The sequence below is a fragment of the Amaranthus tricolor genome, chromosome 2 (genome assembly GCF_026212465.1).
Source record: "Amaranthus tricolor cultivar Red isolate AtriRed21 chromosome 2, ASM2621246v1, whole genome shotgun sequence".
Classification (NCBI taxonomy): Eukaryota; Viridiplantae; Streptophyta; class Magnoliopsida; order Caryophyllales; family Amaranthaceae; genus Amaranthus; species Amaranthus tricolor.
Genome location: NC_080048.1, coordinates 33,905,977 through 33,966,924, shown reverse-complemented (window position 1 = coordinate 33,966,924; position 60,948 = coordinate 33,905,977). Strand labels below are relative to the sequence as shown.

The 60,948-nt window shown below is 33.8% G+C and overlaps 7 protein-coding genes and 1 pseudogene across 8 annotated transcripts in view; 5 read left to right on the top strand and 3 right to left on the bottom strand.

Moving 5' to 3' along the window:
* The first annotated feature begins 204 nt into the window (after positions 1–204).
* LOC130806396 (protein RAE1-like) lies at positions 205–9,639 on the top strand. Its single transcript, XM_057671456.1, has 11 exons — positions 205–386; positions 1,296–1,382; positions 1,777–1,854; positions 1,949–2,142; positions 4,442–4,583; positions 4,789–4,869; positions 5,538–5,666; positions 6,590–6,667; positions 7,466–7,537; positions 9,148–9,228; positions 9,329–9,639. The coding sequence occupies exons 1-11, from the start codon at positions 324–326 to the stop codon at positions 9,374–9,376; spliced, it is 1,053 nt and encodes a 350-aa protein (XP_057527439.1). The 5' UTR covers positions 205–323; the 3' UTR covers positions 9,377–9,639.
* Positions 9,640–14,287: 4,648 nt separating this feature from the next.
* LOC130806429 (plasma membrane ATPase 4) lies at positions 14,288–18,137 on the top strand. The gene is made up of 10 exons (XM_057671502.1): positions 14,288–14,425; positions 14,697–15,011; positions 15,104–15,430; positions 15,522–15,764; positions 16,043–16,147; positions 16,227–16,536; positions 16,625–17,139; positions 17,222–17,395; positions 17,476–17,658; positions 17,749–18,137. The coding sequence occupies exons 1-10, from the start codon at positions 14,399–14,401 to the stop codon at positions 18,025–18,027; spliced, it is 2,478 nt and encodes an 825-aa protein (XP_057527485.1). The 5' UTR covers positions 14,288–14,398; the 3' UTR covers positions 18,028–18,137.
* Positions 18,138–18,470: 333 nt separating this feature from the next.
* On the bottom strand, positions 18,471–24,498 carry LOC130805748 (probable receptor-like protein kinase At1g80640; annotated as a pseudogene).
* Positions 24,499–26,711: 2,213 nt separating this feature from the next.
* LOC130806415 (Golgi SNAP receptor complex member 1-1) lies at positions 26,712–36,748 on the bottom strand. Its single transcript, XM_057671482.1, has 5 exons — positions 36,509–36,748; positions 32,679–32,906; positions 31,232–31,399; positions 27,577–27,690; positions 26,712–27,287 (listed from the first exon to the last, which is right to left on the bottom strand). Exons 1-5 carry the CDS (start codon positions 36,545–36,547, stop codon positions 27,174–27,176), a joined length of 663 nt encoding a protein of 220 aa, XP_057527465.1. The 5' UTR covers positions 36,548–36,748; the 3' UTR covers positions 26,712–27,173.
* A 3,195-nt stretch (positions 36,749–39,943) lies between these two features.
* On the top strand, positions 39,944–45,379 carry LOC130806413 (60S ribosomal protein L7-2-like). Its single transcript, XM_057671479.1, has 6 exons — positions 39,944–40,242; positions 40,447–40,638; positions 42,008–42,102; positions 42,628–42,765; positions 44,645–44,747; positions 44,856–45,379. Exons 2-6 carry the CDS (start codon positions 40,453–40,455, stop codon positions 45,069–45,071), a joined length of 738 nt encoding a protein of 245 aa, XP_057527462.1. The 5' UTR covers positions 39,944–40,242; positions 40,447–40,452; the 3' UTR covers positions 45,072–45,379.
* A 2,548-nt stretch (positions 45,380–47,927) lies between these two features.
* Positions 47,928–48,342, top strand: LOC130806424 (uncharacterized). The gene has a single exon (XM_057671496.1). It carries the CDS (start codon positions 47,976–47,978, stop codon positions 48,333–48,335), a length of 360 nt encoding a protein of 119 aa, XP_057527479.1. The 5' UTR covers positions 47,928–47,975; the 3' UTR covers positions 48,336–48,342.
* A 2,370-nt stretch (positions 48,343–50,712) lies between these two features.
* LOC130806403 (aquaporin NIP6-1) lies at positions 50,713–54,496 on the bottom strand. Its single transcript, XM_057671465.1, has 5 exons — positions 54,263–54,496; positions 53,797–54,021; positions 53,493–53,687; positions 52,597–52,658; positions 50,713–51,061 (listed from the first exon to the last, which is right to left on the bottom strand). Exons 1-5 carry the CDS (start codon positions 54,494–54,496, stop codon positions 50,857–50,859), a joined length of 921 nt encoding a protein of 306 aa, XP_057527448.1. The 3' UTR covers positions 50,713–50,856.
* Positions 53,946–60,948, top strand: part of LOC130806388 (probable protein phosphatase 2C 39) — a 16,800-nt gene continuing 9,797 nt past the window's right edge. For both annotated transcript variants that reach the window (XM_057671441.1, XM_057671439.1), the window contains exons 1-2: positions 53,946–54,087; positions 55,099–55,180. In XM_057671441.1, coding sequence (XP_057527424.1) covers positions 54,005–54,087; positions 55,099–55,180 — 165 coding nt within the window. In that variant the 5' untranslated portion in view covers positions 53,946–54,004. The remainder of the gene's footprint in view (positions 54,088–55,098; positions 55,181–60,948) is intronic.

Sequence of the window (60,948 nt, the reverse complement as noted above, 5' to 3'; positions counted from 1 at the left end):
TAACAATATTTTAATTTTTTGGATATTTATCAATTTTGATCATAACTGTATCAATTTTGAAAATTAATACTTTTAAAGTCAAAATTAATACCTTGAAATCAAATTAAAAAATGCCCAGAAAATAAAAAATGTCCCAATACACGCACGAAATTGAGCCGAATCAAATTGACGTCGTCAGCCGTCTCGTGTGCGACCAGCTCTTGTATGCATTGTTCAATCCTCTCTATTTTGCGCCTGGAACATCCATTTAAACTCCCTGGTTTCTCCTAGACTAAAAGTCTCTTGCAAATAAACCCCCTTCCCTTAAGATTGTCGACCTTATAATGTCTGCATTTGGATCCGGAACTGCTTCTACAACCAGTCACAACCCTAACAAATCAGTCGAGGTATTTCTTTTTCTTTTTTCTATTATATAAGCGAATATTTTGTACGCCGCATTTGTTTATTGTCTTCCTGTTTTGAATTTTCAAGTTTATTTTTTGAGCTTATTTTGCAATTTGTGGATGATATATTTGTGTTTATAATGAATTACTGATTCTTGCTTGTATAGTGTTTTTGGCTGCAGTCTTGTTCTTTTTTTTTTTGACTCTTCTAGGGTTTCTATTGTCGTTACCAGAATTGACGTGCTTTCGTTCATCTGTGAAAGCCAACCTTTTTTTATAATTTGTGTAGACATTTGGAAATTTTACTTTTGAAGTGCAATTTTTCGAAAATGAATATTGTTGAATTGGCTTGAGAGGCATATTGGTGCCAATTAGTAGTTTGACGGACCATCACAATGCACAATATGTATTTGCTAATTTACCAATAATACCGAACAGGTAGCCTGTCTGGTAAGTTTATATAAATAACACAAGACAAAAAGGACGTCTGCCTTCCACTCGTCCATAAAAGAACAAAAGTTCTATATTTGAACCTCTGTTCTAAGAGGATTGGAATTGCATCATGGATGAGACTACAATACAACGTGAATATTTGCCAATGAAAATTAAGTGACGATGAACATGAAACTGATATCATTTGCTCTTGTCAATGTGAATGGTGATGATGTTTGCAATGAAGGGTCAATCAAAACATCCTCTTTGTTATTACAAGAGTAAGATTGGGTACATCCATTACCCAAACCCTCACTTTGCGAGAGCTACGCAACATTGGAGTAATGACATGCTGTAATGGCATGCTATACTCTTATTCCTTTCCTCAATTGAAAATTGAACATTTTACGTTGTATATTCTGTTATCAAATATTGTACCATAACCTCTTGTTGGTAACATCAAAAATTTATTTTATGTAGGTGGTTAGTCCTCCGGGAGATTCCGTTTCAAGTCTTTGTTTTAGCCCTAAAGCCAATTTCCTTGTTGCTACATCTTGGGATAACCAGGTTTGTTTATTAGAATCTACTTTGAAATTTGAATGCTGATTGTTTTTCCTTGTTCATGTCTCCACATGTACATCCATGTATTGGGCATATTTCAATTAATTTATCTTTCTTATAAGAGAAACATCCCTATATGAAATATATGATCCATGTTATATGATTTGATTTGTTTTCTTTCTCCTTAGTCCTCCCCAGCAATCTTTTAATTTGTATTATTCTTCTGAGTTATTTATAGTTACATTCTTTCGTGCTTGCTCTTAGTAACATGTGTATTCAACTACTGTATGCAATAGATTAAGTAGTGAGGCCTTTTGTGTATGCAACCTTTTATTTATTTTACTTCTTTATATTATTATTTTCTTGCATTTGATGTGTATATTATTGGACCTTGTGGCAGGTAAGATGTTGGGAAATAACAAAGAATGGTATGACTACCAGCAGTGTTCCCAAAGCGTCAATTTCACATGATCAGCCGGTATGTACATTCTTACTCTTCAATGAGCTAGATTTATTTTTTTATTCTCTAACTGATAGCTATATCTTTCTTTACCATTCATCTTTTGTTGAAGGCCTTATGTTCAACTTGGAAAGATGATGGAACCACAGTCTTTTCTGGAGGATGTGATAAACAAGTCAAAATGTGGCCGTTGTTGTCTGGTGGCCAACCAGTGACTGTAGCTATGCATGACGCACCTATAAAGGAAGTTGCGTGGATTCCTGAGATGAATCTTTTGGTTACAGGAAGCTGGGACAAGACTTTGAAGTAAATCTCTTATCTATTACTACACTTATTTCTTTTATAGAATTTATTTTGGTGTTGTGTAAAATGGTGTGTTTTGTAACACTATGGAAAAAATGAGATTCGATGCGGACATATCCTTTGGATAAAATCCAATTGTTGCAATTTGAGTTTTGATTCTTTTAGAAACTATGAATTATATGATTTGCATTCAAAATTTGCTTTTGGCTTGGTAATATGCTATCAAGGTGGCCACCCTCTTAACTTGTTGGCAATAGGTGCAAACTCAAAAGTGCAAATATTCATACTAACATAGACTAATGTTTTTGTAAGTCCTTGTTCCACGATACATATGCTTTAACAAAATTTTTAGTTCCAATTTCTTTGCTAACTATTGTAGTTTCAAATAACTCACTAAATTATGTGCACTTATTTACTTGAAGTTGCACATGATGTTTGCTACCAAAGGTCAATAGAAAATAATCTCTTTGTTAGTGTTGTCCCTAAAACCCTAACAAGGGTGAAATTGCGTACATCCAAATCCGACTGCTCTAAATCCTACCTTAGGTGAGAACCACTTAATGCCATTGGGTTAATGGAATGTTGTTGTAACTAGATTAATAGAAAGTCTCAGGCATATGACTTTTGCTTTTTCACCCAAATGTATAGATCATAAATATGTTTACAATTTACAAGGTATAATATGGGGCTTAAATCATACTCTAGAAAAAATTAATGTTCTATGCGCTTGTATTCTACTTCTTATGAGATGTTAGGATGCCGCATGGACCGTACTACTTTAGTTTGGGATGCTAGTTTTGAGGGATGATGGTCAATGGGGACAACTGCTTCTTTTAGGTTTTACATGCTTGACTTTGCCTTGAGATTTTTAATCGTCCCATCTCTAGTTGAGGAGTAGGAATGTTTTGCTTTTTAGAACGTTCCTGCCTTAATGTGGCGTTTCTCTATTGGCTTAGAGTGACTGACCTTTTAATGGCAGACAATACATACAAGGGGAGTCATTTCTGGAATGAAATTTGGAGATTGGCTACCTTCCCGAAGTGGAAAAGCTTTCTTTAGAAGATTATGTATGAGAAGTTCTTTAAAAGGGAAAACAAGGGATTGATGTATGATGCTACCTGATCATTGTGTGATTCTTGTGAAGAGCTGTGTATGTATTATTAGTTGATGAAGAGTGGGTGGATGTTAGTGAACAATTTATATCCATGCTAAAGCAATTGTGAAATCATCGAAATGAAGGTTTTTGCCATTGGCAAATTAAATGTATAAAAATATAAATTTGGACAGCCACTAAGTAAATGTGGGTCATCTTATTAGTGATAGCTCTCTGAGCATGACTTAGATGTGGTTGGGAGAAGGAACATAAATGATAGAATGGGGATGTTGTAGAAGGAGCCAACCTAATGAGACTACCTTTGGTCACTCAAGTGGTAACGCCAATCATCTTATTTTTGGTGGATGTAACATGGAAGAAATTCAGCCATCAAACTTCATTTGTTGAATTCATTTGGATCTATTTGTGCCTAAAGTCCTAGGCAAGTCCCATGTCTCTTCAAGCCATGCAAATCATGGATATGATTGCAATTGCGGTAATGATCATGATCTCAATGAAGCAATATATCACGGGCTTGGGCCATCATAGTGTGATTTAGCAAATTGAAAATGATCCATTTTTACGTATCCTATGTTTTTTGATTTTTTTAAAGATTGATGCTTACAAAATTCTAATTGGAATGTTCTTCTAATGACATATTTAATGGACAATGTGTTCAAATAACTGCTGTAGTGGATGTCATGTCACAACATGATTTCATATTACATGTAACATCCAGGATTTTTCATAATCTGGTACAAAGTGGTCATTAAGCTTCTGCCCTCATGGAAGCAGTTGAGTTTGCAGCATTGCAGAGATGGGGTATGACTCTAATCTCTTTGGATTCGTTGGAGCTTGTGAATGAACTGAAATACTGAGAGAAAATTTGAATGGAAGTGTAGCCAATCATTAGACATATAATCAACGTTGCCCGAGTTTTAATAAGGTTTATTACCAAAATGTTTATGGCTTCTTATCTCACTAGCCATGCTCTAGCCAATAGCCTAGAAGATTGAGCTGATTTAGCTAATTGTATTTCTTTTCCTGCTTTGTCTGGTGCCTGAAAAAAAAGAATGAAAAATATTGAGTGCTTGTGTCAATTATTCACTTTGATATATTTTCAAAACTTGATTTCAATGTCTACAGATTGCTGTTTTATGCTACTGCTTATAAATTACAGCATTGTTTCCTATTTGGATGTATTGGCAGGTATTGGGATACTAGACAGTCAAACCCAGTACACACGCAACAACTCCCAGATCGTTGCTATGCTCTTGCTGTGTTGCATCCACTACTGGTTGTGGGAACGGCAGACAGAAACCTAGTTGTCTTCAATTTGCAGAATCCACAGGTTTTTTTCTTCATTTCTTGTGCATCTCACTTTAATGGCGTATTTTCTAATAATTCTAGAGTTGTTCTTTGAGAAATTTTACTGCTCTTCTGCATATGATTGTTTTTATAATGCAAATATTATTTTAATGATATATAGGGATAATGCCTTCATTACATTCACTTTAATGTTTTACATTTCATGCCTAATCATATCCTATCTGCAGATAGAGTTCAAGAGGATCACTTCACCCCTAAAATATCAGACAAGATGTGTTGCTACCTTTCCTGATAAACAAGGCTTCTTGGTACGTATTCTGTTTGTTAATTTTAAGTGATGATAAATTATTTTTTTTGTTCAAGTCTCAAGGCGAGGAAACATAAATTGTTTCATCTGTGAAGTTGCAATTTGAAGTTCTTGCATTGATTAGAGGTGGTTTTTATTTTTTTTTTTGTCAATTCAATATCAAGTTCTCTGGTGTACTCACTCTCATCGTCTTTCATCCTTTTGCGTTTACATTGAGTGCCATCGCTTTTCCTTTTTCTATGCTTATTCTATCGTAGCTAGAAGTTTAAGAGCTGCTCTTTTAGATGTGCTTTCGTTGAGTACATGTCATTTAGTATTTTCAATAAGTGCAGTTTATCTTTGCTTTGTACTCTGAGAACTTTCTTTTTGGTTTTACTTGCATTGACTACCTGCCATTTAAGACTGGCCATTGCTAAATACTGATTCTGTTCTCCAAGTTGCTAATGTACTTTTCATGGTTCTTATAGTGAACACTCACTGATGTGATGCTTACCATGAGGCTGATCTTTTACTGTTGCAATTTTGTAATTTATATTTCATTTAGAGTCCTTGTGACTTTTACCAAGAAATAATTCGCCTGCAGTTCTAAGATCTAATATTGAATGTTAAACTGTTTTTGTTAAATTGAGATATTGGTTTTTCTGTTGTCCCAACTTTATGTATTCTCAGGTTGGCTCAATTGAAGGAAGGGTTGGTGTACACCATCTTGATGATTCCCAACAGAGCAAGAACTTTACTTTCAAATGCCACAGGGATGGAAATGACATATACTCTGTCAATTCTTTAAACTTCCACCCTGTAAGTGTTCACTTGATATTATTTGTTTGCTAATCTGCTTTCAGTACAATTGTTGCACTCTATCATCACGAGTGATGACTAGTATAATTAAGGCAAGTTAGTACTCTTTGTACTTGAGGGAAATTCTTCATTATTTTTTATGTGTTAGCTGTTCTGGATTTTTCTGCTGTATTCCAAGTTCTTGTTTGCAACTTTATGTGATGTGGGCTCAAATCAGTAGATACGGGACATTTTAGTCATTGACGGCTGGAGCTCAACATTGCACCAATCTCATTTTGTGTTGATTTGATTCATTTTGCCATTTTTATCCATTTGCACAATAGTTTTTTTAGTAGTTGAGGACTGGTGGAATCTCTTGTGTGTATGTTTTGTGTGATACCATCCATCAGATACATTTGGGGAATCTTGTGAGCCTTAAACAAATATGAACCACAAATTGTTCTCTAAATAGGGAAATGGTACACTTGTTTTGAGATTGCCCAAAATAGAATTGTGACACACTGATACTTGCTCTGAAACAGAGGGATTATGATCTACAACTATTTGTTTCTTGGCTTATTTTTCTTTTGTTCGTTAAGGATTTTGTTTTTGTATCCGCTTGTGTGACAATTGTCAACCATAACACTGTGCTTCCAGGATCTTTTTACAAGTGCCTTCTTAGTTCTTGCTATACGTCGTACTACTCTTTTTGGGTAGGCTAAAGTGCACCCCTACAATTGATGTTTCTAATATCTTCTTCCAACTATTATCTTGGAAGATGACATATTTTAAAAATGAGCAAAAATACCTTAGGTGCATGGTGCAAGTTGCTATTTGCAATTTTCTCCTCTATGTGTGATTCCACTTTCATCTTTATTTCTGTGAATGTCCTCTTTTTTTGTTCTGCTGACCTTGAACCATTGCATGGCTTTGTTGTGTTGCAGGTGCATCATACATTTGCGACAGCTGGATCTGATGGCGCTTTTAACTTTTGGGATAAGGATAGTAAACAACGACTCAAGGTGTGTCTTGTGAACAGTAGCTTATATTTAGCTGTCACCTTTGTTGGCTACTTTAGTGTGTGCTACTCAAGATCAAGCTTTTGGTTTTGTACAAATACATCATTTTGTTGTGTTACCTTGCATTGTTTGTCTTTCCATAATTGAATAAAGTAAATATTATCTCCTCTCTCCTCTTCTTCATCTTCATTATGTTCTCTTTTCTCCTCCTTTTCTTCTTTTCTTTTCTCTTCTCTTTGTCATAATTTGATGGACTCATGAGCTTTTTTGATTAGTAGTTGAAGCAATATTGGATGTCTTTGTTATTTTTAATGGATACCGGAGTACTTTGGTCATTGGACATCTTGTTTGTTCTCCAAATCTTGTTGAATAAATCAGTTAGCCAAGCTACTTCAATTGGCTTTAGGCATCTCTATAGCTTAATAAGTATATACATCTTTTTGGATATTAAGGAACCTGTTAGCTCTTCTATGTTGAACTTCATGAATTCCCTTTTGAAGGGTTGTCACCTTAGCTCTCTCCAGCTTTATCTTATGGGAAGCTTCTTAGCACATTCTTGAAATATTTCTTTCAAGAGAAAATAGCTCATTTGCAATGTTGGCGAAACATGTAAACATCTCTTAGATTGATTTTTTTAGGACATCTAAAATAGAAAGTGTCCTCAAAATTTTGAAGACAGAGGGGTATGTTCTTGCTCGGTTTGAGTGTTGTTAACATGCCTTACACAAAAGAACAGAGAGATTATGCACATACGTTGCCATGATTGGTTCTGATATTCATTGCTTATCTTTTTCTTGTCAGGCTATGTCAAGGTGCAATCAGCCGATACCTTGCAGTGCTTTCAATAATGATGGCTCAATCTACGCTTATTCGGTTTGTTTCTGTCTTGTTTTCTATGTGAAAGTGCATTTTTACTTTTGGTGCCCATTTCCATCATACTCAATGCAGTTGAATTCCACTTGTCTATTCTTGTATATCAAAATTATGATATGTAACTTTTACCGTTACACTTTCACTATTATTGCTATTTAAACATTTTTTAGTACTACCCTTTGTCCCTCTCATATTGTGCCTGTTGCAATATAAGTGAAATTTAGTAGAAAGGGTAATTGAATTGGAGAATAAAACAAAAAGTGAATGAGATAAAGAGAGAATAAGTTTGTGGATAAGATTAAAAAAATGATAACATTGGAAAAAAAAGGAAAGGGTGCAAAATTAATAGGACGAATTAAAATGAGAAGTGATTGTAAATTGAAAGGGACAGAGAGAGTATAGAACAAGGCCCAAGTGTATATGGTACAATTATACAAGACTGTCCTTTCCCATGAATAAATTAATTAGTTCTTTATGTCCAACAAAAAAATAAACTTTTGTTTCTTGCTCGACTTAAGGTGCTTTATGCGCAATGTGCTAATGTTTTCTCCAACGGAATTTTCTAAGTGCTATTTATATGTGCTTTAGCAGTGTTACCCTACCCAAGTTTTTACTCGCTGTGTCCCATTGTGATTGTAACATTTCATTTCAAAAGCTCTCATATAAAAGATGCGTAATGTGGTTGTCTTAAAGGAGCATATGGGTATGTTAGAACTTAGAAATCATAGATGTGATTGTTTTGGCTAATTTTCAAGATTTTCCTCCATTTTTGAGAATGGTCATCGTTAGTTTGTCTTTACTCTTTAGTGCCTTTCATTTGTCATTAAATGTAGAGATATGAAACTATGTTGTGTATTCATATATTGGTTTCTGATAATTATCGTGGGAGAGCTGTTCATTATTGTTCAATTATCTGGTTTATTCATAACATCAACTCAAATAGCAAATTTTTCGAGGGATTTTTTTTGCGTAATTGGGCTTATTACCATGTTCTCGTACTTTAGTGGTTGCCATAACTGACTAGATGTTGGTTAAGGAGGACCTTGTACAGTGTAGGAGACATAGAAATTTTTCTTTATCACAATACGAACACATGTATACTCCGTCTGTCTCCTTGATTTTGCTCCATATACTATTTTGTTCCGTTCAATACTAACCCCATTTGTTTATGATCCCATCTGTAATTCGATACTAAAACTTACAATTTATTTCGCTCTCCTATATCAAATTCTATAATTACTCTACCTACAATACCCCTCTAAATACTCACTTTCGTTCTTCTGGGTTGTTGACTTGTACTAACCTTTTGAACAATTGATAGTTTTGCAAGCAGAGGTGAACTTTTTTTACTGCTGAAGTTACCAAAGTTCCCCAGAGCCAAGAGTAAACCAAAAATTTTATTGATTTTTAAGTGCATTAAACTTGAGGAGTGCTTAGATTTTATTTTTTCTGTAAACCTTGTCCCCCAAAATCCCCACTTCATCCCGAGCCATTGAGTAATAGAATATTGTTATATTTGTTGCTTATTGAACATTTCTTACATCTTGGGAACCTTATGTGATGGATCTTGCAAGCTACTGCACCTGAAGCCTCATTTCTTCTGATTACAGGTGAGTTACGACTGGAGTAAAGGTGCTGAGAACCATAATCCATCAACTGCCAAACCTTCTATTCTACTGCACTTAACCCAGGTAAATTTATTTGAAAATGTGATGTATAACTTCCTAAAAACTTGAGTGTTTTTGCTGCAATTTGAACATCTATGTCTAAAATCATGTTTGTTTTGTTAAGGATTCCGAGGTTAAAGCTAAGCCGCGAACGAACAGTGGTAGGCGATGAAGAATAGATAAACACTCGTTCTTTATGACATTGATTGTGTATTAGACATTCATGTTTCTATGGAAGCTGATTTTGGTTATTTCCATTCCTCTTTATCGCTTTACACATTATTTTGAAATTTCAATAGAAAAATCTGTTGATGGAGGCTTTTGTCTACATTCCTTTTATGTTTTTTTCTGCATTTTGGTTTCGATGCTAACATGCTTTGATTTAGTTGACAATTACTTTCATTTTCGGTAATAAGAGATTTTTCCAAATGTCTAAGAAATAACATTTGTCATTTTTTATTATCTTTAATATGGTATGATATACAAGTGATCGTAATAAATTCAGATGAGATTCAATCATATCAGATGAAAAAACATGCCCTTATTAAAAATCGTACACAATGCACTATTATCTGTTTTATCCTATTTGAAGTTGGTATTATAATTTATTAAAGTTAATATTTTAACCTATTTGAGTTGGTATTTTAACCTACTCTCGTCATTTCTTTTTAAACGTCCAATTTGCTTTTTACACGTTTGCTAATGCACTAACTTAATTTTTAATATCTCTAATTGTATATAAAGCAAGTGGGACGTTTGAAAAGAGATGGAGGGAGTATTAAAGTTGATATTTAGAGTTGTATCTTAACTTGTTAAGTTATTGTTTTAACCTATTAAGTTGTTCATCTATTAAAGTTGATATTTTGACCTATTCAAGTTATTGTTTTATCTATTGTAGTTTAAATTAACTAAAATACCAACTTTAACTGGTTAACACTTCAACTTCAATAGGTTAAAAAATCAACTTTAACATGTTAAAATATCAATTTTAATAGGTTAAAAAATCAACTTTAACATGTTAAAATATCAACTTTAATACGTTAAAATACCGATTTAAATAAGTCAAAATAACAACTTAGAGCATAAAACACCAACTTAAACAGGTTAAAATACCAACTTTAATAGTTCAAATACAATTTCAATGTGTTAACAACGTAACAGGTTAAAATGCCATTTCAAATAGGTTAAAATATCAACTTCAATATGTTAAAATATCACTTTAATAGATTTATAATTTAATAGATTAAAACACCAACTTTAAATAGATTAACATGATAACTTTAATAGTTTAAAATACCAACTAAATAGGTTAAAATATCAATTTCAATATGTAATATGCATGTTGAAGAAGATATGAGAAATGCTGAAGTATTTTCTTATATCTCCTAATTATAGTGACACGCACGTATTCTCATTATTTTGAATATAGAAATATTTGTTTGCACCTTAGAAGTATTAACTATTAATGCATAGCATTAAGCCAGTAATCGATAACAAAAGAATACATATATTCTTACATTTGTGAAATAAAAATTTTCGAACACTGATTTTTTTTTTTTTTTTTTTGTTTCAGAAATAATCTTGTTATAAAAAGAGAAGGTTATTATACGGGCCGGACCGGGCCGGGCTCTATGTTTCCAATACCCGCATTCCTTTTAACAAGGTCAGACTCGACCGGACCCATTTTTATTAACGCCCGAACCAACCCTTATTTGGCCCATTGCATAGACCTAGTAATAATCGTGCATTTGTTAATTTTTTTCTAATAATAAATTGGGCCGATTCAAATAGATGCGTATCTCAAAAAAATATGTTTTTAGATACATATACACCTCATCAACAATGGAGTCTCAAATTGACAAGTGTAACCAAAATATAAGTAACTTGCTTGTTTTAGTACTCTATTAAACTAACTTTTTGGGTAAATTTATTTTTTCTTATCTTAGATACAGTTTGTAGCTTATTTGATTTTATAATATTAAGATAAATTTGTTTTATTACTATGTAAGCCTTGTTCAATTAACTTTAATAAATAATATCATTTCATTTAATTTTAATTAGTAAATATTATAAGTTTTTATTAATGAAACAATCAATAAAAATTATTTAAGTAAGAATCAATTTCAATCACTAAAAAATAACTTTGTTAGTAAAAAAACGCACAAGTCTAATATGAATTGTCATATGAAAATCCAAGCACCCAAAATCAGAGAAGGTTAAATTCAACGATGAATAATTAATATTAAGAATTTGCCATTAATATTAATAATTAATACTCAGTTTGCATCTGAATTTTTGCCTATAAACTAAAGTAAAAATATCACATATAAAAGCATAATTCAATGTAATTACACAAATTGTTGTAAAAGACGATCTTTCCGAAAGACGCATTATATATAGGCTAAATAGCCCAATTAACATAACTTAAAGAGGAAATAAAAATATAGGCTTCATATTTTAAAGTCATCTCTTCAAAAGACGATCTCTTACAAGAATAGCTGATATCGTTATACTTATAGTTTTTAATTTTATCTAGTACAAATATTAATGTTGAATAAACAATAAGAAATAGGGAGATATATAATCTAAGATTGTGAAAATAATAATATTCAATAATACAAATACTTGTATTTATTTGTCAAATAAAATAAACTTTTGTCCCTAGTTATGATTATTTGTTGGCACATGTAATAATATATTTTAACAATAATTATATATGGTTATAATGATTATTAAAAAGTGAAGGAAACATAAACTAATACTCCTAATTATTTTAACGTCTTCCATAAAATTAGTTAATAAAATGAGTAAATCCCAAATTAGTAGCGAAGTGAAATAAAGAAGTAGAGACTATGTCTATAACAATACATAATTAAGATCCTAACATTACTCACACACTTACACTCATAATTTGTTATTAATACCAGATTATTACTCCTAACCTCATATTATTAATCAAAAATAGAATTTTTATTCTTATATTAAACCACTATGATTAAATCTTAAAGCAAATCACTTTTACAATTTTACTCCAAAAAAAAAGTCTCTAAAATAAAAATTATAATGGAGAACTCGGAATTGCTTGAAGGTCTCCTAAATGAGAAAGTCGATCTTGTAAGATCAATCAAATCCTATCTTACTACTTTTTATTTTGTTTTTTTTTTTCATGTTTCATTTGTTATGCTTTCTCCCTTATGTTATATATCGCGGCTAATATGTAAAAAAATATATTGTTAAGTGAAATCTTGTTTAAATCGTATAAATGCATATTTTCATAATATTGACTTTTTATAATTTTTATATATGCATATTTCAATATATAAATGATAAAAAAAAATTCATTAGATTGCGTAAAAAAATCAAATGTAACAAGTATAATGAGGAGAGGAAACTTGAGTTTTGAGACTACTATTAATTACTACATTTAGATCAATCGAGTATTTAAGAGACAAAATATAATTAGTTTACCAATATTTTTGTTTTTCATGTTTCATTTGTTATGAGTTTTAAAACTATACTTAATTTAGAACAATCGAGTAACTAATGTGTTATCTAATATTTGCTATATTTCTTTTTAAATGTAATTTAGTGTATATATTAAGATTAAATATTATAATTTGACTAAATGAAAAATTATAAAAATTACATATTAAAAAACTATATTTTAAGAAGAATAAAACAAGATCTCATATGACTATATTATTTCTTATGCATGAGTTAAAATTATCAAATAAGATTGAAGATAAATAATATTTCTATTAAAATGTAGCTAGTGTTGTGAAACAAACGAAGTACATAAGAGACAAATAAAATTTGAATATCCGCTAGTTGATTATGAAGAATTATGAATATAATGGGATTTTTTTGAGTATTTTATTTTTTTAAAGAGAATCATTAAATCTGGACTAAATGTATGTTGTTTACAAAATGTGTATTAAAGTTATGTAGCCTTTTTTAGATGATTACCGAGTAGGCTAAATGAGGGGAGGATTAGGTGAGAATCGAAATTATGAGCAATCTTAAAAATTAGTACTTGGTCATCAAATGAGACAAGATCCGAATTTTTTCAAAATAATTTAGTCTTTTTAAGATGATTACCGAGTAGGTTTAAGGAAAGGGAGGACTAACAGACTAGTTGAGAATCGAACCCTTGACTAGAGGTGTTCATTTGGGTCATCGGATTGAATTGATTTGATGTTAATTATTTCGGGTCGGTTTGAAATTGGGTTTTATGTTCATATTGTTTTTTAAGCTGGTTGAGAATCGAACCCTTGACTAGTCAACGGGTTGGGTTGATCTGATGTTAATTGTTTCGAGTCGGTTTGAAATCAGATTTTGCGTTCCTATTGTTTTTTACATAATTGTAAATTATTTTTGAGACGTAAACATGACATCAATATCTTCATGATGCATACAATAGGAGAGCATTCCCATGGATGAAGTGTTCAACCAGCTTAATTGTTCAAGAGAAGGACTATCATCAGAAGAGGGAGCTCAAAGGCTCAAAATGTTTGGCCCTAACAAGCTAGAGGAGAAGAAGGTCTAGCCTCAAATAAAAAGAATTTCTTTCTATTTTTTTTGAATTTGCTACATAACGTCTAAAAAGCTCTCAATTCGAGTATCTTGACAACATCTAAAAAGCTTTCAGTACGATTTGCGTTATGTAGCAAATTCAAAATGACGCAGAAGTAATGTACAAAATTTTATCTTAATTTATTTGGTAATAAATTTCTTATGCATGAAAATGAAACATTTTAACAGGAAAGTAAGCTCCTCAAGTTCTTAGGGTTCATGTGGAATCCTCTATCATGGGTCATGGAGATCGCTGCCATCATGGCTATTGCTTTGGCTAATGGGGGAGTAAGGACTAAGGACTTATACTTCATTTAAGCATACGGGGCGTTTGGTATGGAGACTAAAAAGAAATGGAACGGAAAGGGTTAAGTAAAATAATAATGAATGTGATACCTTAACTCATTCCATCACCCAAGTCCAAAAAATCTATACCAAACAGACCTTTAATAGTGTGCGTAAACTAAAATATACACGTATTTGTGTATTGTGTATCATGTATGAAATGCAGGGAAGACCCCCAGACTGGCAAGATTTTGTAGGTATCATTACTTTGCTTGTCATCAACTCTACCATTAGTTATATTGAAGAAAACAATGCCGGAAATGCTGCTGCTGCGCTTATGGCCGGTTTGGCTCCTAAGACCAAGGTAATTAAAGATAGACCCAAAGCATTTTCGGACGTATTAATGGGCCTGAGACCGAGAGTGCCTAGAAACACTATAAAATATATATATAAGCTTGAGTCTGCCTAGGCCATGACTTGAGTTGTTTGTTTTTTGATTTATATTGAATTTTGCAACATAATATAGTGGATTGTACGCGAGTTGGCACAAACGAGCAATGCAGATGTGAGTGTTCGACTTATCATAGTCTGGTATCCTTGATTTGGTACTAACTATCATGATCACGATTAACTAGGTGCTTAGAGATGGACGATGGAGCGAACAAGAGGCTGAAATTCTGGTACCGGGAGATATCATAAGCATCAAGCTAGGAGATATAGTTCCTGCTGATGCTCGTCTATTAGAAGGCGACCCTTTAAAGATCGATCAGTCTGCTCTTACGGGTGAATCTTTACCTGTAAATAAGAGCCCAGGCGATGAAGTTTTCTCAGGATCTACTTGTAAGCAAGGTGAGATCGAGGCTGTTGTTATTGCCACTGGTGTTCACACGTTCTTTGGAAAAGCTGCTCACCTTGTCGACAGCACCAACCAAGTCGGGCACTTTCAGAAGGTATACTTACTATCCCATCCGAACTATATAACTAGTCCGAATTCTAAATGATTTTATTTATGGATATTGTTTTAATTCGAGAATATATTCAGGTGTTGACAGCGATTGGAAATTTCTGCATAATATCGATTGCAGTAGGAATGTTAATTGAGCTTATAGTGATGTACCCGATTCAGCAAAGGAGGTATAGAGATGGAATTGACAATCTGTTAGTGTTGTTGATTGGTGGGATTCCGATTGCTATGCCAACAGTTTTGTCGGTGACTATGGCAATTGGGTCTCATCGTTTGTCGCAGCAGGGTGCCATCACTAAGAGAATGACCGCCATTGAGGAAATGGCGGGCATGGATGTTCTTTGTAGTGATAAGACAGGAACGCTTACGCTCAACAAACTCACAGTCGACAAGAGCATGGTTGAGGTTCGTAACATTTGGTCTGAAGTATCGGAACAATTCAAGAGTTTTTTGTGTTTGAAAGTCGGTTTTACGCACATCGACTTGGTTTATGCAGATTTTTACGACTGATGTAGATAAGGATACTGCAATCCTATTGGCAGCAAGGGCTTCCCGGGTTGAAAACCAGGATGCTATAGATACTTGTATTGTAGGGATGTTGGCTGATCCTAAGGAAGCAAGAGCGGGGATCAAAGAAGTGCACTTTCTTCCATTTAATCCGGTTGAAAAGCGTACAGCTATAACTTACATAGATTCCGAGGAGAACTGGCATAGGGTTAGCAAGGGTGCTCCCGAGCAGGTAGGTGTTTCAATTAGTTGATATCCGTGTTACTTGGACTCGGGTATTAATGTCGGATACTGGTACGTGTCCAAGTGTCAAATTTGTCTAAATATTCAATTTTACGCAATTTTACGCCTAAAACGAAGTGTCTAAGTGCCATACCAAAATCCAAGCATTAAGGATCGGACACGGGTACATGAAGCAAAATGAAGAGTTCGAGTAGCATAGGTTGATATTCTCAAAAGAATTCTCCGATTCTACGAATTTTTTTTGCATAATGAAATGAATGATTGCAGATAATTGAGCTCTGCAATCTTAGTCCTGATGTACGGAACAAAGCGCATGCGATCATTGATAAGTTTGCTGATAGAGGTCTTCGGTCCCTTGGCGTTGCTAGACAGGTATGTACACTATACAACAATGTTTTATGTGATTCAATAAGATGTGAGGTAACTCTAATACTCCCTTTTTTCGTTTTAGGAAATCCCCGAGAAGAGTAAGGATAGCCCGGGGGGACCATGGGTGTTCGTTGCTTTATTGCCTTTATTTGATCCTCCAAGACACGATAGTGCTGAAACTATAAGGCGTGCACTAAGTCTTGGTGTTAATGTTAAGATGATCACCGGTGACCAACTGGCCATTGGTAAGGAAACGGGTCGTAGGCTTGGTATGGGTACAAATATGTACCCTTCATCTTCCTTATTAGGCCAAAATAAGGACGAGAGCATTGCTTCCGTTCCTGTTGAGGAGCTCATTGAGAAGGCGGATGGTTTTGCTGGGGTCTTCCCTGGTATCTAGACTTAACTCTTCTTACCCATTGTCCTCGTCCTTAAATATTTTATTTTGCTAGTGCTAATATCGGTGATGGATACACGCAGAACACAAGTACGAGATTGTAAAGAAACTACAAGACAGGAAGCATATTTGTGGCATGACAGGAGACGGAGTGAATGATGCTCCGGCCTTAAAGAGGGCAGACATTGGTGTAGCAGTTGATGATGCAACTGATGCAGCTAGAAGTGCTTCCGACATTGTGCTGACTGAGCCAGGGCTAAGTGTGATCATCAGTGCGGTCTTGACTAGCCGAGCCATTTTCCAAAGAATGAAGAATTATACTATATACGCAGTTTCCATTACCATTCGTATTGTGATGGGATTCATGCTCATCGCTCTCATTTGGAAATTCGACTTCGCTCCCTTCATGGTTCTTATCATTGCCATACTTAATGATGGAACCATAATGACCATCTCCAAGGATCGAGTCAAGCCTTCTCCTACCCCCGACTCTTGGAAGCTCAAGGAGATCTTTGCCACTGGAGTTGTTCTTGGCACCTACCTCGCTCTCATGACCGTCCTTTTCTTCTGGGCTGCTCATGACACCGATTTCTTTTCCGTAATACATTCTTTCCATTCCTGACAAATTTTTTTACTATTTGTAATTCATCGTCCTTACCGTGTATGCTCAACGATTACAGGATCACTTTAACGTAAGATCGATCAGATTGAGTGACAAGGAGCTAATGGCTGCCTTGTACCTTCAAGTGAGTATAATAAGTCAAGCACTGATTTTCGTTACTCGCTCAAGAGGCTTCTCGTTCCTAGAACGTCCTGGACTCATGCTTGTCGGTGCCTTCTTCATGGCACAACTGGTAAGTCAATCAAAATATCATGATTTGCTAGAGTTTAACTACTGTCAAAACATCACCTAACATGGGTAACTTATGCTCAGATTGCCACACTAATTGCTGTCTACGCGAACTGGGGATTTGCGCGTATTAAGGGTATCGGATGGGGATGGGCTGCAGTGATCTGGCTCTATAGTATTGTCACATACATCCCCTTAGATATCTTGAAGTTCATAATCAGGTATTCCTTGACGGGTAAAGCTTGGAATAATCTGCTCGAAAGGAAGGTACTATTTTGATTCATCCCTTTTGCGTTTCGTTGCACATATCTTTCGTTTGTGTCGTCTGACATTGTTTGAAAAACTTGATATTTATAGACCGCGTTCACAAGCAAGAAGGACTATGGAAAAGGCGAGAGAGAAGCACAATGGGCAGCTGCACAACGTACTCTTCATGGCCTGCAGCCGCCAGAAAGTTCAGACTTGCTCGCTGACAAGGGCAGCTACCGAGAGTTGTCTGAAATCGCTGAGCAGGCTAAGAGACGGGCTGAAATTGCCCGATTGAGGGAACTTCATACACTAAAAGGGCATGTAGAACAAGTTGTGAAGCTTAAGGGGATTGACCTAGAGTTGTATAACCAACATTACACTGTCTAAATCAGTAGAAAATTGTTAAACACAAGTCCTACTCCAATATTTGGCATCAGGAAATGGTAAAAAACAACAGTAAGAAAGAATCAAGTGTAAGATTTTGGTGCAAACTTAATGGCAATAAACCCGGCCACAAGAGCTTTCGCGTTCGTTTGCGCTTTCGCTGTCGCTCGGAGAACATTTATGCTCAGGAAAATAAGCTTTTAGTGAAAAAAAGACTAGTACAATAATCCCATCAAGAAAAATACAAAAAATGTTTTGATTAGTACTATTGTGAGTCTTATGTATGAATATTATCCCATTCTTAATGAAAGATGCCTCAAATATTGTCTTGCTTTTATATTTCATTTCCAACTTTGCTTATTTAATAGTTATCAGCTACAATTCTAACTCGACATTCATCTCTATGAGCTCAAAATGTTAGTTTACACTTTAGAGCTTTAGAAACAAAGAGTTATATGATGGGTTATTTTTCTAACGGCTCAATCCTTGTCCAGCTTGTTTTGTATTTTGCAGGTTACTTCTCTCATGTTATCTTGGTGCTATCCATCTCTTTTTGCAGGGCTCTCTTTACCTAAGAGTTTAAATTGATTGCGCACATTTCTCTTGCCCTTTCCCTCGAGGGTTACGGGTATGACTGATCTATCCCTCGAACCTTGACTTTGTGCGGGACACTGGGCTGATGGCCTTGACCATTTTAATTAGTTTTAGATTGAGGTATATTTTCATTCATGACCGATTCTTAGGGCATCCGAGTTAGCCGACAGCCTAGGGCCTTAGAAATAAAGGGCCTCAAATACTAAATGGTATAATTCAGGCCCAATTCCGAGCATCACTTTTTAAGTGATTTGTTTGTAAACGTTTTTATATTTGAAGTAATAAAATATTACAATACAATTTGTAAAAAATTATTTTTCTTAAAGTGGAAAAAACTTTATCTTTCAATATAATTGAGAGCCCCATTTTGAAAGACATTGTAAAAATAAATAGGGTTTCTATAATTTTTACTCTGCAGTTTAAGACGAAGTTTCTGAAACGGAATTCGATGATAAGTTTCCGGTTTCTAGTAACTAGGGCTAGGAGAAACAAAAAGTACAATTTCGTGTAGATGAAAATTTGATCAAGAATCTCGTGAATTCATCAACTTAAAGCTCTAAAGTTCAATCAGATAAAATCTTGTGAGCATCATTAATACTACATTAATTTCTTAGCTAATCTATACCTTCTTTTCTTTCTAATGGAAAATGCGTGATCTTCTTAAAATTTTTTACATCTTTGCAAAGAAGTGCTATGATGAATGATAAGAAGAATAAACAACTATCAATTTAACAACGAAAATAAATTTTGAAGAATTAATGCAAAAATAAGGCTACATCACCGTATCACGACTATATCTCGTAAAAGTTTCCGAGTTATCGCGATCGAAAATATAGGCCGCATTGACCACAAAATTATACGTATTGGCCGCAGTATCCATTTCGCGACTGTTACCACAACCGTGATTAAAACCGTATTTTTGCACTATGTTATGAACCGAAGACATTTTCACTTTTTCGAGTACCTCTAACTTGGAGGGATCCCCCTAGCTCAACAGGGACAAGTGGGATAATAGAATGTAGGACGTCTATTATCAAGGGTCTATAACTTGGTTCTGGTTGAACACACAAAACAACCACTGCTGCAACCTGTGGAAAATGCTAGTTAATAAGCAAGGGAGGTTTTGACTTATTCAACATGGTCGACTTTATAGGGCCCCGAAAAATTAAGAGCCTTAATATTAAATTACGTGATATGTGTTAAGTGTTAAAAGATACAAAATTGTGAGAAAAATATCATAATCTTTGAAATTGTCAATTTTTGCTCCGCCCATGTCATAATAAGCAGTTATATACCCCTCTGTCATCCCTTTGAGATTGCGGCTTATAGTGACATAGGGAAAATATAGCTATCAATAACATTATCAAAGGAATGAGTTGAAAAAATAGAAATAACCTGATATAAGTGCTTTAGATCCATTTTATCTCTTATCACAGGATCCAAAATATTTTTGAGCTTTGATCTGTCGGAGAGGTGGTGCTTAGCCTGCAGCTCAATCAATTTGAGTTATACCATCACTTAAGGCTGTAGTATAGGACTGGACTACATATTAGATGTATTCAACATAATAATTTAAGTAGTTATTAGGGTTTTGATGACATTTGAACACTATATCACTGTTTGGTTTAGTGGTCCGGTTAGCGGTCAGATTGTTACAATTTGTAGCTTCCAAAATTAAATGTCTCGTTTTAAGCTCTATGTACATTTCTCAGGAAAAAGTACCCCTACTGCTACCTTGCACCGAATAGGCCCAACATATCTGGAACTTTCGATGTTAACCTACTATAATTTCATACATGATCGTTCTTGATTCTAGACAAGGTAGATGTTTGTCTAGGTCTTCAGAGCTAGAAAGGGGGACAATACCTCAACTGAGCAATGTTGTCACATAGATCGTAAGATGTAGAATACCATTTGTACAATTTTAGTCTTCAGAGCTAGAAAGGGGGACAATACCTCAACTGAGCAATGTTGTCACATAGATCGTAAGATGTAGAATACCATTTGTACAATTTTAACTTTACTTTAGTCCAGTACCACAACTCAGCATGAATTTATATTACGTTAGTTAGTATATAACACATCTATATTTATAATTATAATTAGAATATATAGGGTCCGTTTCTGTTATTTTGCCGAGCTTCCATTAAAAATCAAAATCAACCCTCTATAAAGAGGGTTTTTTCTTTAAGTTTGCTGAGCGCCATAATATATCAGGAACGACACTTTGAGAATTATTGGAGGATTACCCAAGTCACTAGGGATTGATGCTGATGTGTAGACGAATTGTGTTCCACAGGCTTCCTTCCAGTCAATAGCTCTAGCAGGATGACTCCAAAGGCGTAAACATCACTCTTCTCTGTCAGGTTACCTGAAAATCAACCATCTTATTTGACTACTAATCTTGTTCATAACACAAAATTGAACATTCAAATGCAACTCCATTGTTAGAAATTTGTTGATAGCCATAGCCATACAACATTACTCTAGCTCACAAGAAAGATTTGTTGGAATCTCATCGGTTTTTGGGGTAACATATATATTTGATGAGCTACTCCTCCAGTCCTCCTAATATCAATTGATTTTAGGTTGAAATCTCATCAGGTTTGTATGCAGTCAACTCTACTTTTGTGTAAGTCTTGTGTACAAACCTAAATCTATCAAGATTTAACATACCATCTAGTGAGTACTCTGGAGCCAAGTAGCCCAAAGTTTCGTATCTCTTCAACTCGTCCTTGCATTGTGATCCTAAAATACCAGCAACACCAAAACCTGAAAGCTGAAAAGGTATAGGGGAGGTTAAATGGATAAAATGAAACAAACTAAAATAAAAATCAGTGATGCCTCATGTGTCATGCCTAAGGGGTGTTCAATGGGCCGGACTGGGCCTCTAAGCCTGACCCATTTCAGTCCATGCCATATTTTAAGGCGCTTACCCAGCCCGACCTATATTTGTTTTATTCTGGCCCGGCCCATATCCGCCCATTGAACACACCTATGCCTACATTCAACACCCATCAAGATATGTACCTTAGCATTGAAGCTTAAGTCTAGAAGTATGTTGGATGACCTTAGATTCCTATGGATGATAGCAGGATCGCATCGCTCATGCAGATACTCTAGTCCTCTTGTTCATGTATTCAATCATCACAACGCGATCAATAGAGCAATCTTAGTATAAATTGGGTAAATATCTCATTTTGATAGGCAAACAGGAACAGGAATTGAATAGTTTTAGTCTATGATGCTTATACCTAGCAACATCAAGGGCAATTTTCATTCTTAAGGACCAATCCAAAGCTGAACCACAAGAAGGGCCTAAACAAAGATAAGTTGTGAGATAAATATACTTCACATGTTGTATGAGACAGTCTTACGACTAACCAAATGTGTGCCTTATACATGGATTAAATAGCCCATCTCATATATCTTAAGAGAATATAGGCTATTTGTTTCAGGTCGTCTCACCGAGAAACGGCCTCTTACAAGAGTGGCTCAATATATTTTGGTTGTGCTCGGCGTAGCAGTTTCAAGTAATTAGTAGTTTAACAAGGTTAAAAGACTATCTAAGAAAAAATATCATTGTTCAATAAAGTAATGGTTTAGGTAGTGTTGAGTGGTGCTGGTAGTTGTTTTCATAAATGTTAACATCGTTTCAAATTCAAAAGTAATATTTTAAGATTTTCTTTCAAAATTTTTCATATTCCAATAGTTACCATAACCTCTACTTTTACTGAATAATAATAATTTAAACAATTAATTAGACCGTTAAAAATCAAACTGCTACAACTACTCTTACAGATACTGTTAGAGTATATAACATATCATGAGGCCTCCACCATCAGCTTAAGCTTCTAGTTGAGTTGATTCCTTGACATGGAATCCAAAGAACCAACTCAAAGCTGATGATTAAGGCTCCAAGATATGTTATATACACTAACAGATACGTTGAGCCGAACATGCCAAAGATGTGTTACCATGCAATTGACTCTCCAATGAGCCATTTTCCATCATTTCATAGACCAAAAAATTGGTGATCTCATGTGTACAAATGCCAAACAAATTGATAGTGTTCTGATGCTGAATTTTGGTCAACCAATGAACCTCATTCTGCATTTTCATTTAAATAAAAAAATGAGAAACCCAACTAATTTTTTGCATTTTGCCCAGAAAAAGATGCATGATTACCTGAAATCTTGTATGATTATCTTCACCATCAAATTTCTTAAGTGCAGTTAGAAAATTCTCACCCAAAAAGGCTTTGTAAACACAACCAGAACTTCCTTGTGCTATCTTTCTTGCTTCATCAAAATGATTTGTGGCTGTTTCTAGGAAACGGTATTCCAAAACTGCAACTTTACCCTTTTTACCTCCTGTCCTTAAGGAATTCAGTTTATTTATGATTGGCCCCACTGGCTGCCCTTTTGCAACAGCTTCATCACCAAAAAAAAGAAAAAAAAAATCATCGTCATTATCATACCCGGTATATCCCACTTCTGCTCATAGAAGCTATGATTAGGGTCTGGGGAGGATTAGAAGACGGGAAACGATGCCTATATCAAATAAAATAAGGAGGTTGCGGTCATTGAGATCCGAATTGATCTTGTATGAACTTAGTGCACACTAAAATAGAGTGCACCAACCTCAAATTTAAGGAGTGTGAGTTAGATTGTGTGATCAAGTATAGAGTGGAGAGTGAAAAGTGTGTAAATAGAATATAACGAAAGGGTTCACAATAAAAACGCAAATTTTTGTATGAGACAGTCTCATCGTGAGACATGTCTTATATTTGGGTTAAATAGCTCAATAATACAATTAGTAGCATATAAACTTCTTTTGAGAACGTCTCACTTGAAGACGATCTCTCGCAAGTTCATTTTAGACTTGCACTTGAGACCCTAAATTCTAGAAAGACATGCAATTGAAAACAAAAGACCCAGAACATTCCATAGGCAAAACAAACTGAGTTGTTGTACCTGTGTTTTTTTCAGTAGAATTCTTCAATCTGTTGAGTCTGTAAAACCATAAACCGCAGAGAAAAAGCAATGATCCGATAAGAATAGCAGAAGCAACAATAAGTGAGATGATGATAATATTATTTGAAGCTTTGTGATGCTCTACAGTAGCCTCAGCCATTCCTGTTTGTAAAAGAGATCAGAAATATTAAGGATTTCAATAACAAAACAACCAAGGAAGTCTAGTGTTAGAGTAGAAAACATATCTTGGGGCCTCAAGCCCTCAACCATGAGCTTAAGCTTTTTATTGTGTTGGTTTTTTGACATTGTATTAGAAGTCAACGTAATAAGAGATTACGGGTTCAAATCTCCACCACTCTTTATTTAAAGTGGAATATTTTGCGCCATTTATAAGGTATGTGTTGCAACCACACTTCTAGTCCAAAGGCTCTCACAGGCATGTTAGAATATATAACAATTCTGGAGCCTCAACCATTAGCTTAAGCTTTTGGTTGAGTTGGTTACTTAAAATCTAGACTCGAGCATGCATCTCGGATCATTTGTGTAAAAATCTATTAAATCGTGTAACATATTCTAAAAACTTAAAAATAGCATTTTAGTTGGTTCACTCTACGTGCAAAGATGAATATTCGACCCTCTAATCTCTATATATTAAACAACAGATTAGAAAGAAAATACCCGTTGGGGTTTGAATGTTTTGATAAACTTGGGAAATAAGAAATGGGAACTGCTTCTTCAGCTATTACAACAGATACTCCAAACAGCTCACTGTTGAGGGGAAAGGTAAAAGCGGTTATAAGTTGTGGGAGTTTGTTGGTTGTTGGTGCCTGCTAAATACTCTAAAGCAAACGAATATAAGGAATACTATTATCATCTACTCTTGTGGGTAGATCTCAATTGTCATAACTGTATTAATTGGGCTATTTAACCTATATATGAGGCACATTTCACCAAAACCGTACCATATAACAATTTGAGTATTATTATTTATCTAACTAGATTAATAAAATCCCATACGAACAAATGGATTATTTACCTATCTAATTGTTTGTACATAAAATATGAGTGCATATTTTATATGGGTTAATGTTAGAATATACTGTATATTTTGGGGCTCAATCATAACCTTCAGCTTTTAATTGAGTTGGTTTTTTGACATGGTATCAGAGTCAACGTGACAAGAGGTCGCGGTCTCATGAGTTCGAATCTCAACCACCCTTCTCATTTAAAATGGAATGTTTAGCGCTAGGTATGAGGAGGGTCAGTGTTGCATCCACACTTCTAGCTAGGGGTGTTCAAAAATATACATATCCGAAAACCCGCTTTCCGATTTTTAAAAGCGGATAAATTACCCGGTTTCCAAAATTCGGATAAACCGGGTCGGGTACCCGGTTTTAAAACCTGGTATTCGGGTCGGATACGGATCATGAATTTTGGAAAACCGGGTACCCGATATCCGGTTTTTTTTTTTTAAATATAAATTTTAATAGTTTATGGAATTGTGGTTGTATTTTAATTAACTAATGCTTGTATTTTAATAGTTTATGACTAAGTTAGTTAAGTATTTTAATATTATTTGAATTATATGTTTAAAAAATTGTTAAAAGAATTAAGAAAAAATAAAAAAATAAAAAAAAAGCAAAACCGGGTACCCGGTTTTCGACCCGGTTTAAACCGGGTCGGATCCGGAATACAATTTTAACTATCCGAAAAACCGGGTACCTGGTTTTTCGGAACCGGGTCGACCCGGTATCCGGTTTTGAACACCCCTACTTCTAGCCCAAAGACTCTTGTGTGAGGGGGCGTGTCAAAATATGTGATATAACATATTTTGGAGTCTCAACCATAAGCTTAAGCTTTTAGTTGAGTTGGTTTCTTGACAGTTAAGTTCAATAAAAAGGTCCACTACATTAAAACTAGCTTGGGGTGTAAAGGATTCCGAGTTTTGTCTCGCTAAGGTAAGATTAGACTTTTTCTCTCTAAATATATTTTTAATATATGGACACTAACTTGGGTATAGGAGACACCGCCCCCGAACTACCCTGGTTCTTGGTGTTAATTTGCAGGTATTTCATAATTTTCGGTCAACCACCATACTATCATCACAACCATCCTAAAGGTACGCTTTTCTTTAATTCAATTCTATTTTTAACAGGAATAGTGATAAAATTATCCAAAACATTTATATATCCAAAATTATCCTTATGATAAATAATTTATATATTTAAAAATTCTATGTGTTTTGTATTGATTTTACTTTCTCATTCTTTTCCTCTCTTTTTTTTAGTTTTTTATTGTTTGCTCAAAAAGACCTCATTATGACTTGTTCTTGTTGGTGCTGATTATTTTTGCTTTTGATTGTTGCCATATTGTTAATGTTGTTAGGATTTAAGGTGTGTTATTGTTGTTATTATTGAGTTTAGTTAGGATAATTTAGTGAGGTTGATATTGGTGTTGATGTTGGTGTATTGTTGTTTAGTGAGGTGTTGCAATTGGTTTTGATATTGGTGTATTGTATTGTCCGTGTTGAGTTGTTCAAAAATCCACCTGTGAGGATGTTTAACAAAATAGTTTATTTCACAATTTGAACTTATTTTGATACATTTAGAGGGTTGACTTGTCAAACCAGCTAATGTTAATGTTTAGTAGCTGATTGAAACAGCTTATTGTTATGAATAAGTTGTTTTTGAACAAGCTGCTCATCGCAGCGGGTTCAAAATTAGTTGGTGAAACCAGCTAATAAAATTAGCTGGTCGAATCAGCTACTATAATCAGCCATCAGCTACCAACTATCAGCCGTTTGCCAAACACCTTCTATTTCTGTTTGAATATTATCAAGTATACATTCATTTTTGTTGCTGTGTGCACTTTGCAGATTGCTTTGATTGAACTGAAAACATATCGTCCAGTCCAGGCCCATTCTAACAAAACACTCCAATACTGAAGTACAAGATTTCTTCGATGAGCAAACTACACTAAGTATGATGATGACGACAACTAGAATAGGATTTCAACCTTGCTCATCTAATGACAACTCAATCATATGAAATACTTTGCCATCAATGTCAAAGTTCTACTTGCATTACATAAGTGCTCCGACATGGGGCAACGCCAAGGTAAACAACACCAGATTTCATATCGTTGAAAAATTGCCAATCAAATTTTGTCATAAAAAATTACAAGTACATAATAATGTTTCCTTTCATTGTACGAAAAATGGAACTTTTCTAATACTTGTAAGATAGGATTCAACTTACGCAGCAATGGGAAGATTCACACATAATGAGAAGCACAACCTATACCAAAAGATTCACACAGAACTTATATACTGAGTACCGAATCTACAGAGAAACATTACGAACAAAAAATGCTGTAGTCAATCGTGTTTACTTTTCATTCCTTTCTTTTCTTCCTTGGCATGGATTTTAGACCCCTTCCGATGAAGGCAATGTGTACAGTAAAGAACACAGCATGTGAAATTAAATGATAAGAGTGAGGATATGACCAGTATCCGATAGCCTCTAATGATAAAGCAGAAGAGATCCCTAAAGTCGCAACAAAATACCCAATCAAGTTGCTCTACTTGGTCGCCCAGTATAAGAAAATGAGGAATGTGCATACAGATGCAACAAGCGAAAGTATGATAGTGTCCATTGATTTTTTCCTCTTTATGGAAGCAAGAATTTGATTCACCTGCAGCATTGTCACATATACATCACAGGATGTGAGAATGGATTATCAGTAGTGCGATAAAGAGGCCTTCAATGGACCCAAAACAGTTGAACCGCTTTACTGTGTTTTATATTGCTTCTAGTACATTTTGAGTGGTTAACGCACAGCCAAGTTCCTCAACATTAACATTCTAATATTGTGTAGCTTTACACAACATATTAACCCCGCCACTAGCCTTTTTTAGCTTTTCATGCAAATAAAACCAATAGCATGGTTAATTTAACTTCTAAGCTACATTTTTGTTACATACCGTTGGAAGACGACTGCTAACATTACTGATCTTTGAATTGATACCCCCAAAAGTTGAACGCTGAAGTACAAGTGCACCAAGGGTAGATTGTGCTTGAGAAATTACAGAATCCATCTGCGAAACAACAAAATGATCAACAAAAGTTCCAAATCTAAGTAGCACAAGGAAGAATTGAATACGCGCAAGTTTTACCACAATATTACCAAAAATAAACTGAAGAAAAAAGCCCTAAAATAGGCCCAAACCCAATCCACAACAGTGAGCTCAACCGATTTACCCACTTGCATTTCAGAAAACAACATTTACTCAAGGTTCTTGTTATGTTGAATTGAACAAGAATCTAATTTGGACCTTCCTTTCTTTGACAAATAAAGTTGTGCATTTATTTAGTTGGTCTTTTTTGCTACCAATAGTTTCAACTTTCAAGGGATAAAACACAAGTTGATTTACTTGATTAAGAAACTGGTTTTCACTAAGCATTTTGATCAATCACAATACCCAGAATACCTGAGTTTCGTCATAGAAGTTGCATGCAGTACGTAGTGAAAACGCAAGTTCGTCTTAATAAGCTGAAGTAAACGTTTGGACAATGTAAGAGGTTTTGCCTTATTTTCCGTACCTCGAAGAATGACAACATTTTCCAATGAATAAAAAAGATTCATTCAACCAGACAGAAAAAAATATCACCACAAATCTCGACTAGCAATTTCTGAAGCAAGATTTCATCTACTTTCTAGAACAATGGTACCTAAGGTTGCTCATAGCTCGTTGTTTTCATTGTCATAGTGAAAATGAGGCCCATCCTTTGATTTCGCCATATCATTAGTAATACAAATGAAATCATGATTTGGATTAAGGTCTTATGATATCTTAAGTCATGATTCGTATCAATTTGGGCCAACATTAAGCATGAAAGTGTTTTGGATGGCACAGGACCCACTATTAGACGTGTATACTACAGAAGGTAGAAGGGGGCAGCATATCTTTTCGTTACGCAAAGAGGAGAAGGTTCTGTTGTACATGAACTTAGTAGAGAATCTTTGTTATATTTAATGAGCTGTATTGAGAGGTTGTTAATAATGGGGGAGGGAGGTTTACATTTGATTGTTGTATAGAGTATACACTTTTGGGAGTTACTGAGCCCCTAGAATAGCTCAGGGGAAATTCACTGCTCTCCTACTATCATGATACATACAAGCATTCCACCTCTCTAATCATGTTTCTCTTCTATTCTTCTCTGCAATGTCATTCTAATCTCTGTCTGGATTCTACCGCATCCTCCTTCTCTCTTCCTTTGACATTCTTTCTATATTCATCTGATATATCAAACAGCTCACTGAAACAAATACTGAAAACCAATATATTCCTAGCAAAGACTTCACCATTAAAGGCTATACTTGCCTCATCAAAATTCATATAGTGATGTTTTCCCATTTAGAATACACAGTAAAGGCTTCCAAATTTATTATGACCACAACATAGACTAAGACGATCGCAACATCGTCCACGTTGACAAGAATATTGGAAACAGATGATATTTGTCAAGGTTATTTACAAGTTCACCTGTCTGCAAGTAAAACGGATCAATCAGAGATCTCCAGAAAGACAAGAGTTGTAAGAGGATATAGATCAGGCTTGTGATTGCCAATTCCAAGTGCAGTAATTCCAAGATAGAATTTTGGATAATAGGCAAGGAAGAGATATTATTATACAGAGAAAGCAGCTTCACACCTCACTAAGCTGTGGACAGAAACCTGAAGCACACTGTTTTGTGGTCCTTGGTAAGCATGGACCATGGAGTTTAGGCATCCAAGTTTGGCAAGCAAGAAGCAAACAACAATTGCAGCTATTAAAAAAAAACAAAATTTCAAATACAAAGAAGGATGAGCACCTCAGGTCCTCACCTATCCAACCACCAGTCCAGCCTCAAATGAAGATCACTGATCAGATGCCCTTCCTATGAGCTAAGCTAGCAAACCCAACACATAAATGTTCGATTCTGAGAAGTCTCATTCTCACAAGCAAAAGATGCCCAGACTAGGTCAAGACTCAAAAACAAGCTATAATCTAACTGAGAATTTCTTTCAATTCTCTAGAAGTTGTATATACACTTTCAGCTTTATTGTTGTCTTTAATCCCTGTATCACCCGAGTCTGAATAACCCAAATAATGTAGAGCATGCACAGTGAATCATTGATGCATACAATTATTTGTATCCCACTCATGGTAAAGTAAAAAAACACTTTTCACATTTGTCTCCTAACTTTTTACTATTCTCACCTCAATTTTCTTTCTCTTGCCTCTCTTCTGATAGAAGGTATTAAGCACAAATTTTATTGAATATATTTTTTTTATTTAAGATTTGTACTTTTACAGATGTATCAATTTTGAGAGAGGAAGGAGGAAGGAACGCTTGTCGTGAGAAAACACCACAATATGGGTATCAAATATAGATGAGAAAAAATATAAATTTTAATATTTTATTTATTTTCAAGGTTGCAAATAATCAAGAAACTTCTTAACAAATTCAGGTAACTTTGATGATTGAGAAAATATGGAGACAAGGCTACGCGTGGATTGAAGATAAGTTAAACCATGCCATGACTTTTTGTCAGATAAACATCCAATGGTTTAATAGATCACCATTGGTACATGGTTTTTTTAGCCAAAGCATGGTTTTTTTTATTCCACGGTTCAAATTAAATTATCCATAATGAGGAAAGCTCTTAAGAACCACAGCTATAATCAGGTAATTCTAGCAACCTAGGAAACCAAAAGCAAGAGTGTTATACTTGTAACACCTTAAAGAAAATAAACAGCTTCAAATCGGTCAGTCAACAGGCGACAGTACGTTAAGCCAAAACATTATGCGAACCATCACTTTCTCTAAGATGTGTTCAACCTTAATAATTTTTTTTCTCTATTTGTCCTAATCCAAACCCTAGACTCGCCTTTATGCCATGAGCCATTCTCTTCTCTAGTTTTATTCATGCCATTTCTCATAAATCAAAAATGGCTTTCATTGAACTTTTCAATTTATTCTTCCAATTCACCTTATTCTATAACATCTCACACCCCCTCTTGCGACTCCCCCTATTCACACCACCCTCACAATGTTTTTCCTCTTTGAATTTCTTGGGCATTTTATTTTGAATGAAGTGCAACCAAAAGGCTTTCAATCACAACAAAAACAATGTCAAATCCTTAATTCCACATCACTGAAAAGTTAATGAAATCCTATGCAAAAATGTGTTTTTTCTATAGCATTAGCCAATTCCTAAAAGGGATTACGTGAATAAATCGGTAAATTAAATGTCGAAGGTCCCATGTTCAACAATAGGTCTACTATCATATATCAACATTATATAGTGCAACTGTGCAAGTAGTCAAATTAGTGTGATGATTAAATATGTTTACTATATGATAGGTTCCTAAAATTGCAGTAAAAGATCCCTTTATTACAGCAATACATATCTAGAGATAATGAAGCGTGTAATAAATATGCTTTAATAATTATGAAAGCCGCTTTCTGTTGTAGTGAGAAGAACCAAAAAATTAAGCCACATCCACTCTTGCTTAGGACTGAAGGTGATAATATGAAATCCTAGATATGAGAACATGATGTGGTTAAAGAACAAGAATATTTGTCAAATACCTGTCTTGTATTTCTGCCGATTGATGCATGCTCCTTTAACAAAGCTCGCTCATCCGAATCACCTCCTTCTTCTAGGTCTAACCTGCTCCGATCAAATTCCCTGAAATCTTGAAGCAATGACGCATGTTCTTGTTTAGCTCTAAAGCTAGACCGAAGCCGATAAAATTCCTGCACTTGACCATTTCAAACATCAACTTGAATCTTAAGAAAAATAGCGACAAGCAACTAAAAACACAACAAAGAGAACCTAAAAAAGGACATGAATGAATAATACATGTCGCTCGAATTCCAAAACTCAAAAGAGAGAAAAGAAATAGCTTAAAATTATAGACAATATACATTAGGAGAACTTAGTTTAATGATATACACCACAAAAAATCAGCAATACTCATTAGAGCCCTAATCATCCATTAATGTGAAACATCAATTTCCATGGAATAATATTCTTCCACCAATTGGCATCATTACAAACTGAAGTACATAAACCTTAGCTGAATGTACCCCTAAACTCACCAAAGAAAATACCTCAGTCCCCCTTTTTTTTTAACAATTACTATATTCCCTGATTGCCTCACTTCCTTCCAAATACAAGAGGTATAAACTCATGAGTCTAATCACGTATAAGTCACCCTACATCCTTTTACAAAATAACAATTATTAACTACGTGTAAATCCAGTTGTTTCTGTTAAGGAAGCAATAAGGGTCTTAAGCGATTATAAAGCAAGAAACGTGACACCAGGATACAATATGAATTACTAACATTGTAATCAAAATGTGTATCATCTATAAAGACACAAATCATTAGAACTAGCAAATAAAAAACTACAATTATTTTTAGATGGCACGAGGAGCAGCAAGGCACTAAGGGTATCCTAGAGGCTTCTACGAAGGAGCTAGTGTGACAGAAAATAAATTGTTTAAAAACCAAAAAAACATAAAGACCTAGAAGAAGAAGAAAAAAAGAGAGAAATAATGAATGGAAGAGAAAACATATGGGTGACCGCACCAAATAGGATTCTTTTGAGGCTAAGGCCAAAAGGCGCTCTATGGCACTCTAATGTCGCCTTGTGGCATTAAGACGCTTGCATTGAGGAATCGCTTGACCTAGCCCCATCAAATCACCCATCCCATCGCCCGCTCACACCTCACATCTTAGGCACGCATTAAAAACTAAGTTAATCCTTATCTTCTATTTGTTTACTTCTCAAAGCCCCTACAAAGGTTTGGGAAGGGGTATTAACATATAACGTATAACATAAAAGGGAATAACTAAAAAGGATTATTTGCACTCTCCATTCCATTGAGTTCTCCCCTATTTTCACAAAAGCTCTCTCAAGAGGAATCAAAATGTGGAAAACTCAACGGAACCAAGGGAGTACAAAGATGCAACGCACTAATGAGCTATGTAGCTGGCAACTTACAAGTTCACGTGAGGATCCAGCATACCTGAGTCAAATCTTGAAGAATCTCTTGGTGCCTGGTTAAGGTGTGAGAAACCATCTCAGAGCCTCCAGATGACACCCACGCTCGCATCTGGTTGTTTACTAGATCAAGATGCTTTAATAATTGTTCAATTCCAGACTCAAGATTATTATCTGCAGTTTCAACTTTAGTAGCAACCAGTTTGCGGTATGAATTCATCTGCTCATCAAGTTGTGCTTCAAGTTTCCTAGCCTAAATTTTTGAAAAGTTGCACAGGTTAAGAAACATTTGGCATTTCAAGTCTATAACTAAAAAACATTGACCATCAACACCCCCCCCTCCTATACTTGTGCCTTTAGGAAACACGCAAACACCATATAGAAAAAATAACAAAACAAACATCAAGCGTGTTATTTTACACTGCAAATTGAAGAATAAAGAACTTTTCTCCCTCGTGACATCACAAAATATCACGACAAACTTGAACTAGCATCACATGAATAATAAAAGTAAGGAACAGTTTAAACACAATTCCCAATGACAACTCTTGGTCTTTGGAAGAAAGAAAGGTAATCATCTGCTAATGCCCACCCATAAAGGAGATGCTCATTCATTGACAAAGCTAAACCAATACATGTGAGCAAGATGAATTTCAAAGGATAGATACAAAGCTAAAATAAAGCAAAGAAACAATTACCATAATAAACATAGCCAACATGCATTAATTAGGACTTTTATAGAGTATTTAGAAATTTGGATTACAATGTAATATCTGAAAAGTGAATTTTTACTCAGGTCAAAGGTCAATGGAAGCAACTTCATTTATATCCTCGATCTGCATAACCTTCTTGTTAGTATTGCACATGTTGGAAAAGGAATCTTGATGAGCATAAACAAAAGGAGTTAATCACACACATGCGCAAAGAATTATGGGTAACACTATCACCCATCCTCAATCAACAAAGTTTTGTATTAGTGTAAATTTTGCAATAACCATTCACATAAATTACAAACACTCTCTAGCTCTCAAAGCAGTCTTAGTATTTTCTTTCTGGCACTCAACTAGCTCTCAAACTCTCATAAGATACCCTTGATCTCCAGTCGACAAAGGTAGCTCTCCTTTTTATCTCTATTGGAGGCTAGCTCACATATTTTGAGGTGAAATTTTATTTATCTACAAGCGCGCCCACAGTGAACGTGTAACAAATACGACAATCTCAACGAAGCATACATCAATTACGACTTTACCAAAAACTACTTATTACACAAGGGAACAAAAAACAAGGAAACGTCAATATTATATCAACTAGAGCATTAGAAATCCTCACTATTGCACATGAGTTCATAATAAACTTAGTATTGAGAGAATACAGATGAAACAAGGATTAGAGAAGGTTTTCTCCATCCCAACTCTGGCATTTTGATCGGTTAACAAAAATTTATTAAGGTAAAATTGGTCATACTCTCAACTCTCGTATTTCTGCATAAGACTAATAAGAATTCAACTTACTATATCAAGGCTAAATTAACCCTATTTTCAACTCTCATATTTTGAATAAATTTTTAACAAAGAGATAAGTTGGTCGGTTCTTTTAAATTAAATTTGAACAATTAACCTACAATAATATCAATAATTAGTAATTAATTCAATCATGCACAATAGGATCCAATCCCTTTGTATTATATCATGATGAAAGAAATTAAAACAATAATCAAAGCCCTAAACATGATAATATCACAAGAATTTAATCGGGGAACTAATAATTGAAATTTTAAAAGGGAATAACAATAAAGAAGCAATAAATAGAGAAATAAAACTAAGAGCAAGAAATAAAGAACTAATAATGATGGAATTAACAAAAATAAAACACATGAGATTTAATCAAGGAAATAAATCATGAGCCTTGAAGTTAAGACAAAACATAAGCAAACTAAACACAAGCTAAATTGCTTGATTAGAATCATAAACTATGAGTGTTTCTAAGATAGACATGGGAAATACTGAAAAGATAGTATAAAACAAAATCAAAAAATGAAATGATGCTGATAAAGTTCCCACACGAAGGCTTGGCATTTCTCAAACTGTTTGCGCCTTCTCTGCCTCAAACTTCAATTCCTCACATTTGGGCGAGGAGTCTTCGTGCTATGTAGAGCTCTAGGTGACGACTCGCCATTCACCATCTTGACTCATCAACTTTAGACAATAGGAGGGATTTTGGGTTCTTTTTACTTGCCTTTACTCCTTTACCGCTCCAACATAACAACGAATCCAAATTCTAACACATTCTCGAATTCCAATTCCAACAAATAACACATTAACATAAAAACCACTATAATAATCCAACAATTAAAATAATTAAAGCAAAATTACACGTGATAATTCTTAATGCGAATATAACTAAGTAGATACCAAAAGGAGTCAAAAGCAAGTGCAAAAAATTGCACTTATCATATTTCCTATCGATAGCTTATATATGCCCTAAAACAAACTAGATTTAACCACAACGTGCACTTTATTTTTTCCCAAAGCTATAGTCCTCATACGTGAGCACGTCCCATCCTTCCAAAATCCTCACTAACCTTGGCCTAAACATATGGTGTTCACCTAAGCATACAACTTAGGTGAGATACTATTGGGTTGACAATTAAAATAGGGGGAATAAGTACATGTACATGTGCTTATTACCATGTAAAACATAGGGATAGAGGAGATACATAGAATTCAAAAACATAGTGCATAAAGTCATCAAGCACATTAAGGAAACATATCATGGTGTAGCATAAATAAGCATAAAATGGACGTGAATAGCATGCCTAGAATGAAGAAATTGAATCCAATATTTAATTATAATACATACTATATGATAGAGTATATAATATGATAGATTAGATATTATATACTACATCCGTTTAAAGGAATTAAACACCAAAAATTAACCTTAACTGAAACTTAAAAAGATATTAATTTAAAAAATTGAAAGCAGAGACGATCCAAGGCACCTCAACAACCCTAATGAAAATTTTTTCATGCCTTATGCTTTATAATACTCAAAAGGATGATGGTACATGTGGAGTACGTTCAAAGATCAAATCCAAACAATAATCAAGCTAGCTCAAGCTTAAGAGTTAAGACATATCATGGTAGTGAACTTCAATATCATGATACTAAATTTGTAAATTAAAGTTGAATGGCAAATGTTGTAAGAACTAGGATCTTCCTTAGGATTCACAAGAGAGATAGGATCAATCGAATAATATTGTACAATATGATAAAGGATCGTAGAGCCTTCCTAAATTTGCTACAGTATGGTATTAAATTTGCTACATACTAGTAATTTCTAGATCTTACAATTAAGATTGGGATTTAAAGAAAAGAAAGAGTAGTTCAGGTTAAACAAATAATCTAAGTGGCAAAGCTATCAATAATCATTAGTCAAATAACAAGATGTCTCAACTGACAATTCTTGCCGGCATCAAAGATCTAACTACGTCTAAACTGAACAAACTGGAATCCAAAAGGACATGTTACAAAAGATAGGTCACCCAAGATAAATGGAGTAAGTATCCTCACCAATCTTCCTATCCATACAAAATGAAATTTCATTGAGAATATAACATGACCAATTAGACCAATATCTTTTTTTCAAGACTCTTAAAACATTGAATTAAAACAATAACAACCATCATTTCCCTGTAATTGGTCTTCAGTTCAATAAGTAATTGTATAACCCTAAAATTCAAACATAAGACTTTTGATCACACAAATTAGAATTTTAACCGCTAAAATCAGTTCAATTGGTTTTAAAATTAAAATTTCCGGAAAAATTCTACTGAATTAACAATGAGAAGCAAACCTGTTTTCGCAGGGCGTCCCAGGAGCTAGGAACATCCATGGCGGCAGAAGAATCGAGATTATTGAAATGGGATGATTTATGCCGCCTCGTGTATGGTAGATTAGGGGATAGAAATGGATCGTCTCGTCGGTGATGACTGAGAAGGCCTAATTTTTGGTTGGTTTGTACAAATTTTGACTGATTTTAATTTTGCGCACTTGTTTACGCTAAGTGCGTATTACGCAACCGCAACTTGTAGTCCTTCCTTGGATTACCTTCTATTCATTTTAGTTGTGTCGTTTACTTTTTCATACTTTTCAAAATAATATTTTAACTCTTAATATCTCTAATTATGTTTAATTAAAAATTAAAAAAAGTTAATATTAATAATTATTACATTAAGACAAATAAAAAAAGACTCTACTTGACTATATTTTAAATTATAGATTAATAATTAAAAATAAATTAAAAAAAGTAATAAACAGTGACAAAAAGTAAATAAAACGAGTAAAATAAATAGAAGAGTGTACTAAATTGTTACCCTAATAAATGGGGAGTAAAAAAGAAGTAAGAACAAATAGTAGCTTTATTTTTTCAAAAAATGTGTTATATGAGTTCGCACCTTTTAAATATATGTTAATCGTCGTAATTTTTCATCACAAATTCTTTATGAGATGACTTTACTTTAAGACGCTTTTTATATATGGGTTAAATAGTCTAACTAATACGAATTATTGGCATATGGACTCCTTATATACATATGTAAATCAGTGAAATTCTATTAATATCGGCCAATGGAAATAAGACAAATGGCATGCTCAAAGTCACACTTACTTTTTGCTATTATACAGTAAAATTAATAGAATGTATGAAACAAAAAAATAGGGAAACCTCAATATTATATCAACTAGAGCATGTGAAATCCTCACTATTGCACATGAGTTCATAATAAACTTAGTATTGAGAGAATACAGATGAAACAAGGATTAGAGAAGGTTTTCTCCATCCCAACTCTGGCATTTTGATCGGTTAACAAAAATTTATTAAGGTAAAATTGGTCATACTCTCAACTCTCGTATTTCTGCATAAGACTAATAAGAATTCAACTTACTATATCAAGGCTAAATTAACCCTATTTTCAACTCTCATATTTTGAATAAATTTTTAACAAAGAGATAAGTTGGTCGGTTCTTTTAAATTAAATTTGAACAATTAACCTACAATAATATCAATAATTAGTAATTAATTCAATCATGCACAATAGGATCCAATCCCTTTGTATTATATCATGATGAAAGAAATTAAAACAATAATCAAAGCCCTAAACATGATAATATCACAAGAATTTAATCGGGGAACTAATAATTGAAATTTTAAAAGGGAATAACAATAAAGAAGCAATAAATAGAGAAATAAAACTAAGAGCAAGAAATAAAGAACTAATAATGATGTTGAGATTTCATCAAGGAAATAAATCACTAGTCTTGAAGTTAAGACAAAACATAAGCAAACTAAACACAAGCTACATAGCTTGATTAGAATCATAAACTATAAGTATTTCTAAGATAGGCACGGGAAATTCCCAAAAAAAAAAAGTATAAAACAAAATCAATAAATGAAAATGATGCATCACAAATTCTTGAATGAAACGACTTCACTTTGAAACACTTTTTATATATGGGCTGAATAATCCTACTAATACGATTATTAGTAAATGGAATCCTTATATACATATGTAAATCAATGAAATACTATTAATACCGGCCAATGGAAAAAAAGACAAATGCATGCTCACAGTCAAATTTCATTTTGCTATTATACAGTAAAATTAATAAATGTATAATTACTTTTCAATTTAATTTTTATTTTAGATATAGTTAGTTATTTTGTTTGGAAATTACAATCTCTTTTAGGTCAAGCTCTTATCTATTATATTTATAATTTATTTTTAATTATTTATATAATTACTTTAAATGTAATGTAACATAAATATTGTACAAAAGTTAAATTATATATTTTATGTTTAAAATCTTTATATTTTGATATTAGATGTTTAATAAAAATGTTTAATATATATAAATAATGAGTAATTACCGTTATATTTTTTAAAAATAATTTTTTTTATCTAGTATATTTTTATGTTTATATCACCTAATTAATATCAAACAGTGAAATAATGAAATTTGGCAAAACTCCTGACCCATGGACAAACGTCAATTGAAATTTTCTTATTTTTTGTTCCTCTTAATTCATCCCATTCTTTATTTTGGGACATTAATTTGCATTATTCCTATTTTGTGACATAATCGTGGACTTTAACGCAAATTTGCTCTCTATACTCCATTATATATTCAATTGGTCTTGGACGAGACAGTTTTAATATGAGACAAATAACCTTATCTGTCCAATTATAATTTTTCTCAATATGCACTCAGTACCTGATCTATTTAAGGTCATAATTGATATATTTAAGGTTAAAGTTGAATTTTTTTTATAAGTAATAACTGATCATAATTAATCACTTTAATGTCCGAATTGATCATTCTTAGATCAAAATTTAATTTTTTTATAATTCTTGGTCATTTCCAAGAGCATTGATTAAATCAATTGGCAAATATAATTCGAAATTGACACTTTCTCCACCTTCACATCCAGGGTAAGCAAACATTACACTTACAACTTTATTTACAAGTCCATTATGAACAGAAAATAGTTAAGAGAAGAGCAATACCACTATTATTGATTGATAAATAAATAGTATAAGTACTCTTATGTTCCATTTATTTCATTAGAACCATTATGTTGCATCCAATAAAAGTACTTATAATAGACAATGTTTTAACACTATTATTGATAGTGTTATACCATTTATTTATTGATTGAAATTCAACCACAAAATAACACCATTATATTACCCCCATTCTGAAATTATGAAAAAGAATTATATTTAGGTAGAAATTAATTCGTCAAACGTCAAAATTGATCAATTTCAGATCAAAATTGAAATGTTTTAGTTTTAATTGGTCTATTTAAGGTTTACTTTAAGTTGAAATTGATATCTTTGAGGTCAAAATTGATACATTTAAGTTTAAAATTGAATTTTTATATTTTAATTTCTGAAGAGCGACCGTTTTCATTTTCAAGTTTTGACTTATGTGCCGGCCCATATTGACGGTTTCATAATTGGACCTTCTCGTCCAAGTTTTTGTGTTATATATTTTTACATGATTCACGATTTTAGACTATCCTACTAGGGAAGATCACGAGTTTATAAGCACTATCACGCCCCACGCCCACCATATTTTTAGAGTCCGAGTCTTATTTTTTTAGACCAAAGTGATTCAGGTACATGAATGTTTTTGACATTTGATAATTAAATGAGATCGCCTCGTCTAAATTTTTGTGTTATATATTTTTTACATATCCAGGATTTTAAACTATCCTACTAGAAAAGATCACGAGTTTATAAGCACTATCACGCCCACACCCACAACCACCTCAGACCAAAGTGATTCAGGTCTCTCACAAGACACGGGTGTTTTTGACATCTGAGAATTGAGTCTCTCATAAACCCTATTCATTAATCCCTAGGGTTTTTTCTTAATTTCACTCAGTTTCCCTCAAGCCACAAACTCATCCTGCTGCCTTCTTCTTCACTTCTCATACCGCAAGCCGCCGGCCACTACAGTCCACAACCGCCGTATACCACAATCTAACTCATCATCATCTTCGGGTTTTCTCTCTTTCTTCAAATTGTAAGCAACAAATCTCATAACTATATCAATTAAGTTGCCGATTCATTATGTTCTCTATTTTGATGAATATAACGAAAATTTATGGCTTTTTCACAACTTTATATTATTAGTTTTTTCACTTCTAAGTTTTTTTTTCGTCTAATTGATTTTTTTGTTCAAGATTTAGTTGGTTGAGTTTGAATTTGATTTTAATCAATGGTGCAGAAAGAAATGGCGGAAAATGAAGAGCAGCAATTAAACTATGTGGAAGAGACTATACTGAAGAAAAGGAAGAATAGCGAGGATTGGGCAATTCGTAGGAGGCAACAGTTGTTGGAAAGACAATGGAAAATCAAAGCAGACAAGAAATTGGCTTTTAAGAGACCCGAGGATTACATCAAGGAATACAGAAGCAAAGTATGTATGCCTTCTATGTGATTTAAGTTTTTACTCTAGTGTAAATTAATTTCTTCAACATTGTCGGTTTGTGTTGAAGTGATTGCATTTCTGGAATTAATTTTATTTCATTAGTAGATTGTTTCACATTGTTTGATTCAAAAACACTGGAGCTGAGTTAAATTTATGAAAGTGGCTTTACAATTGTAGAAGTTGCAAGTGTTTTACATAGTATGATAGTGAAAGTTCAGTTTGTCGTTTGGTTTTCTTACTATTTGAAAATCTAAAGGGCCAAGGTGATGGAGTAGGAAGTAGGAACTTGTATTAGGGGTAATACTCGGTTGGGAAGGTTTAAGCTTTTTTAATTTTCTAATGCCTCAATGATATCAATCATAGGTTTATGTGCAAGTCCTATGATGTTGCTATGTTATTAACAATGGTTATTGTAAATGCTGTATAGAGTTGCTAAGGCATAATATAGTCTAGATCTTTTAGCTTTTATTTTTTCTTATTCTAAAAGAGAATAGTCAAAGTGGGTGCTATCACCAGATGAATAGAAAGCACCAACAATATCATTGCAGTTAAGACTTTGGCATTGTGGTTCTTGTGTTCACCAGCCCAAAAGATAATTTGATATCAAGATTAGCTCATTTTGAACTTCATCTAGTATTTTGTTCAAGCTTGGCTTGATTACAAAACATGTCCTGCGAACCAGGTCCATTTGCGTCTGTAAAGTGTTCATGAACACCTTCTTTTACATAGCACTAATGCTGTTAAACCTTTTCTATTGGATTACTGCTTTTGATAGTCTTAGAGAAAATGGAGGTGATGGTTGCATTTTCTATGAGAAGTGTACTTAGCTATTGCATATTGATATTATAAGTTAATCTCTAATTGCACTTTCTTATTGGCCTGTTTCTTCTAGGTGTGTACTTTGGGTCACTTTTTTGTATGCTGTGTACTTGTAACTTCCTTCAGTGACGTCAGTTGACCTATTTTATCTTGCCTTTGCATGGATTGTTGTTATGTAATTTCAATTTAATTTTCAGTAGATAAGTATTATGGAGAGGGTTTGTATTTATGGTAGCCTAGTAAAATATTTGCTGAACTGTGAGTGTTGCAGTCGGTTGACATGTGATTAAGGGGTTTAATTGTGAGTTGATAATGATAATGATATATGTGACACAGTGGAAAATATCTTTGCTTGAATGTAGCCACTAGATATGCTGTTGAGTTCTGAGCTCTTTTCTTTTCTTTTTTTTTTTTTTTCTGACTGATTTTTGGTTTGCACGAAAGATCTCCTTTGAATTAAGTTGCTTACTTAACAGGACTGCAGCTGTCTAGTTGCTGTTTCTCATTGAATTTTTTTCTTCATGTATTGTAATTGCAGGAACTGGATTTGGTAAAGATGAAGCAGAGAGTAAAAAGGCGTAAAACCTCTAGTACATTGTCATCAAGACTGCTTTTTGTCATCAGAATTCAGGGGTAAGCTCAACAGCTGTTCATGTGTTTAATACACTTGGCTTAAGCTGGGCCCTTAAACTTAAATAATGTGAACACTTTTTAAAGGCTAATCTAGGGCATGGACACCAACTTATAGCCTTCGGAGTCTGGAGGCAAGCCTTTCCGGGCCCTTTATATCCTTTATAAGTAATGTGTTGGGATTGGTTTGTTAGTGTTTGACTAATTATGTTATTTCTTCAAAGTTTAAATTTAACTGACTAAAACCATTTGTAGCTTTTACTTCGTAGTTCATACTCCATAAATAATAATGGAGGTCCTTAGACTCTATATTTTACATTAATATTATTTTTGATTTTCTTATAAAGCATTTTAAGGCACAAGTGAACAAATATTTCAAATTAGGGTTTGGCTGCATTTGTCTCAAACTGGAAAATGAGAATCTTTCATTCAGTTGAGAGCTAACCTTTTGTTTGATGCATCACATACCTAGCCATCTTTCTTTCTTCCAATGCCATTTACATTTTGAATGATTGAGATTTTTTGCAGTAAAAAGCCTGTTCATCCACAAATTCAGAAGATTTTGATGTCATTTGGTTTGAAGAGGAAATTCAGTGGTGTTTTTCTAAAAGCAACAGAAGGGACTTTAGCAATGCTTGAGAAGGTTGAGCCATATGTGACTTATGGGTAAGAACTAAGGAGATGACCTTATTGTAATTTTTTTTTTTTGTTCTTTTATGTTTGGTACCTCTAGAACATGCAGCTGTGCTGAAAAACAGTTCAGGTTGAAAAGAAAATTCAGTGGTGCTTTTTTTTTTTTTTTTTTAAATTAAATATTTGTGGTTTCACTTTCTATTCCCCAGCCTTTCTGCTGTCTAGATACACAGTGTGATGAACCTATTCTATTTTTGTTCATCTTTTACAGAAATCAGATGCTCACCTTTTGTTAGCTACTATAGGTAGTCTTAAGAGTTGCTCGCAGCAGAATACTTTTGGTCACCACATCTTACATGTGCTCTTGCCATATGACCTATTGAAAATTGTCAATTTGTTATCCCCATTTCCGTCACTTGTATAAATTGTTGCTTTGTAATCTTAGTGCAAATATCGTCCATGCAGCTCTGTACTGCAACTGTAGTATAAAGGATTTTGAGCTTGCCACCATGGAAAGATAGGTTGAGGTAGTTATCAAATCATTTGCATTGACCTCGAAAGCCATTTTGCGACCATCTACAACCGTCTACAAGCAACCATCTACAACCATCCCTCTCATCCACAACCACTTTGCAATGGCAGCCAAGCTAACTTGTTCTACCGGTTGTAGGTCATTCAAGACTTAAAAATTAGATAGCCATCAAGTTTGGATTTTTAAATACTAATCCAAAGTTAGAGATTTTTAGAACTAAATCATGCAAAGTTTAAAGTAATTTTCCCTATTACTTTTGATGAAGTTCTCAAATATTCTGAAAAGGAACAAGAGGTAGGCATCGGATTGATTGCCATAGCAACATGTTGATTTGGCTCCATCTTTTAATTGTGCTTTTGGGTATAGTTATTTTTTGGGTTTTCTATTGCCATATCATTGATTTGGCTCCATCTTTTAATTTTGCCTTTCGATCCAATTGCACATAATTGTTCTGTATTGATTGATTGAACTCTGTTGTGCAGCTGATGAACACTAAGAATTAATATTCCTTATCGACATTCTATACATTTACAAAACTAAAAGTCTAAACATCTGAAAAGCAGTGGCAGACGTTGAGAATACCGGAAATATTATATGCTTGATAACTGTTAACTGGGGAACAAGTTAAAAAAACAGTTATTTGGATGGATTCATTTTAGTGGTTCTACGTTCTAGTTTGTTGTTTTACTATTCACATAGGAGTCGTGAATGCTATTTAACCAAGGCAATAGATGATATAAACCTTTGCTAATTTTTCTTTTCAGGTGTATTGAGTTTTTTCCATCTCATATTTCTTTTTTAGAAAATTAAAATTAAATTAATTGCATTCCTTATGCTGTTTTTTTTGGGCATATGGGACTCAGTATGCAAAATTGTTGTGATTGTTTGTTTGACTACACTTTTCAAGATGATGGGATTTTCTGTGTTACCTGAGCATCCTTTGGCTAGTCTGGTTGCACATATTGCTTTTGTTTCACTATATAATATTTAGCTTCTGTTTGTAAGATTAAACAACCTACCTCATGTCACTTATGCTCTGCTGGTTTTTATGCATTCTTGCTCGCCTTTGTATGAGCTGAACCTATCTACTAGGATTGCTACAGTAACTGGTGGCTTGTAGGCTTTTTTATATATTTTTAGAACACTTCTGCTCGCCCCTTCATTCTCATAATTATTGTATGGATGTGTAATTTTTTTGCTGACTGTTGGAGCACAATTTTCAATACTTGAAGAAACACTTATGCATATTGAAGTGCTAGTTTGTAAATCAGGCATTAGGCATATATTGTTTACTGGAGAAGTAAATGATGCTATGATAACGTTTGCAGTTGTATTATATTCATTATACTCAGTAGTTATGGATTCATTTTCAATTTATAGGTATCCAAATCTGAAGAGCGTGAGGGACCTAATTTATAAGAAGGGTCTTGCAAAGTTGGAGAAGGATAAAGTTCCGTTAACAGACAATAACGTGATTGAGCAGGTATCTGATTGTAGATTATTGCAACTTCTACTAGTTATTGAGTTGTCGGTTCTTTCATTCCTTGAAACATCTACAGAGCATCCTAATTCTTATTTATGTTCTGTACAGGCACTGGGGAAGTATGGAATTTTATGTCTCGAAGATATGGTCCACGAAATTTTTTCTGTTGGCAGACATTTCAAAGATGCGTCTCAATTTTTATGGCCCTTTGCTCTTGGCAGGCCTGATAGTGGATTTGAAGGCAAGAAAAATACTTTCAAGAACGGGGGAGACTCGGGAAATCGCGAGGAACATATAAATGAGCTGATTGCTAAGATGACTTGAGGCTTAGATGCAATATGAATTTTATAGCTATCAACTATAGCAAGCATGTAGACTATTTTATGTAATGGATGAGCTTACTCGAATGGGTATCGGATGATTGCAAGTTTTGATTTTTACTTGTCCATATATTACTTATCGGTACGCTATGTAATCTTGTGGGCATTGTTTTGGGGTATGGCCTTGGATGGGAAAGCTGAAAATACCATTGTAATTCTCTTACTATAAATAGTAAGACTACACTTACTATGAATAGTAAGACTACTAATTTCAAAGAGCAAATCTTTCTCTTACCACAAGCATATCCATTTCCTTTGGCCTTGAAACCCCACATCTTTTTATTCTTATGTCTTCTTGTGGGACTGATCCAAGTTCAGATAATGCATGGTTAAAAGAAGAGTTGGATTCAAAGCATTTAGAAAAGAAGTATATGACTTATAATTATTGTAATGATAAGTGGAGATGTTATGATCAAGGGCTTCCTAAAGAGTGTACCATTGAAAAATTCAAAATGAAAGGTTGTATCGATCATATTTTAATTCTTTTAGTTGTTCTATATTTTGGTATAAATTATGATCAAGAGCTACAAAGATCAATAACATTTTTGAAAGAAAATGCTTATACAATGATCGAGTAAAGTTCATGTAATTAATATAACTTTACCTTAAGTTAAAATGTATATGTACAAATGTTAAGTTTAATCAATACAACCTTTTTGTTTTAATTAATTCTTAAAATTTTCTATATGTATTATTTACCAATGCCTCATGTTCTTAGGTTTAAAAAGCGTGAGATGTAAAAGTTCTTAGAGCCTAAACGTAAATCGTAGGCGAAGACACAACCTTTTTGAAGGTGAAGCGCACTTTTTCGCTAAAAAACATAAATCCAATTATAAAATATATAAACTTCATAAAACAACGTATTTTCATATTATGACAGCAACAAGCCAAAAAACATTCATCATCATTGTGATAAAACACTATTTAAACATAATATTATCGTTCAAAATATGTAGTAACAGTCTTGATCGCGATCGTGGAACGATGAAGTGGTAATGATAGTAATACGGTTATTGTAACACCCAATATCAGTTGAAAGCATGAGAAATCCCTTGTTGCAACCCAATACACAATTCTTCCACTCCTATACAACACGGTAAATATCAATTTTTTAAAAAAAAACCTTTACAACGCGATCGATGTAATGCTTAACTTTTATTGCATTATGAATGGAGTAACTGTTACAATGAGAATATGAAAAATACACAGTTATTTTCTTCTTCTTCAAATGCTTTTTTTTTTCTCTCGTTTTTTTTTGGAAACAACGGTTACTTAAAAATCATATATTAAGTGAATTTGAGTTTCGAGTTTTGTTTCTTGTCAAATAAACAAGCTTAAGTAAATTATCCAGCCAATGCACTAGACGCATAAGGTGAGGTGCACCAAGGCGCACACATCTTGCAGTAGACTTTGCCTCCCCTAGCTTGAGGCGTTTTTAACCGAGCTTGAGCTCGAGACGCACAAGGCGCAAAATGAAGCACACTTTTTAAAACTAAGTTCATGTCATATATTTTTCGAATCTTATGAACAATTATATTTCTTTTTTAAAAAGATCTCATATAAAAGAGAATAATATATCTATAAAAAAGAAAATATTTTAATCCCATCTATACTCATTCAATTTGCAATCTAATCCATGTATCTGTTACAAACTCCAAATTTATTTGAAGTGTTGTTTCAAACTCTACTAATTTTTTAACTGTATATACGTTGAGAAAATGAAAAGAGACAGCGAGAATCGAATTCAAGACTTCACTTATGAAAAGTAACACTTATTCTAACCAAAACACAATCCAATTCTCAAATCCTGCTATTATTATTCATTAAATTTAGAAAAATTTGTCCAGAATAATCTCACTTATTGCTCATTTCCTGTGAATAATCCTTACTATTGATTAATCCAACCTTTGTATTTTATTTGCTGACAGCATCCCTTTTTATATTTTAACCAGCTATTATGAATACCTACCACCACATAGGAGTAGGGTTAGACCAACGAAGAAGCATGGGGGAAAAAGAAAATGAGTGTAACGGCTAGTAGTATCTATAATAGTCAGTTAAAATGTGAAAAGGGATGCTGTCAGCAAATAATATACAAAGGTTGAATTATTTTGAAATAATCAATAGTAGGGATTATTCTCAGCAGATGCGCAATACGTGAGATTATTCTGGACAATTTTTCCTTAAATTTATTAAACTAACTCAGAAACTCTTTATTGCAAATGGAATCACTTTCCTATTTTTGCTAACAGCTCGTCTTGTATGAGACTGTCTCACCATGAGACATGTCCATATAATAGTCCATTTCTTTAATTGATTACTTTAAGATTATAAGTAATCGTTTTAAGGTTATAAATAATCACTCTAAGACTATAAAAAGTAATTATATTAAATTTATAAGTGATCACTTTAACGTTATAAGTGATCATTTTAAGACAAAAAAAATATATTGGGTCAGCCCAACAGAGACGGTGTCACCGTGAGACCGTTTTATTTAAGAATCAGGTAGTCTCTTGAAAGACCGTCTCTTTGAGAGACGTATCTCAAACCCAGCCCATTAAAGATTAATAATTATTTATATTATCCTTAATGCTTACTTATCGTGTCCTTAATGCCTACTTACAATATCTTAAATATCTACTTACATGATTTATAACGTCTACTTACAATATTTTAAAAAATATATTAATGGACCGATTCAATTAGAGATGGTCTCACAAAGAACGTATCTCACAATAATTTGTGTTTAAGAATTAGTGGTTTGCTAATCATTAATTGGATGCATTTTCTTCCCTAAAAATATAAACTCTGTGACTAATTTCCCATAGAAAATTCAAGCAATAAAGTGATGGTGGTTAATAGCGGAGGAGGAGGGGAGGACTTATGGACATCCACAGACAAGCTCTACCATGTCGTGTTCTGCTTTTCCTTCACCATTGTTTTCAATCTCTTGTTTTCCCATCATCCTTTGCTCCGGAGAAGCTCCCTTTTCATGGCTTCTTGTTTTTCTCTCCTTGTCGGCGCCGCCAAAGAAGCCGCTGACCATTTCGGCTACTTCAATTCCTCCGGCGCCTCCGTCAAAGACGGTGTAGCAGATATTTTCGGAGTCTTGTTGGCTTGTTCACTACTTTATCTCTCCAATAAGTTGTCATCATCTCGGAAGTCCGAAATCGATGATCGAACAGTCACAGGAGTTGATCTCGTTTGATTACAATTTGTCTTTTATTCTCAGGTTTTGTTTCTGTTATTTGTTGAAATTCATTGCTAAATCATTTCTATATATGTTTTTTGTTGTGTCAAATCACTTCCGAATTGAAATTTCAGTTTTAAAAGTATCAATCCAAGCCATATATGATAACCTAAATTATACTAGTTATTCGGTTTGAATCGGTTCACTTTGCAATTTTATCCAATAACTTATTTCACCATATCATCACCTTAATTACTGAGTGACGTTTTCCTAGGCAGGTTCGGGGAGTCGCATATACATATTCTTATCTTGGCAATAACTAATAAATTATTTCCCTTGATTGCGGATGTCATGTGCAACAAATATATACTGAGCACAAATAAGAAATGGATTATTTCATTATAGTCCATTATAATCCCTAAAGAAATATAAATGTTTGGCTTCATTGAAAATTGACAATTTTTTTGTTTGCATTGCTTAGATGTGAATTGCTTGTCTTCAACTTATTTACTTGGTCTTGTCAAATAGTTTTACTTCCATGTAAGTTAGAATTATGAGATAACACTACTCTGGGAACAACTGATGTTTTGTAAACTATGTTGGATTAGTTATCATACACTATGGATGTGTTAGGATTAGTTATCATAGAGGAACGTACTCAAAATAATAGGCATGTAGTTTTCTTTTAGAACTTCTTTGTTAAGATTATGGGTGACTTGGTTCACCAAGTAATTAGGATATGATTAAGCATATTAATCCATATGTTAGTGTAGGTAAGAAAAGGATCAAGTACTACCTTGGGATTGGTTGAGGGAGAATCACATTGTACACTTCCTTTTGCTCTCATTGGTTGGTTAAGCCTTGGAAAGCAAGGATTCAAACATAGGACAAGTGTAAGAGTGTTAGGGGACCATAAGACGTGTGGAAGAGGCGAGAAAACAAAGCAGAAGAGCTGGCCTGCACCTGCTCGAACGAGCAACATGTGTGCTTGGACAAGCAGACTTTTGTCCAATTCTGCCTATGTTATGCTTCTGCCCTACTTTGTATCGTATCATGCCCTATTATTCTCTAAAAATACTATACTCCTAGGTCATTATCGAGCATGCTAAAGTCTCATTTGTATAGAGCTCCTTATTGCTTAGTTTACTCCGTCATTAGCTTATCTCATCCTCTCTAAACCTCCATTGTAATTCCTTCAAATTTTGTATTTGTCCTTTAAATACATATTAATAGTATCCTAGCTAAACATGGTGGATGTAGCTAAAGCTGGGTAAATCACCTTAATCTTGTGTCTTTATTTGCTTTGTTCATTATTGTTATTCATCATACACATGCATATTTGATTTCGACACAAACACACACACCATGAATACCTATTTAAACTCAAAGTTGTGATCTTTGGTTAGTGAGAGCACCTCTCCTTTCATTCTTCAATATCTGAACACCATTCCCTTTTAAACCAACTGAAATAAGTTAGCTTTGTCATTCTCTCTCTCCTTTCGTTCCCTTCAAATGCTGCAAGTCTATTGCAAAGTGCACTAAATCCTATAATCTTTGCATATGAATTCGTACCCAACATGTTTAAGAATATTTATAGAGAAAGAAAGAGAGGAAGGGTGGGAAATGAAAAAATCTAATTTGGCGCTTGGCTGTACTAATTTAATTTTTATCGAAAACATCTACATTTGGACACACACAATATCAGTTGTGCTGCATAAACTGGTTTGTAATTGACCTTTTCTAGGTTGTGATCTGTGGTGGTCAACATGACAAGGAATATGTTTTCTTTTGGGAGTGGTATTGTGTTTTATATGTTGTCATTTGCTCGCCTGTGTCTTCTCTTTGAACATACTCCCTTATATTCTCGTTCTTAGAAGTATCATAGTAACATGACTAACATCATTTCTATTGTGGAATTAAAATCATATTATCACCTTTTGGTCATTGATTGATCTATATACATGTTTAGGTGCATGAGAGATGGACATATTTCCAATTGATGCAGCCTCTGTGGACACAGTGAATTAATTTTAATTCCTGAAAAGGTGTAACTTCCTGCACACCATGCTAGTGACCTGCTTACGAGGTTAGCCGGTGAGTTTCTACTTCAGTTCTGAACAATCAAATTTTTCCTTTTGGGGGAGAACATTAATTTGTGTTTTTTATTGGAGGGGGGGATTTATAAATTTATGTCTCATTCTTGTGTGGATGTAAGGTCTTTGTGGGTGGCATTGGCTGGTGTTTATGTCTTTATATCTTTATTATTCGTAGCTAACACTGGAATATAACCCTTATATTGTGATCAGGGTTTGTCTTTTTAAGAAATGATATTAAACATTGCCTGCAGTCCTAAGTGATATTGACATTGCACAAGACAGAAATGTACGCACTCTTATGAGCAGAAGAAAGCTAAATTTGCATTTCCCATGGGACATGACTTCCACTCTTTTTTTGCTTGCATTTATACAATCTGCAATGCACACAATAAGATGCAAAATGTAAATTTGTTTCATATAAAGCACCATCTTCTATTATGTAATCATCTCCTGAAGCTTGCGGCTGCTGAGGGCTGCTTAAGAGCATCTTCATCTTCTTCTGGCAGCTTTATTGCGGAATAGACACCTGCGCCGCATAGTGCACCAAGGAAAGGGGCAGTAAAATAGATCCATATACCTTTATAATTATTTGCTGCTATGGCTGGACCCAATGTCCTGACTGGGTTCATTGAACCTCCTGTGGTAGGCCTATGGCAGAAAGTGATATAGAACTTATTAAGTTGCTATGTTACGCAAAATGCTCAGTGCTCATTTAAGCTAATTTGCCTGGCTTACTACCGCTCACATTTTATTTTCGTTCATGTAGCCGACCCCATAATTTTGGATTAAAGCTTTGGCATTATTGTTATTGAGACTATCTTACTATACATCTGTAGGGTGCAATTTTCTTTCAATGTAAGGATGACTCATAAGGAATTTGATATTACTAGCATTGTGTATATTGTGACAAACTGATTTTTGGTATGATGTGTATACTATGGGTCATAGCATTTTAAACAATAATGTCTCTGTATATTTTAAACAATAGCTGATGTTGGGCTATGAGATGGTGCATCATGAACATGTACACTTTGTCCCATTGAGTTTGCTAAAACTATCCCCAACACTTTGACATGGATACATGAAATATAACAAACTCAAGGAGACAGTTAGTTTCATGTTAATGTTAACATTGATGTTGAAACAAACATATATTTGGGCATGTGGGCTTGTGGGTTTGTGACTTGCAGTCCAAATCATTTCATTCCCCTTCTAAGTAAATATTGTCTTACCGTTATATAAACAGCTCCATTATTATCATCATACCTTGTGCTCTTATATTCCTCACAATATGAAATAGGACCTAATTTTTTATGTAAGTTGTTCTTAAGAATTCTTATTTAAGTAACTCATAAAGTTATCATAAGCTTGGCATTTTTTGCTAAAAATATTCATAATATTAAATGCCTTCTATCTTCTCTGTTTCTATTTATTGTTTACCAGCCCAATTCTCTTTTATGATTAAAGTTGTAGGGTACTCCTCCATTTTATAATAATCTTCTTCGTAGGCTTGTAACTTGTAATTGTACTTTAAGAAATAAAGTCGGGAGTGGGTCAAAAATGGTTTATCATTAATATAATCTGACTGGATACATAGAGAACTATAGGAATTGTGAGAGAAAAAGAGTTGATGTTGTGGACAGGGAAGGCAGTAAGTGAAAGGAGCGGCATACATCATCTTGGAGATAGAATTTCTTGTGTAATAGGTATCCGTAAGATAGTTCTAGGATATCCCAAAACAGTTAACAAAAAGATAAATATGGGATGGAGAGATTTTAAGTTTCCATTCACACTTATATTCAAATTTGAAGCTACTAACGTCATGTTTCGAAATAGGTTTCAGCTATGTTAAGATGTACAATGGACATTTTGATTTTAGGAAATTTTTTGTAAAAATAAGTTGGATACTAGGATGACTGTGTACTCATGCCAAAACTTGAATCCAGTGACTAAGGTTCTTCTAGGTGCGCCTCAGACGCACTTCTTTCAAACACAGAGCTATATATTTCCGTTCATTGTTTTGGGTTCATGATTCTTGACAGAATCTTGTGATGACCAGTGTTTTTTATGCTTAACATTTTATCGTTTATCATACTCTCGCAGTCTCATGAGTGCAGTATGAATTATTTTCTAGAGATGGACGATGATTTAGAGCGTTAGGGGACAGGAGTTGTAGCACATACCCTGCAATGAGTATGTTAAGCATGACAGTGGCGCCTACTGCAATTCCAGCCAGTTCTCCCACCTGTAAGACAAATAACGTTTTAAACTTTGTTAGCTCAAACAAATTATTAGATTCCGTATATCGCTACTGTTTGTCTCGTAAAATATTGTGGAGCAAAGAAGGGGAGAAGACACCCTCATTTCATATGGTTCACCATTCGCTAGCATCAGCTAGAAGTCTTTTGTTTTTCACTTTATGCAAACAATTGAGTGAGTATTGACTTGTCTAAATATAAAAATTGATTTTCTCTAGATCGTTCCTCCTAATCAACTTTCATGTGCCGCAGTCAATATTATTTGCATATTTTGAACCTGGTTCTTAGTTCTTCTACTGTAAAAATGGGTATGCCAATTGTGAATTTTAATATTGAGTTTCCATTTCTTAATTGAAGTTTTTCCCTCAAAGTTCTCACTTTATATGTATTTTTTATTGTTACAATACATTTTCTTGATTTTCTATTCCTGAAGCACCCTACATGTTCAGTTTCCCACATGCAGTTTTGTCTGTGGTCTTTAAAATATTGGATATGCTGGATATTCAAACTTCCTTGTCACCGCTGATTTGATTTAGAACACCCAGTTATTTACAGTTTAGCAATTAGTACTCTGCTCCGCTGTTAGTAGTTGTGTTAGTAGTTGGATGGAGCAGCAAAAATAAGATTCAGGTGTTATGATGTATAGAAAAGGGGTTGAATTAATAGGTGAGAAAAGAGAAATAGGCTAATATTTTGGAGTTTTTTGATGTGAGATTACTACTATATTTCTTGAGAGTTGGGATAGTTCACTTTATTGCCGAAGAAATTTAATTATAATTCTATAGGCTTAGAGTAAGACACAAAGAAACTATGATTCTTACCGCTCTTGTGTCGGTTGCTACCGCAGTGACGACAAACATGAGGTTGAAGGCGATGATGAACTCGAGTGCAAAGGCTTGACTGTAATTTACTGAAGGAATAGTTATTCCTCCATCTATAATGGGGTGAAAAACCCCCTTGAGAATGAATGCAGCACACAGAGATGCTAACATTTGTGCTCCTATGTATATTGGCACCTACAAACAGTTAAAGATGATGAGTTAATATATATAGATGTTTAAAGAACTTGTAAACCTTGTCAGCTGTTTAATTAATAATTTGAAGAAGATAGTTTTGGTTTCTTACTTGGGTCCATGGAAAATGTCTCAGAGCTGCAAAGGCAATGGTGATAGATGGATTGAGATGGGCACCAGAGATGTGGCCAGTGGAGAGGATGATGATCATGACTGCAAGGCCACTGGAGGCAGCAAGGCCAATAAGCGTCTCTGATCCTTGTGTTTTCTGATTTACAATAGCAGTGGCTGCTCCGGCACAAACAAGAATAAGGGTGCCGATGAACTCTGCCACAACCTGGTTAATGTATCATATATCAGTCAGATGCAAGGACAACAGAGTAAAACAAGAGTTTATCAAAAGGTCCTATCTGATTTTTTGCCAGATTTTTTTTTATTTTTATATAGATTTTTATGCAAGAATAAGAGTGCACATGATTTGATGGGCCATTAAATATACTCCACTATAATCTAAAACCAAAGAATTATAAATCTTTAGCGCCGTTGAATAAGAGAGGCTAAAGTGAAGGAAAAATTACCTTCTTGGTAAGAGGGACAGGAGGAGGGGGCATTGTAATGCTGCAGGTAACGGCAGGCAAGCCGCCTTCTTCGCTAGGCCAAGTGTCGACAGCAAAACAGTTAGAGCCCCTGCTGAGAAGAGACTTCTTTTGAGGTCTATCCCCAAAGCCTCCAAAGAGGGGAGCCCCTGGAGTGCTTGGGGTTACAGGGGTGGAAGGCATTGAACCTTGATCCTCTGTATCCATTTTTTGCATAGTGGCTTATTTTCTATACAGTGCTGTTCTAAAACGTTGGGTACAATCTCAGTTATAGGCTATAGAGGTGTTTTTATAGTTAGTTACTGTAATAGGTTGACTTGAGGGTAGGGAATCTCTAGACTAGGAACAATTGAGAAAAGTAGTGGATGAAAATGGAAGGAGCCAAAAGAAGGTTTGGCTTTGGAAGCAATGGACAAGACGGTGGTGGGACATTATATCATAGAAGTATAAGACTGTTTTTGTCTTCGTGAGATCTCTCTCCTTTAAAAAGAGATTTAATCCATGGAGACATTAATCATGAATCATCATGTTTATTCTCACTATAAAAAATTCCCAATGTGTATGATTGCTACCTATAATTATGGAGATGACCACTGGTTTAGCTTAATTAGTTGTCACAGCAGCATAATTTGTCAGAATTGTGGGTTTACAATGTGTCAAAAGGGCAGATGAAGAAGAAAAAAAAAAGATAAAAATACTGTAGGATGGTGGAAGGAGGCAGCATAAAGAGTAATACTGTACCGTCTATTTTTTATGTCTTGTACTTAACTTATTTTGTTCATTTATTTTATCTTTTTTTGTTTATTTTGGCTTTTCAGCTATTCCGTTGAGGCGAAGACCTCTTATATATGCGGGTTATTTTTAAAGCCTCTCAACTCTCAAGACAATCTTGTATCCAGGGTGAGCTTCTTGCAACCCATTTTTTGATATTAATTTAATTAGTACTTAGAAGTGGATAATATTTTTTTCCTAATGAAAAGCTGTTTGAGTTTGTTTACGTATTACTTAAGAACTCTGAAATTATATGCTAGTAGATTAGATAAAAATTAATTGAACCGACACACTAAGAGAAAGGGGTGCGATCTGTGTCACAACCCGACCTCTAATCTTATTTTAGTTTAGTTGAGTTTGGTCTTTGGGCCTTGATGGAAAAAGTATTTACATTTTAGGAGAATTAGATTCGGGACTGAAGACAGAGTATCCAGGAGTTTAATGTAGAATTGATATATTTTGCCATTTTTCATAGTTTTTTTTGAATATGTAAAGCACTTCACAAATTAATTAATACACTTAAAAAGAGAGAGAAAGAAAAATGAAAAAGAAAAGACTATTCAAAAGGCAAAGTGGTGGCATGAGTTGGTGACTTGGTGTGTAGATCTAAAATGAATATGAACCTCCAAAACCAAAATGTAGGTACAATCCTACTTTTAGGCCAATATCAATATAAAACATCTTCATGTCATTTGTCAAAAAGTAAACACATTTCTTTTCGTTATTATGCTACACATTTCTTTTGGTTATTACGCTATTAAAACGTGAAGAAAAATATCATTATGTTGATGATGTAAAATATTTTATCTATAAGTATACTTGTCTTACTAATTTTGCTATATTTATTTATATATATTTATTGATATTCATCTACTTCTCCTAATTGCTTCCCGAGACTCAATATCTCTTTTCATCTCATTCACACACCTTTTCATTAATTTATTTTTTGATTTATTTTAAGCAAAAATTGTTGTAAATAATTCAACCTATTTTCCATTACCTCCTAATAATCTCACCTTTTGAAATTTTTTTAATAATTCAACCTTTGCTTTTATTTTGTTGCCAATGAACCCTTTAAAAAATGACCTGTTATATCAGATTACCTTTCATCTTCTTCATTTTTTATAATAATCTAATCTATTTTTCATTACCTACCAATAATCCCATTAAATTTTTTTTAATAATCCAACATTTGCTTTCAGTTTGTTGCCGATGGACCCTTCAAGAAGCTAAATGAAATTGCTATTATTTTCCAAGCTTATGAAGTTGATCATTGCATAAATAGTAATTGTCTTTACAGACATATCCCATCAACTAGGGGTGTTTAAAAAATTCGACCCACTTGACTCGACCCGTCGACTCGCAGACCCACATCCTAAATGACAGGTCAATTTTTTTTAAAAAATAATATAATCCGGATCGGGGCCTTAACTGGGTTGGGTCATGGGCCACAAAATACACTGAGTCGGGTACCCGCTAACCCGTTATGTGTTATCTTTATCAAGTTGAAATTTACACGTTAAAATTTTATAATCAACATAATTATAAAAAAAATAATAATAGTATAATTTTTCACTTCCCTTCAAAGTATATTACCCCTTTTAAATCAGTGGAAAAGATAAATTGAGTATTTTAAAAGTTGTGGACTTTTTAATAATGGAGGGAAAATGTATTAAAGAAATTAAAAGAGACTTAATATGTATAGATGTGATATGTTAGATTATTATAAAATAGTGGCAAAGAGAAATTGAGTATTTAGTTTCTTGAAGGGTCCATTGGCAACAAAATGATAACAAAGGTTGGATTATTAAAAAAATTCAAAATATGAAATTATTGGCGGATAATAGGAAATAGGTTGAATTATTATAAAGAAGGAGAAGATGAGAGGTAACCTGATATAGCAGGTCATTTTCTAAAGGGTCCATTGACAACAAACTAAAAACGAAGATTGGATTATTGAAAAATTTTCAAGAAGTAGGATTATTGACAAATAATAAAAAATAGGTTAGATTATTCACAATAATTTTTAATTTTTTTAATTACCAACCAAAATTAAAAACTCATTAAGAATCAAATGTAAAATATCAGGGAGAAGCATTAGTATACTGTAATGATCTTGCATTCTTTTAAAATGTCGGTGAAGCTAGCTCCTGTTCAAGGTATTTGGACTTGTTAAATCATAGAGTAACTTTTAAAGCTTCGACGTTTCGACCTGACATTCTTTTCTATTGGAATAGGAGTACATAAGCTATTTGAAAATTGAAATATGCTCTATGCCATAATCCCATTATCACTATTTTTGGGATTTTACTATTCGTAGATTTATTTTTTAAAAAGGGGAAATAATTGTTTGTTGTTTTTGAAAATCTTTATAACACGACTGGCGCAGTGTAACGCGATTTTATTTTTACCCTATGAGTTTTGGTGATGTCAAATTGTTTAGCAATTAGAATCCTAAAAGCCCATCAAGACATCTCTTTGCATCACATGGCAGGCCTGCAACTATTCTTAAATTTAATGCTAGTATTTTATTGTGACTCTAACCTTAAAATAACTTAAATTATTGTCTTCATGAAACAACAGAGAACCCACTTGCTCTATTGTCTTTTCTCAGATTAGGATTTTGTCTACATGTTAAATTATACATCCTCTCATTTAATGTATGCTTTCTTTGACCCCTTGTATATTCAATTTATCCAGATATTTAAGGTACAATATTGATTGATAATATTTTAAAGGAATAAAAAATTAAGACCTGCACCATGTATAAGAATGAGTAGTTGATAAATATTAAATACTGCCAAAATGCTAAAGTTGAGGATAATTAAAAAGGAAAGAAAGATTAATCACCTTGTTTTTTTAAAGATTGTACTATGCCATTTTCCAAAAAGCAAAAATTACACATTGTAATCAAGGTCACGTGTGCATTACTCACCATCAGATTTCTCCTCCTCTATAAACTTGTGCACTAATTGATCACTCTGTTGGTCTGTATTTTGAATGAATCTCATTGGGCGATTACACAAAGTAGATATTATATGAGGGATCAACAATTCCTCTGGTATATATGGTGAAATGGGAGAGAGATTAATGAGAGCAATGAGTAATTCTAGTTTAGTACTAGTATTAGGTATCATAATTATTCAATACCATGAAAAATAATTCCTTAATTCAAATTAATGCCGAGGATTGTAGAGGACTTGAAAACCAACACCTTAAGTCAAAGTGCATAAACAAGGCTATATCACACCGTATTGCAAAGGTTTTTGAGTTCAGAAAATCGAAATATGGCCCCCATTTGACCATGAAATTATCCGTATTGGCTGTGAAATCTGTGTCGCGACTGTTACCGCGATCGTGATTGAAACTGATTTTTTGCACTATGCCTTAAGTTGTTCTCAGAGACTTTATTGGATGATTTTTTTGTTTCACCCCCTTGTGACTTGGATCATCCTTATTCGATGTTTTGTCTCCTTGGACTTGAGGAGATGAATAGATATATTCTTTCCCTCTGTGCTGCCCAATGTTCTCAAAACTCGCCCCAATGTTGCTAGAGGTATTCCTCTAAGAATTTCTTTTCTCAGTGTTTTTGATCAATATCATTTTTTTTTTTTGTGATTTGGATACTTGTCCTGTTTTTCTCGAACTTACTAATACCAAGTTATCCTCGTGTCTCATCGAAACAAGGTAAGAATACTGATGATGTTGCGAACATGCTATATGAGGTAAATGGTAGTGTTGGTGGTAGTCACAATACTAGAGTTTGGGTGATAATGTTGGAGCTGAAGTTGGTCGTGTTAATGTAAATACTGGTGTTGATGGTGGTGACTGGTGACATTGATCTAAAATTCTAAATGAATTTTTTGATTGACGATGTTGATCTAGATGTTGGTATTATCGATCGCAAATGTTCAAGGTGTTGGGTGTTGATACTTGCTACCATTTGGCCTTACACTTCTTGGTTGGATACAAATATCTAAATTATACCGTGTTTGGTTATTGACATTAAATAATTAGAATGAATAATAAAGGAGTTTTAGCTTAAATTTTTGTAAATTATATTATATCATTCTCATTGGTAGTGGAACTCTCACTCTCATGAATGCATTTTTTAAAATCATGCATCAACACCCTAAATCTTAAACCCTAAACTCTATATTTTAATAACATATTTTCAAATGGTAATTAATTTTATAAAGAAAAAATTAATTAAATTTAGACAAACATGATGATTTATCTTATCAAGTAGTTTTTCTAAGCAAAATAATACTAATATCATATTTTTGTTATTATTTTTACTATTTAATACTAATAACCAAATAAGTCGTTAACCTAATATTGAAAGGAATATATTTTGTTATACAAACTCTTAAACACTTTCTAAGTAGTTGCTTTTAAAACTCATAAATGGTGTTTGCTCATATATAAGCTCTTACTCTCTTGGTTCAACAACACTTTCACTACTCATGGCTTTGTTTTGAATTTTGATCTTCAAAGCTGTTAAGAATACTGAACCCACAACAATAGACTTAGAAAAAGATTGTTAGCAAAGATTCTGTTACAACAGAATTTCCTAAGCTTGTATATAAGCAAACCTTGTACTCATGTATTAGTTCAGTTTTTAATAAGAATAATGAGGCATTCAAAATCTTTTTCTTCCTTCTTTCTCTGTAATTCCTTTTCTTTTCGCTCTCCTCATATATCTTTCTTCAATCACTTAGTAAATCATTGCTTTGTATAATCAATTGTACGAATGGTCAATGCATTCCTTCAATCACTGAGTATATGCCGAAGATTGATCAATCATTTGTGCAAGATTTAACATGGTATCAGAGCTTACAAGAACATCCATCATCTGCTCAGAAATTCCACATTAATTGTATGTTTTTCTTTCAAATTTTTTTTTGATTCCTTCTTCTATTCTTATTTCTACATGTGATTGATATCTTTCCTCTCGCATTATCAATTTGATGCATGCATATTTCTGATCAATCAATTTCTTATTGATCTTTTGTTTTCTGTCTGTAATTTGAAATCTCTTATTATCTTTCTTGATTTACATTTATATTTCTTATTGATCTTTTGTTTTCTGTCTGTAATTTGATATCCCTTTCATTCTTTGATTTCTTGTTTCTTCTCTTTAACATGTCTACTCAATCTAACGAGGACAACCCTAGAAATCTCGACCTAACTGCAGATCCTAATACAGTCTTTTACATACATCCTTCTGATACAACAGCTCAAACTTTTGTTTCTGAAAAATTTGAAGGCCAAAATTTCATTACCTGGAAGTCTTCCATGACAATAGGTCTCTCAACTAAAAATAAAATGTGTTTTGTGGATGGCTCCTTACCAAAACCACCCGTAAATGATAAAAAATATCAAGCATGGATTAGATGTAATGACATGGTTAGAGGCTGGATTCTGAACTCCTTAGGGTCTGTTATTGCCAAAAGTGTTTTCTTCTTTAAAACTGCTGAGGAAATGTGGAACAACTTAGAAGAGAGGTATGGTCAGACCACATCCACACAATTGTTTGCTATTCAGGAAGAGATTGTTGTGATTCATCAAGATAATGACAATGTGGCAGAAATTTTTGCTAAAATCAAAGTTCTATGGGATGAGCTAGATGAGGTCTGTCCACTACCAATTTGCTAATGTAATAAATGTACTTGCTACCTTACTTCCAAGTTTCTTAAAATTTTGCAAGATCAAAGGTTGATGCAATTTCTTATGAAGCTCAAAGATGAGTATAGGCAGACCAGGAGCAATGTTATCATGATGAATCCCTTACCTAACATCAATCAGGCTTACAAAATAGTCTTGCAGGAGGAACATCATAAACAAATAAGTAATGAAAAAAATACTACTGAGGTTATGGCTTTTGCTGCTGACAA

Coding starts and splice junctions, on each gene's coding strand:
- LOC130806413 (XM_057671479.1), top strand. CDS start 40,453: ATGGCGGAAAATGAAGAGCAGCAATTAAACTATGTGGAAGAGACTATA. Junction 40,639..42,007: donor TCAAGGAATACAGAAGCAAA/GTATGTATGCCT, acceptor TTGTAATTGCAG/GAACTGGATTTGGTAAAGAT. Junction 42,766..44,644: donor GAGCCATATGTGACTTATGG/GTAAGAACTAAG, acceptor TTCAATTTATAG/GTATCCAAATCTGAAGAGCG.
- LOC130806396 (XM_057671456.1), top strand. CDS start 324: ATGTCTGCATTTGGATCCGGAACTGCTTCTACAACCAGTCACAACCCT. Junction 5,667..6,589: donor ATTCTTTAAACTTCCACCCT/GTAAGTGTTCAC, acceptor GTTGTGTTGCAG/GTGCATCATACATTTGCGAC. Junction 9,229..9,328: donor TTCTACTGCACTTAACCCAG/GTAAATTTATTT, acceptor TGTTTTGTTAAG/GATTCCGAGGTTAAAGCTAA.
- LOC130806403 (XM_057671465.1), bottom strand. CDS start 54,496: ATGCAAAAAATGGATACAGAGGATCAAGGTTCAATGCCTTCCACCCCT. Junction 54,022..54,262: donor CTGTCCCTCTTACCAAGAAG/GTAATTTTTCCT, acceptor TACATTAACCAG/GTTGTGGCAGAGTTCATCGG. Junction 53,688..53,796: donor GACATTTTCCATGGACCCAA/GTAAGAAACCAA, acceptor AACTGTTTGTAG/GTGCCAATATACATAGGAGC.
- LOC130806415 (XM_057671482.1), bottom strand. CDS start 36,547: ATGGATGTTCCTAGCTCCTGGGACGCCCTGCGAAAACAG. Junction 31,400..32,678: donor TTCTTCAAGATTTGACTCAG/GTATGCTGGATC, acceptor GGTCAAGTGCAG/GAATTTTATCGGCTTCGGTC. Junction 27,691..31,231: donor TCGGCAGAAATACAAGACAG/GTATTTGACAAA, acceptor GTTGTTTCGCAG/ATGGATTCTGTAATTTCTCA.
- LOC130806424 (XM_057671496.1), top strand. CDS start 47,976: ATGGTGGTTAATAGCGGAGGAGGAGGGGAGGACTTATGGACATCCACA.
- LOC130806429 (XM_057671502.1), top strand. CDS start 14,399: ATGGCCGGTTTGGCTCCTAAGACCAAG. Junction 14,426..14,696: donor GTTTGGCTCCTAAGACCAAG/GTAATTAAAGAT, acceptor ACGATTAACTAG/GTGCTTAGAGATGGACGATG. Junction 15,765..16,042: donor GCAAGGGTGCTCCCGAGCAG/GTAGGTGTTTCA, acceptor GAATGATTGCAG/ATAATTGAGCTCTGCAATCT.